We start from the raw sequence: 72,089 nt of genomic DNA, 5'->3' as shown, positions 1-72,089 counted from the left end.
CTCTTCGTGACCCCATTTGGGGTTTTCTTGGCAAAAATACTGGAGTGGTTTGCCATTTCCTTCTTCATCTCATTTTACAGATGAGGAACTGAGACAAACAGGGTTAAGTGACTTGCCCAGGGTCACACAGATAATGTCTGAGGCTGGATATGAACTCAGATCTTCCTGACTCCGGGCCCAGCACTCCATCCACTATGGTACCTAGCTGTCATAATTGGTTCTAATCTAGTGCAAATATACAGTACAAATTTGAACAATGTAGCCACTTTATGAGATCCACTATAATAATTGAGTTCTAGTTGTACTTCATAATCATATGAGATGGAAAGAACCTTGTCTACCATCTTTCCATCCTTTATTCTGCAGATAAGGGAACTCAAGCTCCCAAATATGAAGTGACTTGTCCACAGTCATATATCCAGAAAGCAACAAAGTGAGGACTTGAAGACTGATCTTCTAAGTCCAGAGCACTTTCTATCCCACTTAGATAATTAACAAAAACACCAATAGATAAGTAAAACCTACTTCAGAGCAACATTTTTCATACAACAAAGCAGATTATTTTTTCTTCTTATAATTTGAAATGAATACTTTTATCAATCCTGTTTTAGGAAATGAAACCCCTTCTCCAACATTTCATGATGAAATTGTATGTTTTCTCAAGAAGAACAAGCCATACCAAACTAACTTCATTTCCTTCTTAGATAAGATTACTAGGATGCTGAAATAGAAACCGTCTCCTGATTTCGACCAAGCATGTGACAAATCAACTCCAGATATCTTTGTGGATAAAAATAGTGAAATATGGGATGGATGATAGTATTATCATGAAGAATAGTGGAGTAGGTCATAGTTATTTCCTTCAACTACTTGAGTATTTGATGGGTTGTTCCTTCAAAAAAGGATTAAACTTGTTCTGCTTTTAGGAGCAATGGGTAGAAGCTGCAATGAGGTAGATTTTGGCTGAATCAAACTTGTTAACAATTATAGCTATCTCACTGCCTTGGCAGAGATGTTGTAGAAGGGATTTCTGTCAGGTTGGAATAGATAGTCTCTGAGGTTCTTCCCAGTTCTGACATCCCATGATTATGTAATTGTCCAACATTTTTATCAACGATTTGCATGGAGACATTTAAGATAAGGTTTAAAACTTGCTTTCCCACAAAGCTGGGAGAGAGAGTCAGCATAGTTAATATGCAAGATGACAGAAATAGATTCAAAATGAACTAGATTAGGGGGGAAACCCTCATGACAAATTTAAGGAAAGAAATATAATGCCTTGTATTTAGGTTTAAAAAACAATCAAAAAGACAAATGAAAGATTACAAGTAAGTGGATGGTGACAAAATTGGATGAAACCTAACTTAGGAGCAGCTTACATGAGAAAGATCTTGGGGGTTTTAGTAGACCACAAACTATAAACTAACAGTAAAAGATTTCTATTAAACAAGCATAAACACACATTACATTAATAGAATTCCAGTATTGAAATTATAAGTACTCTGTACTAGTCAGACCACATCTGGAATCCAAGTTCATATCTGGATACCACAATTTAGGAGGGGATGGGCTCTATAAAATCCCTAGACTCTAAATTAGTCTAACCATCACTTGGAGATGATAAGCAAGGTAGACTGAGCTGTCACTTAGCCGTGAATCTTGAGAGACCAGACTTTACAAGGCCCAGGAACCGTCTTCCAACCTCCCTTCACATGGGAGTCACTCCCCTAGCAATTCACTTCCTTTTCTCGGGTTTTCCTTTCAAACTCTGAATGCTGCCTCCCCAGGGAAGGAGAATGACTGCCTAGCTAGACTGCTTATAAGACTATATTGGCTTACATTTTTTACTAGTTGTATATTAGTCAATCAATATGCATTTATTAAGCACCTACTATGAGCCAGACATCGTGCTAAGTTCTGGAGATACAAAAAAAAAAGGACAAAAGACAATTCTTGCCCTCAAGGAACTCATACTCTAAGGGGGGGGGGGACAACGTACAAACAACCATGTACAAACAAACTATATACAAGATAAGTAGGGAATAATCAACAAAGGGAAGGCATAAGAAATGAGTGAATGGGAAAGGCTTCCTGCAGAGGGTGAGATTTTAGATTTTAAGGAAACCAGGGAAGCTAGGAGGCAAAGATGAGGAGGGAGAGCATACCAGGCATTGAATGCCAGAGAAAAAGCCTGGAATTGGGAGATTAATTTTTTTTTTTTTTTTGCTAAAGGAACAGCAAGGAGGCTGGTATCATTGGATCAAAGAGCACGATGGAGGCTGTGAGGTGTAGGAACATTGGAGGAGTGTGTGTGTGTGTGTGTGTGTGTGTGTGTGTGTGTGTGTGTAGATTATAAAGGATTTTGAATACCAAACGGAGGATTTTGTATTTGTCTTGGAGGTGATAAGGAGCCACTGGAGTTTATTAAGGGGTGGAGAGAGGGTTATGGCATTGTCAAACCTGTGCTTTCCAATAATCATTTTAGTGGCTAAATAAAAGATAGACAGGAGAGACCTAATGCAGGCAGACCTAGCTGCAGGCTATTGCAATAATCCAGACATGAGCTGATGAGGACCTGTGCCACATTGTTGACAGTTTCAGAGGAGAGAAGGAGGTGTATTAAAGAGATGCTGCAAAGGTGAAATCAACAAGTGTTGGAAACAGATTAGAAATTCAGAGTGAGAGATAGTGAGGAGTGGAGAATGACACGTAGGTTATGAGCCTGGTAGGATGACGGAGCCCTCCACATTACTATTGTTGGTCTTGGAGTCTTTGTCAGACATGCAAAGCCCCAACCAGTTCTCCGCCTTTTGCCTTAATGACCCAGCCCCTAGTTTGCCTCCCACTGACCTAACAATCTACCATCTCTAAATGAAGAATCCACCATTTTTTCTCTAAAGCTCTAAGCCTAAAAGAAATCTGCTACATCACTCATCTAATCTAAGTAATCTAAGCCTGGGTTTTATTGTCCAAGAGTGTTATTACCTGTTAAAACCTTAGCAATGAGAGTGAATATTTAAAGAAAAGGAACAATGTTATCAAATCCCCAGGTGCCTTTTACAAATAGCTGGAGACCAGCAGTAGGAATGGGAAATTAAAGTGACTAAACAATCCTATAGGGACATTCAGCTTCTGGCTGGAAAGGGAAGAAGAGCAGTGCAGCAGATTTTGCCTAGGTCATAATCAATGCTAAAATTGTCCTTATTGCCTAGGAATTGCCAGGAAGAATTATAGTTAAATATAATTCTCAGCCATTTGCTTTTCATGGTTCTGCACTGGCATATTTCTCTTGAGACTGGCTTCTCAGGCCTATCTCCTTGTTCCTGCCAAGCCCTCTGACCTCAAAGTCAGCATCAGGGGTGGACCCCAGAACATGGGACACTGGATAATCCCACTTGTCCAGCAGGGTAGGTACCTGAGTTTCTCAGGGCTTCTGAATCTTGGCCTCCTGTTGGTAACAGGGCACTAATAGAAAAATGTGGATTAATGGCTATTTTCCCACCCTAATCTGAGACAAATGGCTATTCTCTCATGCTTTTTCATGGCAGGATCATTACTCATCTTAAAGATACTATGAATAGTTAATGCTGGTAACTAAGATAAAAGCTCAGGGAAATATAAATAATGTGGTTTGGAAATTTCAGCATTACAACAATGATATTACTTCTCCTCCCTTTTAAGTGTCTTATTAACAGAAATTGTTTCCTTTTTATAAATCATTATTTCCATCAGCCTCCACAGAAATATGTAAACGAACCTGTCAAAACAATTGCTTGTGGCTGGAGTCAGTATTTTTCCAATGTTTATGGCATAAATGTATCGAGTCCCCCTATAGACTGTGCCTGAAAATGACTCTTCTTTTTAAAAAATGATATTTTATTCTTCTCAATTACATGTAAAAATAATATTAAATATCCATTTTAAAAAATTTTGAGTTCCAAATTCTCTCTCCTTCCTTTCCCTTCCCTTTCCCTGAGACAGTAAGCAATTTGATATAGGTTATACATATACAAGCATACAAAACATATTTCCATATTAGTCATGTTGTAAAAGAAGACAGACTCAAAAAAACTCACAAAAATTAAGGTGAAAAAATAGTAGGCTTTGATCTCCATTCTCTATCAGTTCTTTCTTTGGGTGTGGACAGCATTTTTCATCATGAGTCCTTTGGAATTGTCTTGGATCATTGTATTGCTGAGAATAGCTAAGTCATTCCCAGTTGATCACTGCACATCATTGCTGTTATTGTGTGCAATGTTCTCCTGGTTCTGCTCACTTCACTTGGCATCAGTTCATGTAAATCTTTCCAAGATTTTCTGCAATTATGCTGCTAGGGAAAAAAATTGAAGAAAGGAAACCTAACAGCATAGGGTATTCCTTTTTCCATCAGGTAAGTTATAGATTTTTATATGAATATAATATTGAATATTTTTGCATAATTGCTTTTTCTGTCACAAGGGAAGATGTAGCTTGGATAAGCTATGTGAAATGATTGTGATATAAAGACAAAAGTCTCTTTCCCTTATCAATCAACTAAGATAAGAGGGAAAAGCAGTATGGGTTACTGGATAGAAAGCCTGTCTATAATTCAGGAAGACTTGAGTTCAAGTCTTTCCTTTGACAAATATTGACTATGTGACCCTGGGCAAGTCACTTACCTCTTGGTGCCCTAGTCAAGTCTCTAAGACTAGCAGAAGAGTTGCTGATCGGCATTGGTAGATGTTTGCTATACCAATGAAATGATAGGTCCAGACCAACAGAACCTTCTCCTTCCAGCTGTGGGGCTTAATTCTAGTTAAGATTATCAAACCTAGGGTGATTGAAGGCAGAAAGAAAGAAAGAGGAAGAAGGGGAAGTTGCTTTGGTTATGGTCCCTTCAGCTCTGTGGTACTGTACAACTCCTCCCCTGTTCCCATTCCTCCATTTGTAATTCCACAGGTAATCATGATGTGAAAACTTCATGTGTTCATATCACCATATTTCCATATGTGAATGCATGAACAGACATGGTCATCATTACTTTCATGTGTCAAGGTTAGTTTATCAGTAGCTTTTGTCAGGTCCAAGGGCAGCTAGATGGTGCAATGGATAGAGCATTGGGTTTGGAATCAGGAAGATGTTTTCTGAACTCCAGAAAACTTACTCAGACACTTACTAGCTGTGTGACCCTGGGCAAGTCACTTAACCCTGTCTGCCTCAGTTTCCTCATCTATAAAATGAGCTGGAGAAGGAAATAGCAAACCACTTCAGTATCTCTGCCAGGAAAACCACCAATGGGGTCACGAAGAGTCTGACACAACTGAAACAACTCAATAACAACAACAACTTATTAGATTATCTAGTGTCAAGGTGTAAAAAGCCTTTATCATTTGGTAAGATCAAATTTGTCTGGTCCTTCAGCCTAAATGGACTTGTCTAGGATCCTGATTTTGGGTTCTACTCCAAGAATCAAAACTAATTCCACAAACAACATATGAACACATGAGACGTAAAAATCAGTCTCATACAATAAACAGCATCATAGAAGGGTTCCAGGGTAATAAGGCACTAAACACCCAGTTCATTGATGAATTGTGTTTTTATCCCTTTTGATGATATGTAAGATACTGGGGAGAACCACTTTAAAGAGGTCAAATCTTGATACATAGAGCAGTGGCTACACAGTGAGCTGTAGCCATGACAATAAGGGGTAACAGCAACACTGAGACAAGTGTGATTTCACAGCAGGGCTTCATGAATGGAACACGGTTTCTCGTCTAGAGAGCAGAGGTGATTGCAGCTAGAAATCAATGGAGTCTATCAGCAAGCTAAACCTTTGATTCTCATTGCCTCCTATTATTTCCATGACATTGTTCCATTAATCATCCTTTTGTTTCCTCATGCAGCCTCAATCTCTCCCTTTCTTTTAACTCCTTTCCTTCATCTAAAAATATATTCAGGTTTTTCCTTAAACTTAACCCCCCCAACAAATCCATTTCTCTTGACTCCCCTGTACCTTCAAACTATTGTTTTAATTCTCTTCCCCCTTTTATTGCCAAACTCTTAGAAAGAGTACACTTACTGCCTCCACTTCCTCATTCCTCATTTCCTATTCAACCTTTGCAATCTAATTTCTTCCCTGACTATTCTATTGAAAAAAACCCTTTTCAAGCACACTACTAACCTTTTTATCCAATGGTTTTTTTTTATTGGAGCCCATCCTCCTTGACCCTTTCTGTAGCATTTGGTACTCTTGACCAGCCTCTCCTTCTTTAGACCCTCTTCTTTCTTGGTTTTTAAGACACTGCACTCTCTATTTCTCTGTCTCCTCATACTCCTTCCAACTGTTAAACATGGATGTCTCTCCAACATTCTGTCCTTGGCTCACTTTTCCTCTCTATTGACACTCTCTTAGATATGGCATCTACTCTCATGTCTTCAATTATCACCTCTTTGGAAATGACTCCTAAAACTGCATCTCCATCCAAACCTCTCTCTAGAGTTCTAGTTTTCTTTTTCCAAATGCCTAATGAATATCCATCTCCATCTAAATATATCACCAACACCTCAAATCTAACATGTCTAAAACTGAATTCCTCATCACATCCCCTATAATTTGTCCCTCCTCCTATTTCTGCCGATGGTACAGCAATCTTCCTTGTCACCCAGGCATGGCATATTTGACTTCTCCTTATTTTGCACATTTCAGAGCCAATCAGTTGCCAAATCCTATCAATTATACCTTGGCAAAATCTGCTGCATTCATCCCTTCATTTTTATTTTCACTGAAAGCATTATTTTTCAATCTCAACTAGATAATTTTAATGCCTTCTAACAGGTCTCTCCATTTCTAGTCCAACCCCTCTCCAATCATCCTTTACATCACTATAGGAGACAACTTCCTACTGGTGTAGTGGAAAAAAAACAAAAAACTTGAAGTAAGAAGGGATCTGGGATCAAATCTCTTCAGCAACACTTACTGGTTCTATGTCTAATTCATTAAATCTCTCAAAGTCTCAGTTTCCTCATCTATAATTATGCCTACACTACTTCATAGGGTTGTGAGGATCAAATAAGCATAGATAAAGTACTACAAAAACCTTAAAGTGATAATTAAGGGTCAGTTAACATTGTTATGTTAATAACATACCAGTAACGACATTACTACTCTAAAAACCTTTAGTAACTCCCCACTGCCTACAGAAAAGCTATTTTATTCTGTAACTTATCTGAAATGCACCATATCAACTATCAGCTGTACAAATACCTTAAGATACTTTTCTAACCATAATTTTATACTTGCAATGATGATAGTGGAAATAGTGCATGTGGGTTTTTTATTATGACCAATATCAAAAAAGCCATTCACATTAGTATGTGAGCAACGGCTAAATGAAATCTGGGCAAATCATGTATCCCAGAGTGAGGTTTAAGGACATTTAATAAATTAAATCTCCTTTGATTTAAGTTTTTGGTGTTTTTTGGTGTTATCAGTAAATTAACACTTGCCAAAAATTATCTCTGATAACACATGATTGGAGAGATCTCTGAGTCTGGTAGATGCCTCAGAGTAGTAAGGGGTACAAATGACTTAACTCTGGTCCACATCATGAGAGAAAGAGCCCATATCCACTGACTTCAATCTCATTGTGCCTGGTATGCAGTGTGAAAGTCCCAAGGGAAATGAGCCTGGATATTTTTTCCAAGAAATTAATATAATGTGTGACTATGACATAATGTGATTATTTAAAATAACAATAAACAGCTACAATAAATATGCCAAAATTTATAGGACCAAACTGAGTACTGCTCTCTTTAAAGCAGTTCCCTTAGAACACTATCTACTTAATTCAATGATGCTGCTATTCCACAAAATAGTTATTGGAGTTCCTTTTTTTTTTTTTTTTGAATTTTCTTCAGAACCTTGGGCATTGTCTTTTGAATGACTCGGGGGTCAAGACGAACATTTGCTTTTTTAAAGGGTGATCCTGAATTTTGAAAATAGCCAAAACTTAGTAAATTCCAGATCTGGTGAAAAAGGTCAAGCTGGGGTCTAAAAAGAGGTGTTATTATGAAGCAACAATTCTTGTACCACTAGATTTTGACCTGCTGGAGCCCCCAAGATGGCTCCAAGGGGCCTGTCAGGTTTCCCCCTTTCAGGAGCGCCAAGAGGTCAAAACTATTTTTGTAATACTACTAAGATATTATTTACCTATTAAAATACTCCTCACTTTTCCAATTACTCATCTGTGAAAGGCTGGATTTTCTTCATATACTTCAACCAAAGCAATACATTGCAACAGATTAAGGTCAGAAGCAGGTATGAGAATCCTGTTGTCTTCTATTAAGTCAGACATTATAGAGATTTATAAAAATATGTAATATAATACTATTCTCACTATTTTTTGTTTTAGAAAAATTATTTTTCATATTTTACTTACATTAATGTATATTTTTATTATTGTTTATTATTGTTTATTTATTATTGTTTATTACTGTTTATTGTTTATTTTTGTTTATTATTATTTGTTTTATTTTTGTTTATTATTGTTTTTCTTATTTTTTATTTTTATTATTATTGTTTATTATTGTTATTCTTAGATGAATTAATAATTAATATTCCATAATATTTATGTATCACAACTTGTTTGGCCATTCTCCAATTGATAGGCAGCAACTAGATGAGCTTTTAAGTTCTAAATCCTATGATTTTATTATAGGGACAGAACCATCCTTCAAGGTCCAGCTCAAGTTCCCTCTGCTGTACTAAGCTTTTAATGATCCCCATGGTAATTCTTTTCTCCTTTGAGCTCCTTTTCATCTGTGCTATTCATTGGATATTTATCATAGATGGCCTTGCAGATGTTAGTTAAAATCTCCCTTTCCATGGTGGAATTTCACAGACTGCTTCTGAAAATCACAAATGAGAAGCTCTTAACACTCATCACTCTGACTTGGTCACAGCCTTACTGCCTAATTGTGCATTGGTCTGTAGTGGGGTTCTACTTGGTGGGTGTCCATCCCACATTCCATTCTGAGCGTGTGCTGAATTCCCAGCAGAGCCAGAGGAATGGAATGTGAAGCCGGCAGCGCGGCTCACCCTGAAACTCCACCAGTCTCCCGGTCTTTGCCCATCTCTCTATTTTTGATCATTTTGTTCTCTGCCTGGATGCTCTCCCCAACAAATTTCACTTTGCTTCTTCCTTCAGGGCCCAACTCAAGTCCCACACCTTCCCTGTGAGGTTTTCTTGAATCATGACTATTTTTCCTTCCTTTGAACTTTTCTAGTACTTTTTTGAGCTGCACCATTAAGTTAATTAATACTTATCGAATAACATACTTCTTTCTCTTGTTAACGATCTTGCCATATGTATTCAATCCAATCCAACAGGTATTATTTAATGCCTGCTACGTGCAAGAGAATGATGGAGTCGGGAAGACTTTAGTTCAAATTCTGCCATAAACACTTAACAGCAAGTTATGTGACACTGTGCAAGTCACAACCTCTGAGTCTCAGTTTTTTCATAAGTAAAAGGGGGATGATAATAGCACCTACACTATAGAGTTGTGAAGATCAAATAAAATACTATGAAGCACTTTGCAAACATTAAAGAGCTATATAAATGTTAGCTAATGTTATTACAAGGACAACAACGATGACAATAAGAATGATGACGATGACAACAAACCAGTCCCCATCCCTAAGGATCTTACTATATCCCCAAGGACCCCCAAGGGGGATCTATCTCTCCAACTAGATTGTGAGCTCCTTGAGGTAGCCTTGCACAGAATAGATGCTAAATAAATGTATGTTAAGGCAGTTGGTTGACTTAGAGAACAGATTACTGGAGTTATCATCAGAAAGATCCGAATTAAAATCCTCTTTCAGACACTAGCTATGTGATGCTGGGCAAGTCACTTGACTTCCCTAGGCTTCCATTTCCTCATCTGTAAAACGAGGATAAAAAGAGTTGTTGGGAAGATCAAACTAGATAATATATGAAAAGTGCTTTGTAAACATTAAAATGCTACATAAATGCAAGCTGTTATTATTGATGTTGTTGAGAATATTTTTTTACCTCCACTTCCTCTTGGGTCAGAGCCTAGAGGCAACTCAGAATTCTCACCTTCCTCCAGTATCCATCAGCCCACGTAATAACTATTCCACTCAGCCCGGATCCTATACCCTCTTCTAATTTGGTTGCTAGCCAATGGCCTAATTTTTGATTCTGATTCCATCTCCAATCTGACTAATGGTATGCTCAAATCATCCTGTATAGATTGTCAGCTCACAAAAAGGAGAAAGGATAGTGGGTTGAGAGGGAACAAAGAAGTAAGAAGTCACAAGCAGGCCCACCATCACTTCTTACACAAGCACAAATGACAGACATAAGAAGGTCTGGTCTGTGGACCCTGCCCTATACCCCATCCTAGCCTGAAGTAAATCTGGCCCCTCCTCACTAATTGCAAAGACAGATGTCATGGGCCACTTAATTAAAAAACTACATTACAGTTAATCTTTCATGGGCTTGTCTGAGATCCTAACCACCATAATAATACATTTCTAGTGGAAAAATGGATTCTAAGTGTTAAATGACCACTTTAAAACTACTTTTGCAACACAATCCACTTCGAAGGTGAGACTGGCTACACTCTTAATGCCTGTCTTGTCTCGGATTCCTGTTTCAGGGAAAGGGAGGATTTATGTCTTTGCTTAGGATGTCGAAAATTATAATTTTAAAAACTTGGACCTAGGATGTGGAAACATTAGATTACTACCAAATAACTGTATAAAAACAGAGTGGCTTAAATTTAAAATCACATACAAATGAAAGGTAATACATTACCTGTGATCTTACTTGCAGTCACAAACAAAGCACCTTTTTTGAGTCAGTCTAAACAACATAAAACCCACTTTTGCATGGTAACTGGGCTAGTTTTTTTTTACTTTTTGATTATCTTTTTTTTTTTTGGAAATTCAGGCTAGATGTCAGTCACAGTTATGATGAAAACACAATCTAGAAGAGACAACATTATGATACAAAAAGTTTATTTAGTAACAGTTTTGTAAACATTTGATGTAAATGAACATTGACATCAACTGATTCCTACAGAATTGTATACGTGAGGCAAGTCCTTCAAAGGCAGATCTTTCAGAGATTTACTACTTGTAAATCCCTCACTGCCCAGAAATCTCTTTGTCATGAGGATCAGTCATGTAGAAGACAAACATCCTTTGGGCCACAAGAAACCTCTGAGTAAGCTGGCACAACCTTTGTAGTGTGGGAGAGATTGTGTAATGAACAACATAAATGCATCTCCTGAGCTTTAAATAATTGTTTACTTTGATTATAGTTACATCTTTTTTCACTTGTTTGAAAAAAAAATCTGCATTGCCTTTTACATAAAATATTTTTTTTCCTGTAAGGTAATAGTGCAGTATTCTTCATGCGTATTTGGGGGGGAGATAGGGGAAGAATCATATGGTAACTAAGCTCTTAATAGACTTGATCCTGCTACCAGTCACATGCAAACAAATGCAAAAGAATGGAACAAAGGCGAATTTGTATCACTATATTTAAAGAACAGTGTAACATTTTCTAAGATAGGCTGCTTGAATGCAATTTACCTCTGCCCATGTCTTAAGCATGTGAAAAAATAACAAAAAGATAATATTTATGTGAAAGTAGCTTTCTTTAAATGACACAGCATACCTGAAGACTTCCTATGTTAAGATGTTCCTTTCTGGGGCATAAATATCTTATTAGGGTCCCTTAACATTTAAATAAACCAACATAAGGGTCAGGTACCATGCAGTTCATCTAAATGTGCAATTTGAAAATAAAAAAATGAATGCAAAAGTTAGAAAACCAAAGTTATAAATACAGCATGTTTCTCATAAAAAACAAGGGAAAAAATGGGAAAAAGGAGAATATTCCCTACATTCAGTTGTGTTAAGGGATCTGCTAATTAGTTTGAAAATCAGCTTTTTTTAAAGGACTGTTGGAATTAATTGGCTCTACTCTCGGGTTCTGACATAACAAATTCTGGGGAAACAGCATAATATCAGCATGTTTAATAAGTGACAAATCAGTATTGATTCTCTGATTCTCTGTCAAAAAAGTACTTTCCTTTTTCAACACCTTATATCATTTTCAGGACCCAATGCTATAAGAGATAAGAGTTCAAAAGTTTGTTTTAGCCATTAAGCATGGGAAAAAATGATGAATTACACTTAAAAAAGTTAAAAATACACAAATCCCAAAGGAACAAGAAGTGAACTCAAGATTTTGCAAGAAATCCTGCAGAATCAAAATGGAAAGAGAACTTTTGCATTTGGATCTTTCAAAGGTTGAAAAAATCATATAGCCCTTAAGTAGTCTGACAGTACAAATTACAGGAGTGGGTTTCTGATCCACTGATAAAAGAGAATATAAATATTTCATGCTTCTGATTAAAAGTACACAAGTGCATTTGATAAATCATTTTTAGTTTTTAGACAACTTTAGTGAAATGGGAAAGAAAAACCACACCCCAAATCTCTCGATTAAATCATAAATTGTGTTGATAAATATCAGTAGACTATTTAAATGAGTGTGAAAAATATTGGATGAAATGTGTCTTGTCCATAATGTTTAACTGTCTAATTTTTCATTGCACATTTTAATACTTAAAATAATTTATTAAAAGAGAGCAACCTTCCACACCACTCATCTACCCCCAAGGGGCAGAGAAGCCTGACCTTTTGGTTTCAAAAACACTAATACCTCAAACAGCAGTGTAACTCAAGTAAGAAATGTCATTTTTCACTTTTAAAAAGAACTGTGACCAGTAAATTCACCTGTAAACTAACAAATATCTCCTTCCACAGATGCTGTTCTACTTCACAAAATTTCATTACTTCTTGGCTCCTTAATTGTTTCTAATACTACTGAAGGAAGCAAATTTAATCCAATTTACATTTAAAACAGGTATTTCACACAAATCCCTTCAAACAAACTAAATCTCTGCCCATGTAATAGGGAGAAGAGGCTCAAGCTATTCTAAATGCAATTGTATCATAGAGGGATAACCATACACATGTTATCCATTATGCATAAAGTTACATTTTCAAAAATTTAAAAATTAAAACTATAATCAATCCTCCCCCTCCCTCAACTCAAAATCAAATGGTGGGAAACCAAGAAGTTTAAAATTTGTTAGAGGTGTGGTCATGGTAGAAGTTCCTGAGGCATGCCTTCAAACACAGCCTTGTGAGTTGTAGCTTTGATTTTGGCATACTGACTACAACCTTTTCTAAAATTAATGCTTTTAAAATGGAGGTGGTCCAAGGGCATACATCTATGCTGAGAAGTTGGTCTCTTTTCCTAAGATTAGATGATCAATAATGGAATAAAACTTCTGCTATTCTATTGGAACTCCCCATAAGGCTGAGATTACCATTAAAGCTAGTATGGAAGGGCCTTTTCAGTAGTTTACAAAGTCTTAACTACTTTTGCTCATTACCAAATTGTAAAATATATTAGAGAAGGTGTTTTAGGAAGCATGGCCTCAAATAAATCAAATCAATATAAGTTAATTTCCTGAATTTAAAAAGCAATAAATTCCATAAAGGGACAGACAGGCAATAAAGTTAAGGGGGAGTTGTGGTGGTGATGGCATGAAAGTTGAAAAATAGCCAGTCCTAATCCATGGGAACTAGAAGTGGAAAATTTGAATAGGATTAAGACTATTTGCTACTTTTCATCAGCTAATTCATTGGCTCATAGATGACTGTACCACTCTATAGCTTGAAAGTTTATTATATCAATGGTTTTGCTTAGTTCATGAAAAAATGATGACTTAAAAGTTATTTTTAGTAAAGAAGTATGTGGGATGAAAAATTGGGCCAATTTACATCCATAAATAATATCCCAGTCAGTAGAGATTCCTTTGATGTATAAGCAAATAAAACTGTTATGTTTATACCTATACTCAAATTAGGAAGTTGGATGTATTATGTTTTTATTTTTACTTTAAGAAGCAAAAAAGACTAAGGAATCTTATGAGTGTTTTGTTCTGTACTTTTAAAAACTGTAGGTCATTAATTCATCTGAACTATTCTGATGACCATGGTTAAGTTTCAATTTTCTATTCAAAATTTTTAACAAGTTCAAAAGCTTGAAATGCTTAGCTATCTTTTTTCCTCTTCTCTAATAGCAGTCAGTAGACTGATGAAGTTGCAGACTTCCTTTAAAGGGGCCATATCTTTAACTACATATAACAGGGCCAATTTAATACTTGCTGGATTACCATAATTTCTAATACTACTAAGTTTCTTCTTGTCAAAAAGACTGAAGGTTGAAAAATGAATGTCACATTTGTCCTTTAAGAGAAATTCTTAAAGCATTCCAGCCACACTTTTACTTCAATTTTCCCATTGGGTGAAAGCAATTGATTGCAGCACACCCCAGAATTATGACTCTTGCCCCTGGAGAATTAGTATGCTTTGTATTATGTGGTTATATTATAACACATGATGTGAGAGTTTCTTGTGCCTCACTGTGCAGGTTCAGAAGTCCAAATGCCTCTGGTTATTTCTTTAAAAAAACCCCAAAAAACCTCATTTGCATGCCACTTAAATATTTTTTAGACCAGATCAGCATAGAGTCACTCAAAAGCAAATGCACTCATACATTAAGAGTAAGGATGGAGTTGAATATGTCCAGGGATTTACTACACTAACCAGAAAGGTTTTATCCAATTTAGGAATACATGACCATTTCGATGAGATCTCAACTAGATGATAGTGTATATAGAGCTGGGCCTGGAGTCAGGGAGACCAGATTTTAAATCTGACCTCAGACACTTCCTAGCTGTGGGAGTCCGGGCAAATCACTTAACCTGTTTGCCTCAAAGTTTCTTCAACTGTAAAAAGAGGATAATAGCACCTACCTGTCAGGGTTATTGTGAGGATCACATGAGATAATATTTGCACAGCACTTAGCACAGTAGCTGGCCCAGAGTAGGCACTATATAAAGGCTTAGAAATAAGAGGGATCTGCAGGCAGTGCACAAACTAATTTGTAAATTCTGCTCAGGTTGCAAAGCCAGTGCCTGCTGGGATTGGACACCTTTGGGACTGACAATCAGCTCTCACTTTGGTTACTTTCATTCTATCAGAAAATGTTGCTTTTTTTATGTGCACTACAACTTCACAGTGTGTTAAGAACAGCAGGTATTAACATAAGGAAACCTACTCTCCTCTTCTTGATCTTATTTCTCCTCCCATCCTAGGACCTGTCTTTTTTCTGGTTCTTGCTGATTTAACTGTAAATTTAATTTTAAAAAAAAAAAATTTTTTTTTCTAGAAGAAAGGTTACTTTAAAACTCTCTTCAGAGGTGAGTGTGGAGAGAGAGGCAGTGAGCTATGTTAGACGGCTAAGTCATCCGATCGGGCTCTACCGCTGCTGGACTTACTAGCCTTGCTTAACCGTCTTGTATCAACGAGAAGCAGTGGGGGTGCGTGCATCTCAACTGTGGTGGTCCCTGGCTGTTTTTCTCCATCAGAGTTTCTCTCTGATTTAGTGGCCCCCAAACTGCTGCTACTTCCATTAATCAATAGCAGGGGCACTTTACTTCCTCCCCCATTGTCTGCTCGCTCTTGGAGGAGTTGCCGAACACTGCTTGGGGTAGTGGGAGTGCCAGGGGTGGTGTCGGGTGGGGATGACTTCCTTTCAAAAGTCTGTTGCTCTGCCTCTTGGTTGGCCCAGTTCTGCTCCGTCATTAAGATGTGGTGGTGGTTGCCACCATAGTACTTGGCCGGGGCTGCCTTACTGTGCTCCTCGGGAAGGGTTACCATTCTGAATTCCGTGGGCTGGGGAGGAGCCCCAGGATAACCTGGAGTGGTTGCCTGTCCTAGGGAAGAGGCAGACTGAGTATAATAAGGTGGGAATCCAACAGTAGGTGGGGCAGAATGGGAGGAAAGCAGAAGTGGGCCAATGCTGCTACATTTTGAGGGAAGGATTTTGGCTTCGGGAGAATCTGGGCTATAATGGTTGGTCATACCCTGTTTAAGTTTTTTCCAGCCCAGATGATAGATCTCCAGCATGTTGAGCAAGAGAGATACACAAGCCACCACTAACATGAAAATAATGAATATGGTCTTTTCTGTGGGCCTGGAGATAAAGCAGTCCACAGTGTTGGGGCAGGGCCACCTGTCACAACGGTACAGTGGCTTCAACTCAAAACCATACAGGAAATACTGCCCCACAATGAAGCCCACTTCAAACAGAGTCTTGAAGATAATATTAAAGACATAGGTGCGCAGTAGGGCACCAGCTATCCGGACTTTCCCTCGATCATCTCGGATTGGAGGCTTCTCTTTCTTTTCCACCCTGGTACCCTCCTTTCTAGTAAGTGGTTCTCTATGGCTGTTGGGACCACCGAGTTCTCCTACTTCCTGGTGCAGGCTGTCTTTCTTAAGTTGTTCTCCCTCTTTTTCCTTCTTTTTTTCCTCCATGCGTACGATGTGCAGCACATGGCCCAGATAAATGAGGGTGGGTGTAGACACAAATATGATCTGTAGGACCCAGAAGCGAATGTGGGAAATGGGAAATGCCTTGTCATAGCAGACGTTTTCACAACCTGGCTGTTGAGTGTTACATGTAAAGTCTGACTGCTCATCTCCCCAGACTTCTTCTGCAGCCGCACCCAGCACCAGGATTCTGAAGATGAACAGAACAGTCAGCCAAACTTTGCCAATCACGGTAGAGTGTTCTTGCGCGTTCTCTAATAGTCTCCCCAGAAAGCTCCAGTCACCCATTGCTTCAGATTCCTAACCTATAATGGGAACATCATCATTGTTGTTAATAAGCAAATTCTCATCAAATGAATCATACATGTTGTATAGTAAAATACGTATGTAAAATACCTATTGGGTTACTGACCAGAACCCTGAGTGATGCCAGGCTACAGCTTCGGTGGGTTTTGTTTTAGGGGGACATAGTCCCAAATTTCTAAAACCTGTACAGTAAATACTGTAGTAACTTCTTCATGACTGCACTCATTTACTGTCTTACAATACACTACGCAAGATTGTGAGCTCAAAAGATAGAACAGATGCAAAGGTCAATGCAAACTTTAAAATTGTTATGTAAATGTAAGTCATACAGCATGTAAAGAGATTCTAAAAGTTAAGTGAAAATGTACCATGGTGGAAGTTACAGCATAGCTGATAGAATCTTAGGGCTGGAAAAGACATTGGAGATGATACAGCGTAATAGAATAGAACTTCTGTTCTATTATGGGCATGGCCGGTCTTCATTTTTGTCTTCATACCCCCAAGCACTTAGCACAGTGCTTAGTACACAGCCGAGGAGGTGCCTGATGAATTGAACTGAATTTTGGATGCATGAAAAAAGGCCCAAGGGAGTTGTGAGTAATCTAGTTTTATCGAGCCATCCTGACCTGGAGGTAAAACTCTCTCTTCTTTCACACTGGGACATTTTAAATTATTTCCTGCTTTTACCAGAACAACAGCCATCAGTTTCAGGTCCACTGGTAAATTTGAAGACAATTTTGATTTTTTTTTTTGCAATCATAGTTGCATAAATATTTTAATAAAATGAATGAGAAATATTTCAACACTCTCTTATTGGCTTAGTAATTTCTTACAATAAAAAGAATATATTTCCTTCCTTTGGGGAGAGAAAAAAAGACTGCTAAATTTCTAATGTTTTTCATTGATAACATTTTAAATACCCCTCAAGTCAATAAAATTTATTAATCATCTAGTTTATGCAGGGCACAAAAGTCTTCAAAAAACAAGCTCTGGTATTTTTTTTTTTTTTACCATAATAGGAAAGCTTTAAGTACAGCTTTAGCCAAATACAATTTCTGTCTTTCAAGAAGGACCAGTTTAATTAGGTATGGAGAAGTTTATCACTAGTTGGCTAGTTACTAGGCCATGACATCCTTGAAAAACAAATAAAAAATTTAAATTTAAATTAAATTTTAAATGATCCTCAGTCCTCTGTTGTCCTTTTTGCTTTTGCAGTGACAAAGTCAGACTAGCAGGAAAATGGCAAAAGGTGTTGAGAAATGCTTTTTTATGCATATAAATAGATATTATATATATGCATATACATATATATATTCTGTATATGTGTATGTGTATATGTATGTTTATATGTGTGTATATATATATATATAAAGATATGCACACACTTGTTTATATATCTTGAATACCAAACCCTTATCAGAGGAATTTGATACAATGATTTTTAATAATAAATTACAAATTATCTATCTATCCTTGTGTATGTGTACCCCAATAGGTAAGTATAGGATATGAACAAACAATTCTCAAAAGAAGAATAGTAAACTATTAATAACCACATCGAAAAATGCTCCAAATCACTAAAAACAAGAAAACTGTAAAACAAAACTCTGAGATTTTTGCCTCACACTTGCAAACTGGCAAAGATGACAAAAGATGGGAATAGTTAATGTTGGAAAGAGGTTGTAAGAAGATAGACACGTTAATGCATTATAAATGGAGATGGGAATTGTACAGTCATTTTGGAAAACAATTTGGAAGTATGCAATAGAAGAATGTCTATACTTTTTCTCTCTTTTTTTTTTTTTTGACTAGGCAAGGGGGTTAAGTGACTTGCCCACGGTCACTCAGCTAGTAAGTGTTATGTGTTTGAGGTCACATTTGAACTCAGGTCCTCCCGAATCCAGAGCTGGTGCTCTATCCACTGCGCCACCTAGCTGCCCTAAATGTCTATACTTTTTGACCCAGAGTTTCCACTACTAAGCTTATACCTCAAGGAAGCCATTGAAAAAAAGAAAGTCTCCATAGACACCAAAATATTTACAGCAACATTTTTGTGATAGCAAAGAACTGGAAACAAAGTAGATACCGTTTGTGTAATGGCTAAACAAATTGTGTCACATGAATGTAATGAAATATTACTGAGCTGTAAAAAATGATGAATATAATGAATACAGAGAAGCATGGATAGATCCACATGAACTGATGCAGTGTAAAATAAGCAGAGCCAAAAATATGTATACGCAATAACTAAAACAATGTAAAAGGAAAGAAACACACACACACACCCCAAAAGTGAATGCTGCAAAATTATAAAGAACAAGCATGGCTAGAAAGAATAGACATTAGATCAGAGGATGCTACCAATCCACCACTTAGCAGAGGTGGGAGGTCCACAAGTGTTGTACATTGTTCATATTTTTAGACTTTTTTTGATATATTGGTCAGTTATGCGGATTCTTTCCTCTTCTTAAATTTTTTTCATTTAAAATTTTTTTTTGTTATATTGGGTAGCTTTCTGGAATGGGGTGGAGGAGGTACTAGAGGAAATCATGGTGACAAAAAAGTAAAAAAAAAATCAATATAAAACTCATTTTAAAATAATAAGTGAAACCAGAAGACTAAAGGAAATGGAAAGTTGTTTCTTAGATTTTCCTTGGAGAGTCAAATAAAGACGGTTGGCAGTTAGTTTCATTAGGCATCAAAAGACAAGAACAAACATGTTTTCATAGGATACTTTGCTATCTTGTCTTTTAATATTTAGGATGAGTATAGAGATAGGGCCTGGGAGACAGTGCTGTATAATGAATAGAGAGCTGGTCTCAAAGCTCAGAAGATCTAGTTCATGTCTTATTTCACTTACTGGCTGTGTGATCCTGGATAAGTCACTTCACCTCTCACTGCTCTAAGCAATTATCTCAAACTATACCCTGTGGAGAAGGTGCTGACTTGCATTTTTTAAAATAATATTTTTCCCCCAATTTCATGTTAAAACAATTTTTTTAACATTTTAAAAACAGTTTTGAGTTCCATATTCTATTCCTACCTTTCCTCTCCCTGAAATGGTACGCAATCCAATATAGTTTATACATGTAAAATCATGTAAAACATTTCCATATTAATAATTTTGTACAAGAAGACTTGAATAAAAAAAAAGAAAGTGAAAGAGCATTTTTCAGTCTGTATTCAGACAGTATCAGTTCTTTCTCTGGAGGCAGAGCATGCTTCACATGAGTCCTTTGGGATTGTCTTGGATCATTGTATTGCTGAGAATAGCTAGGTTATTCACAATCGATCATTGTTACAATATTGTTGTTACTGTGTATAACATTCTTCTGGTTCTGTTCACTTCACTTTGCATCAGTTCATGTAAGTCTTTCCAGATTTTTCTGAAGTCATCCTGACTCGAATTGTTAAAGGGAGTTTCTTCACCTAGGAGTTCCCTTTAACAATGAAATTACATGTCCAGCACTTATCTCTATAATGAGCACCAGCAAAAAAATGAACCTAAAGATAACTGCCGCTTATGTGCCAACTGTTACAGAGGATAGAAAGAGAAATTTCATAAATAACTTACCTTCCAAATTAAATCGATATGTATTGAATACTTAGTGACTTAAATGCAAAAGTAAGCATAGGGGAAAATAGCAAAGAATATGTTAGAAAATACGAATCATGGATCAAGAACTAGAAAGGACCTCAGAGATCATCTAGAGCAATCCTTTCATTTTACACCTGAACAAACTGAAGCCCAGGGACATTAAGTGACTTGCCTGAGGTAACACAGGTAATGAACATCAGAGGCAGAATCTGAACTCAGGCCCTCTGACTCCAGAGGCAGTGTGCTTAACCACTGGTGATGTCAAACTCAATTAGAAATATGGGCCACTGATTCATAAGGATTCATACATAAGTTATATTTCAGGAAATCATAAATAAAAACTGCACAGGACAAAAAGTAAATTGTCCTAGCATTTTGAAAAAATAATTTTAAACAATATATTCCCCAAATCTCCAAATATCTTACAAAATGTAAGGAACAAAAATGATATTCCTATGGACAGAGCACCCACATGTAAGGGTATGGTGCCCCAAGTGGAGAGAGGGACCAAGTGGAGAGACGATGAAGTGGAAAAGGAGGAGGAGGAGGACTGGGAGGAGAGGGAGTAGGAGGAGAGGGAGGAGGAAGAGGAAGAAACAGCAGCATTCTCTAGCTTGAATTGGCAGGATGGGTCCCCAGAGAGCAGCTACTACCATTCACAGATAACCTGGTAAAAATAGTTAATACAAAATGTTTTCCTAAAAACCTGGTTCACCCCCTCCCACAAATACATACAGCATCCATGGGAGAAGGAAGCTACCATAATAGTAATGAGGCACACATATAATTCTGATTACATGAAATTAGAAAGTTTTTACACAAACAAAACTAATGCAGCCAAAATTAGAAGGAAAACAAAAAACTGAGAAAAAATTTTTATATCAAGCCATTCCCTAATTGATAAATGGTGAGAGGATATGAACAGGCAGTTATTAGAAGAAATCAAAGTTATCTATAGTCATTTAAAAAAATGGTCTAAATCACTATTGATTAGAGAAATGCAAATTGAAACCATTCGGAGGTACCACCTCACACCTAAAAATGGGATAACATGACAGAAAAGGAAAATGACAAATGTTGGAGGGGATGTGTAAAAGCAGAGACACTAATGCATTGTAAGTGGAGTTGTGAACTGGTCCAATCATTCTGGTGAATTCTTTAGAACTATGTCCAAAGGGCTATAAAACTGTGCATACCCTTTGACCCACTACTAGGTCTGTATTCCAAAGAGGTCAATGAAAAAGGAAAAAGACCCATATGTGCAAAAATATTTGTAACAGTTCTTTTCTCTGGTGGAAAGGAACTAGAAATTGAGGGGATGCCCATCAATTGGGGAATGACTGAATAAGTTGTGGTATGTAATTGTGATGGAATACTATTGTGTTCTAAGAAATGATGAACAGAATGCTTTCAGAAAAACCTGAAAAGACCTATATGAATTGATGCAAAATGAAGTGAGCAGAACCAAGAGATCACTGTACATAACAATAGCAATGTTGTAATGATAGTCAATTATGAAAGACAGCTATTCTAATCAATATGATGATCTAAGACAATTTGAAAAGACTCATGATGAAAAATGCTATCCACCTCCAGAAAGAGAACTGGTGAAATTTGAGTGAAAATTGAAGCATAAATTTTTCATTTTCTTTATTTTTCTTGCTTTTTTTGCAACATGGATAATATGGAAATATGTTTTGCATAATTTCACATGCGTAATAGAAATCATATTGCTTGTCTTCTTAGTGGGTTGGGGAGAGACAGGAGGAAGAGAACTGGGAACCTCCTCCCTTGTTAAATAAATCATAAATAAAGCAAAATAAGTAAAAATACAATAAAATATTAAAAAACAAAAGAGAGAGAGGTTGGGTCATCTCTATGCCATGGTGAAATATTTGAGAAGAACTCTGGTGGAGTCTCCTATGAATATGTAAAAATCAAGCAAAAACTCCTAGAAAGACAGAAAAACAGAGAAAACTATTCAACAATTCTCTGATTTTTAATAGCAAATCACAAAATAGAGAGCCATAGGCTTGCCAAAAGTATTTTGCCACTGTCATGGAAGACATCCTCACAGTCATGGAACATGAATTCAGAGGGACTTCAGAGGCACTCTAACTCAATCTGTACTTGAAAAAGAATTTTCATTATAGTATACCCAACAAGGGGTCATCCAACCTTTGCTAGAAATCTTCCAGTGAGAAAACCCACTACCCCAGGAGGCAGCTCTTTCTACTTCAGCACATCTTCAATTATTAGGAAAGTTTTCCTTTATGTCAAGTCTATATCTGCCTCTCTGTAACTTATATCTGTTGCTCCTGGCTTTGTCTTATGGGGACAAACAGAAAAATTCAAATTCCTCTTCCATATAAAATGCATTTATATATTTGAAGGTATCTCTTATGTTCTCCCTGGTGCCCCTCCCATCCCCCCCTCCAAGTCTTCTACTCTCTAGGCTAAACACCCCCAGTTTCTTTGATCCTCATTTAGTTGCCAAATGATCCTCTTGACTCATATTAGTTCTGTGATGTTTTTAGATGAACTCTTGTCCAGTCCTGCCTTATGCTTGTTAATTTTACTTTTCTGAACCCATTCTAAGACTTTATGTTTATGTTTATTCCTATTATATTTCATCATATTAGATTTAGTCCAGCATTCTAGTCCAGTGAATTCTTGTTGGATCCTGTCAATTAATGTCAGCCATCCCATCTGCAAATTTGATCAGCATGACATTTATTCCTTTACTCAAATAACTTATAAATACATGGGGCCATGTCCATGGCCATGTTATTAGTGTCTGCTTTCAAAGTGAATATCAAACCATTAATGAATACTCTTCAGATTCAGCAATTTAGGTGGAACAGTAGATAGAGCACTAAGCCTGGAATCAGAAAGATCTAAGTTCAAATCTGTCCTCAAACACTTACTAATTGTGTGACCCTGGACAAGTAACTGCATCAGTTTCCTCAACTGTAAAATGGGAATAACAGGATCTACCACGAGGGCTTGTTGTGAAAATCAAATGAGATGGTACTTGTGAAGTGCTTTGCATAGTGACTGGTACATAATAGGTGTTATATAAATGCTTACTCTCGTCCTCTTCCCATTTCCAAGTCAACCTAACTGCACTACTGCATAGGCTCAGAACTCTTCATCTTGCCCACAGGAACAGTATGAAAAATTTTGTCCAATACTTTGCTAAAGTCCAGGGAAAGTATATCTATAACATTCTTCTGATCTACGAGTATTGTCCCTCAAAGGATCCACAATTGGCAATGGACCAGAATGCAACCTATCTACACCTTCTCATTCTGCATGACTCCTGTTCATGACCTACTATAAAAATTCTCCACATGGCATCTACCCCAAATACTGGTAACCAAGACCTCTTGACATTGCATATGCAGCAATGGGATGTATGGGCTCTCCATAGGTTATGCCTCATTCTCATTACATGACTAGTCCTCTTTCTCTAGTCATACATCTCTCAAATGACATCATCATTTACACTGCTTCTCCTACACAATTCTGCAATGGTAAAGTTTCAGTTTACTCACCCTCACCATGCACCTTCCCAATGTCCTTTGGGTAACCTGCAAATTAAATTCTTCAGAGAATGTGCTATTTCATGACACAGTCACATAGTTTTACCGGAAGAATGTTATTAAAATGATGGACTTTCATTTCAGGAAAACTTTGGGCTACTGAAAACACTGCAAAAATTCCCAAAGACAATGCAGCCTGTCACCTTCTATTCAATTCCAGATTTAGTTCACTGTCCTTTGATGATGTCTATTCAAGATATATGTGCTAATGGAGCAACTCTATAACTGTATATCATAATTTGCATGATAGATATCCTTTATCCTTTTAGTTTTTCCATGTGGATGGTTAGGTTGAACTCTTTTGAGTGGCTCTTATTTAGGATACTCTGCAATGTTCCAAGGCTTGATGCAATTATGAACAATATCATCTACAAACAGGAACTTCTGACCTCATGACATATAGGGAATCTCTCCTCCATTTGGATTATATACTGGACATCCTCTATGATGCAGGCAAACACCTTGAGTGAATATTCATCTTTCTGTTTTACACCTCATTTTATTAATAATCAGAAGAACAAACAAAACTATCTCTGCTGTTACACATGGTGTCTCGAAAGTCCTCAAAGCTATTAAAGTTAAAAATTACACTTAAGAGTTTTGGGTCATTCTGTGTATTTCAGTGAATCTGGTATGATTTTGAAAAAAGTGAGACCAACCCCTCATTGGAAGAGAGCCTTCAAAGTAGAATTTTATTCTATCAAAGAAACTGCTTTTTGCAATCAATGAACATGTGCATTTTTTAGACAATTTTTTGAATATAAAGAAATGCTCTTAGTAGAATACCTTTGTGAAAGCCAGCCCATTTCTATATCATACCTTCACTATACATGGCCTTAATGCAAGTACTATAAATATTTTGTAGAAATGGGAAAATAAGCATAAGGATGGGTAGTTTTTGACATTTTCTTGCTTACTTTCCTCCCTTACCCCCTCTAAACTTTTGGTATCTTCCTCTTTTTTCAGGTATTTTAAGGAGTAATTCCTTAAAGCCTTCAACATGGTATCACCTCCAACACAGACCTCCTTTAGTATTCTTGGTCTAATCCAGTTGCTCTTCCCATATTTATTTTCTTTAGTCATTTCTATTTCTTACATGGTAATCCAGAACTGTGATATTAGAGTTGTATGTGGTGGTTCTACTATCACTGATGAAGAAAACAGTTTGCTATAAAAACCTTTACAGATCTTTTCCATTTTTCATCTTTTTCTTGTTCTCCTTATAGTTTCCTCTTTTAATATTCTTGATATGATCTATTTTGGGTGTCCCACTAAGATTTTTATGAACTTGATTTTCTCTCCTCTGTTTCTCATTGTTTTATGAGGTGATAATCTTCCGGCATCCTCTTCTGTAAGATTTTACAAATGAATTTGTCTTTTAAACTGGTGTTTACCTTGATTATCAATACCTCTACTTGGCAAGCAGTTCAAGTGTTTGCTGACTAAGATGATTTCTAGGCTTCTGAGTTCTTATTGTGATTAGTGATGTGCATGGGTTAAACTTTCTTAAGAAATGGTGATAGTCAATGTCTATGTCTGTTATTTTATCCATCCCCCATTTTTTGATCTCAAGAGCTTGGTTAAATAAGTCAACATATTTTGACATTTTTATTCTTTCTTTTGTCATTGATTTTGATATTTGTTCTAAAAAGCTGATGATTTGTACACAAAAATTCAGAAATGACTCCCACATCGGTAATCAGTCTGTTAGAAATATATTCAGTTTCATTTTTGTGATGTTATTTGGTATTTCCCATATCCATTAACTTCTGATTCACTTCTCAAAGGAAGTATTCATGATTGTATGAAGCTTCAGAGTAGTCTTTGATCTCTCTTGCTTTTTTTTTATTCCTGAACCATGTTTTCCAACATAAATTTTGTTGTCTTCTCCATGCTTACTTTTGCAGTGAAGTCATCAATTATTAAAGGATATGCTCATATACCTTGGAGTATCTGAGAGTTCTTTGTAGCATTTCCCTGCCTCACTGTGATCACTACCTTTTCTAAATGTTCACTAACCATCACTTTAATAAAATATTCTGATTTCACCAAGATTTGAAATAAATTTTACTGATCTATGGTTTACAGATTCTATTCTCTTCCCTTGAATTTTGAAAACTGAGACAAATATGCTCTTCTCCAGCACCACTTCCACTCTACAGGATCTTTCAGAGACCTCTGACAATGGCTCAGCAATCAATCTTTACTTTCTTGGTATGTTGGCATAGTTAATCTGAGCCTGGTGACTTAGATTCATCAAGGACAGAAAGATATTCTCTTAGTATCTCCCTTATCCTGAGTTACAACTTCTTGTTATAATTTTTTTCAGTTCTATTCAGTTTCAAAGAGCATTCCTCTTGGCAAAGAAAAGACAGAACAATAAGGGCAAAGCATCTTCACCTTCTTTCCATTAGCCATTATCACTGTTCAGTCCACCAGCCAGTAGCAGTCCTTTATCCTTTCTGATCATCATCTTTCCCCTGATATTGTTAACAAAGGAATTATTTGTTGCTGTTGTTCTTAGCTTTCATTGCCAGCCCAAATGGGACAGGGATTCCTTACTGATTCTAAGCCTCCTTAAATGTTCCTGTTTGTGGATAACATTGGGATAATTGCATCAAGCCCTGGAAAACTGTAGAACTCTCTAAAGGAGAGTGAAAATAACTCATAAGAATTCTGCCTAACAATCCACATAGGAAAAACTAAGTGGATGAAGAATTCATATCGTCCAGACTATGATATTCTTTGGAATGGTCAGACTATAGAGCTGTTTCAACAACTATCTTGGATAGACACTTAACATGGACGGTGAATTGATTCCATAACTGATAGAAGGAAGAAAGTATTATTGATTGTTTAAAAGAAATTGTGTGGTGTCTTGAATAATTGCAGCTTCTCCCTGAAACAAAATATTTCAAGCTGCCCCAAAGATTCCCTCTGCCCACTCACTCAGCTAAAAATTGTCTCATACCGAGAGAGAGAGAGAGAGAGAGAAAGAGAGAGATTTTATACCAAGAGCTCCCTCTTTTCCCCTTTTCCTCATCTTATGTTCCTCTGACATCATCTCTTATTATCTCCTCCTTCACTACAGCCAGTCTTTAATTAAAAAAGTGGCCCTTCAGGGGCAGCTAGGTGGTGCAGTGGATAGAGCTCTGGCCTTGGAATCAGGAGGACCTGATTTCAAATCCAGCCTCAGACACTTGACATTTATTAGCTATGTGACCCTGGGCAAATCACTTAACCATGATTGCCTCACTAAAAAGCAAACAAAAAAAAAAGTGGCCCTTCTTGTCTAGGACAAGCTCCCAATATGCATACTTGATCCCGTTCCTTACAGTTTTGTCCAACAGATTTCCACCTTTCCTTCCCCCACCTTCCTTTCCCCCAGCCTCCATCAACCATGCTCCTCTAATCTTAAATCTTTCCCTATCTACTAGCTCCTTCCCTGCTGCATAAAAATACAGCCATGTCTTTGAAGATGTCTTTCATATCCTCAAAAACCCCTTATTTGATCCTATCATTTCTGCTACTTACAGTTCTATACTTATCCTTCCTTTCTCTGCTAAACTCCTTGAAAAAGTCATCTATACTCATTGCCTTTCCTTCCTCTCTTCTCACACTTTTAAACCCATTATAATCTGATTTTTTATTTCATCATGCACTTGAAACTACCCTCTCCAAAATTATCGATGATCTCTTAATTGTCAAATCTAATGGCCTTTTTCTCAGTCCTCTTCTTTTTTTTCTTTTTTTTACCTTTGTCAAAATTTGTTATTGTTGATCAATTTCCCCCAATGGATATTCTCATCCCCCATGGTTTTTGTGACATTGCTTTCCTCTTGTTCTTCCCCTCTGTGTCTGAATGCTCTTTCTCAGTTTCCTTTGTTGGATCTTCACCCTTGTCATGCCTCCTAAAGGTGTGTTTGCCATCTTGGTAAAGATACTGGAATGGTTTGCCATTTCCTTCTCCAGCTCATTTTACAGATGAGGAAGCGGAGGCAATCAGGGTTAAATGATTTGCCCAGGGTCCCACAGCTAGTTGGTGTCTGAGGCCAGATTTGAACTCAAGGACTCTAGGGCTGGCACTCTATCCACTGTGCCATCTAGGCGCCCCTTTTACACTTCACTCCCCTCTACTTATTATACTGTCCAATGATACTGACCTATGTGCTGTTCGTTACACACAACACTTCATCTTCCTGTTCTGTGCCTTGCACTTGCTGTCCCCTATGCCTACAATGCTCTTCCTCCTCACCTCGGCCTCTTGATGTCCCTGGCTTCTTTTAAGACTCAGTTCAAAAGCTACCTTCTGCAGGAGGCCTTCCAGGTCCCCCCAGTCATTTCAGTCTTTCCCTCCAAGGTTACCTTCCATCTACTCTGTATGTATGGTGTATGTATCTACTTATTTACATATTATCTCCCCCAAGACAATGTGATCTACTTGAGAGCACGTGCTGTTTTTGTCTGTCTTTGTATCATTAGCACTCAGCACAGGGCTTGGGATATTAATAAATACTTGCCGATTGATTCATTTCACATTTCATTCACAGTAAGAGTACAAATCATGGAATGTCACAATCTTCAAAAAATTAAAATTTCAGGTTGTCCAAAGAGCAATGGGGTGATGCATGATGGATGTATGTTATAGCATATTACCAAAGATGAACTGCATGCAAGAGGTAGAGTTAAAGATAAAATTAATGACATGTAAGATGAGAAAAGGTCAAAGACTATGTTGAAAGAGTAAGGACAACAGAAGGCCAGCCCACATACTGTATGGTACGTGTTAAGAGACCTAGAAAAGAACCTCCTCTCCTATGTCATGAAGAAACTGCAAATGGAGAGATTTTAAGGAAAAAATAGTTCCAGTCCTTAGGGCCAGATGTATAGGCATTAATAATTTCAAAGTTTCTCCAGAATGAATACACAAAGACCAAACATGGTTAGTGATCTTATGAGATAATATTTATAAAGCACTTAACGCAGGGTCTAACATAGTGTAGGAACTTGATAAATACTTATTCCTTTCTCTGCTTCCCTAGTGGGATACATTTATTACAAGGACACACAGGATAATTCAGATATTCATTAAATCCCTCAGAGATGCTGGAAGAAGCCCAGGTCATCTGTCTTTTAACAGTCACTCATGAGTTTGGCTTTCTACCCTCATATCCTCAGGGGGAATATGGGGCTTTGAAGGGCCAGAATGAAGAAAGAGAAAATCACTAGGACATAGCTCTTGCACTCTGAATGACCCATACTTCTTTGGTGCCGAGGGATTTAATATCCTTTGGGAAACTTGGATGGAAAAATACCAGCAGTATCCTCATGACCTGACAAGGGTCTATCTTATTTCCTAGAGTGGCCTCTTGTAAGGTACCCTGAGGGTCTTATGGGCTGGGAGAAACTTAAGACACAAAATCTTATCCCTGGGAGTTGTAGTAGTCCAAGGAAATAAATGTTCCATACCCGCTACACTGGTGCTTATGTACCAACTGTTGTTCTCCATATTCATGAACAACAGTCACAAAGGATGAGAAAGTGATCTGGATTTTAATTTAGATCATTAACTGTAGCAAGAATATACACATCAGGAGATCACAGATTCAAAGAAATGTGTGTAAGGCACTTATGTTAGCTTGCTGGGGGTTTGAAGCCAAAAAGAAAAAGTTCTTGTCCTCAAGGAGTTTACATTCTATCAAGGGGATGTAGCAAGTGTACTGATAAGTAAATACAATGATCTGAGGAAGGAGAGGACTCCAATAAATAACTAGGGATAAAGGCTTCATGGAGGAAGTGATACCTGAGCTGAGCTTGGAGAGAAAATATGGATTCTGAGAAGCAAAGGTGTGAGGATGGAGGACATAGGGAAAGCCTAAATGAATACGAGAATGTGGGAGACAGAATGTTAAATCAGTAGTCCAAGCTTGAGTGGAAGTTAGAGCTACTATGGAGAGTAATGTCAAACAAAGAAGGAAAAGCAGGTTGACGTCAGATTGAAGAAAGACTTAAATGCTTAAGATAAAAAAGGGAACCACTGGAGATTTTTGAGAATGGAATCAACTTGGTCAAATTTGTACTTTACAAAGACTGTATTGACTTCTAGATAAAGGATGGGGTTGAAGAAGCAAGAGATTGGAGCTGTCGATTGGGGACTAGCTGCTAAACGACTTACCTTCATCTGACACTATTTTTAAACCTAGTATTAGCAAACCAAAATGGAAAGAAAATTTCCTAAAGCAACTGCTCTCAAATGCTAAAAAAAAACTCTATTCAGAATCGTTCTGGATCAACCACTGCATAACCTTCAAATGTATTCTCTCTAAAATGAAATGAATTTTTTAGATTGTGACATACCACAACATATAGAGGAGAAGTCCAGAGAATAAAATAACATATTTGAAATAATGTGTTTGTCAAGGAGAAGCATCATGGCATAGTAGATGAAAAGCTGGCCTTGCAGCCTCCACATACTGACTGTGTGACCCTCTCAACGCTTCAGCAAAGAAGACTCTTACTTGTGGAGAAGGTGTCAACATGCATTGGAAGGAGTTTCCTCATCCCAAAGTTCCATATATCAATGAAATTACAGTCTAGGACATATCCCAATCCATATCCCAATCCCAAGCTTATAAAAATACTTGACCTGGATCTCAGATGCTACTAAGAGAATCTGCGTGCTCATTAGGATGAGAAAACGTGCCTCTTCATTGGTCTCACTTGCCGGTGCACTGTATGACTATTCTTCATCACCAATGGAAACGAAGAGAATCACAGAACAGGCTCAGTCTTATTTGACCTATCTCGCACAGCCATGTTTGAAAAGGTAGCACAGGACTACCATAAAAAGCTTCTACTCTGTCTCAAACTCTTCTTGAGAAAGTCTTTTCAAATACTGCCCCATCAAAACCTCTCATGGCAACAGTCCCAGAGCTCTCACTCCAGAAAATACAGAAACAGGGGCAGCTAGGTGGTATAGCGTATAGAGCACTGGCCCTGCAGTCAGGAGGACCTGAGTTCACATCTAGCCTCAGATACTTACTAGCTGTGTGACTCTGGGCAAGTCACTCAACCCTGATTGCCTCCCCCCCCCAAAAAAAAGAAAGAAAAGAAAATACGGAAATAATTCTGGACTTTGCTTTGCAGGAGAAGAATACTGGTATACCCTGTGATTTTTCAGACCATGTGTCAACCTGTGCCAGCATAACCCCAAACCTAGCCAGTGTCCAGTGGTGATTCCAACTTAAAATCTGTCAATTAATTTTTCTACCTCAATGAAGAAATTTTTGGAGAAGGAATGAATTTAATTAAAAATGTGAGACTATGCTTTAGGAAGGTAGCAAAAAGTATTGAACTAACAAAGAAACAGGATTCAGACCAAAATTAAGATCTGTGTATGGGTGCTGTTATCTATATTCCTGTTGTTTTTGTTTGTTATTCAGTCATTTTAGTCATGTCCGATTCTTCATGACCCCACTTTGGATTTTCTTGGCAAAGTACTGAAAGGTTTGCCATTTCCTTCTTCAGCTCATTTTACAGATGAGGAAACTGAGGCAAACAGGGTTAAATGACTTCGCCCAAGGTCACACTGCTAAGAAGTGCCTGAGGCCATATTTGAACTCAGGAAGATGAGCCTTATTGATTCCAGGTCTGGCACTCCATCCACTGCACTACCTAACTGCCTACTTAGTTCAAAACCTGGCATAAAAAAGCACTTCATAAGATCATAGCCTATAGAATGGAACTCAGAGGCCACTGGTGGCACAGTGGATAGAATGCTGGACCTGTACTCAGGAAGATCTAAGTTCAAATCCAGCCTCAACCACTAGCTGTGTGACTCTGGGTAAGTCACTTAACCTCTGCCTCAGTATCCACAATGGTAAAACAATACTACCTACCTCTCAGGGGTTTTTGTGAAGATCAAATGTAATAATATTTATAAAAAAGTATTTAGCACAGTGTCTGGCACCTAGTAGACACTATATGAATTCCTTTTCCCACTAAGTCCAGTCCTTTCATTTTACAGATGAGAACACTGAAGCATACAGAGTTTAGATAACTTTCTCAGTTAGACAGTTAGTGTCTAAGGTAGGGTTTGAACTCTGGTCTCCCTGACTCCAAATTCAGTGTCCTATCCTCTATATACTTACGGACTTGTTGACTGACTGTCCTAGGAACAAAGAATGCAAAGATGAAATTACAGTTCTTAACTATGACCTATTTGCAATCTACTGGAGGGGGCATGATATATAGGAAAATAAGTATGATACAAAGTATATATCAAGAAAAAATGGCATAGAAAAATTTGAGAAGAGATAATTTTCTACCGAGGAGAGAAGGAGAAAAGGGGAGAACTGATGCAGTAAAACCTCAACAGGGGAATATGCAGCATTTTAACCAGCAGTCTTGGCCATGGGGCAAGCAGCACAAATTTGGGCCCTTCACATCTGCTCTGTAATTCATGATATGTACCAGGATAAAATTAAGACAAATTCAGGTCAGCAGTAGAAGTTACTAAAGTGTCTCACAGATCCGTGTTATTAACAGTAGCTTGTTAGTGTTTAATTTTAATGAATTTTTCTGATTGTAGTATATTCTTTGGCCCTCTGAATTTCAGCGCTCTGGGGAAAAGTTGAAGCTGCTCTGCCCTGGTTGTAGCTTCAGCAGCATATATAACTACACAAAGGTAGGAGAGAATGCAGGACAAAATCAGAGAAATTTTTACTAGAGGGGTAACATCAACCAATTAATCCATGAATGTGTCCTAAGTGCCTGCTATTAAGTGTCAGGAGCTAAGGATTCCAAGATGTACTTGGATCTGTTCCTACAGACTTCAGAGGGGGGAGTTCTCTCCATAAAAGTCTATTTTCCTAATTCTTATTCACGAAACATCTTTGGTGCCCCCCAGTCACTGGAGACCAATCAGTGGTTGCTATGTTATCCCACCAAGACACATTCTCCTCAGCAGAGAATCAAAGTGCACCTCTAGCTCCATTCTGCCAAATCAGGAGGTCCCCTGATTGTACTACACTTTCCTCCTGGTTAAATATTTGCTGTCCCAGCAAATCCAACTGGAGTGCTGTTGGCACGTTTGCCCATATCCCCAGTTCTGGACAATTCTCTGGAGGCCTAGGGAGGAGATTCAAACACTCCGTTTGAGTACTTCCCTTAGTGCCTTTCATTAAAAAAAAAAAAAGTCCACACAGCATAGTTCTTAATGGCCTTCTGAGTACTATACAAAGGATCGCAGCAAAATCCATTCAGTACAATTCTCATATTCTTACTCCCCAGATTAACAGTCTTTTTTGTGAAGGACCATATTTTCCATAGCTGAAGCTTACTCTGTCCCAAATACAAAATAATGCAGATTCAAACCAAGTTCTCATAGGTTACCACCATTTGCCTTGAAGTTTGTGAAGGCCTCTCCTAATCCAAAACAATTAGGAAGGAATAAAATGAAAATAACACAAAGAATTAACAATAGCAAAAAGAAATTAATAAAAGGCACCCCCTCCCCCACCGCTGGCCAAATTTTCATACTTGGGGGAAAAAGTCTCAACCGAGATAAGCTCCTAAAGCATGTGGGGTAACCTAGGGTTGACTGGAAAGAAACCTTTTGCCCTCCGGTGTGAAAGCAACCTGTCCTGTATGAAAATTTTTCCCTTCATACAGGGGAACATATTTTCCCAGTACATCAGAGGACGATCCAAATGGAAGTCCAGATGAAAATTTCTTCAGTGGATCCTTGAAAATTCATAGGGAACTCAAATTTCTCCACTAGATTACTGAAAGACATTGGGCATCAAAATGGAGGTAGAGATCACACCACATTAGGACAAATTTGCTAGCTCAAAAAGAATCAACCTAACTCAAGAGAGTCCCCAGGATGTGTGAAGCTCCCTAAAAAGATCTAAATTCTCTGGGTCAATCAAAAATCAATCCTTAACATCCTGGCACATCCCCCGTGATGTGTACTGTGACCCAGGGGGCATTAAGAAAGGAACATGCTCTGGGCTCACATGGAAGCATTCCACAATTCTTACAGACTACAGAAAGGGTGAGGTTCATTCACAAGAGTCTATCCTCCCTGATTCTGAGTCTCCAATCATCAATTACCTTTAAAGGAAGTCCTCAGTCACTGGGGATCAATCAGGAGTTATTTCATCCCAGTAAAGCACATATGCCTTCATAAGAAGCAAGAGCACCTCTGATCATCCTTTCTACAGCAAAAACGAAACAATCCTTGCCTTGCAGCAGCTTGAATTCTATTTAAACAACATGTATATTATACAAGAAAATACAAAATGAATGCCAAGCACACACAAGGTAATTTTTTTTCATGGGGGAGGGGAGGAGAAAACAGCACATAGGAGGGAGATCCATGTAAAAGGCATTGCTTGTTGGGAGCCTTGAAAGAAGCTAGGGATTCTATGAGGTGGAGGTGAAAAAGGAGGGCATTATAGGCATTAGGGAAACCGTGCAAAATCACAGAGATGGAATGTCTCCTATGAGAAACACAAGGAAGCCCATTTGGCTGGATCATTGAGTATGGAAAAGGGGAGCAAAGTATAAGTCTGCTACGTGGATAGGTCTATGGTTTAAGAATATCAATTTGGCAACTGTAGAAGATGGATTAGAGAAAAAATACTGAAGAAAATTAGGAAGCTATCACAATAGTTCAAAAGATGCAAATGAGGGTCTGAACTAGGTTAGAAGCTGAGATAAAAAAAGGTCCTCAAAGTCAGGGAGATAACATGGCTGAAGACCGGGAGATTTCATTTACATGACAATAAAGAGGTAGATTATCAAGGAGGGGATATTTTGGGGAGCAGCAGCAAATTAGGGAGGAGACAAGAACAAAATAAAAAGGTTTTAAGATCCAAGAAAAGGACTTTGGGACTATGTTAGTGGCTTGCACATTATAGTTGTTCAATGAATAATTTTTATTTGATAAATAAAATGTTTGTTATTGTTCAGTCATTGCAGTCGTGTCTGACTCTTCATAACCTCATTTGGGGTTTTCTTGGCAAAAATGCTGGAGTGGTTTCCTTCTCCAGCTCATTTTACAGATGAGGAACTGAGGCAAACAGGGTTAAGTGACTTGCCAGGGTCACATAGCTAGTAAGGGTCTGAGGCTGGATCTGAACACAGGAAGTGGGTCTTTCTGACTTGAAGCATACCAGCTAGCTTCCCTTGAAATAAAAATTAATGCTTAATAAATGTTTTTAAAATTAAATGACTCAATGCTTAGAAATTGAGTCCTTCATTGTTTTTTCCCCTTTTAAAGATTAAGCACAGTATGGGGTAGGGATGTGCTTGGGTACTTGACAACACAGAAGAGAGGCTGAAATAGGGATGATTATGTTGTAAAAGAATGGAGAAAAAAGGAATAAAGATCAGGTATAATTTATATTCAACCCACCCCCAGATACTATACTTGCATCTAATCAGGAATCCATTAAAAGCAAAATACTCTTAAACATATCCAAACAACATCTTGTCTCCTTGGCTAGATAGTTTAAACCTCTGAAGGTAAGGAGCCATCTCCCACAACATACCTGAATTTTTGTGAGGGCCCCTTATCTATCAACATTGGTCAGCCTAGATTGTATTTAAGGTATTACTGCCTCCAATTGGCTGGCTCCACATATGTCTTGTACCTCTCCTTCCTTTCTAGAAAAGCCTACTTCCAGCTCTATCTTGAACTTTTAAAAAATTTTGAACTTAATACAGTTCTAATCATATTAGATGCTGGATGCTTTTTGTTCATGTGGTCTTCTTGAATCATATGTTGGTATTTTTAGGGCTTTACCAAGGGTGTACTGGAGCCAGCTCCAATCGACTTGAGGGAGCCCAATGTTAAATTGGGCATTTACACCTCAGAAATCATCGAACTGATAGAAATCAAAGCTTGGTTTATTTTATGTTGATTATCTAGATTTACAAAAGTGATGGAGAAAATATTAATAATGCAGATTACACTTAAAAGTATGTCTTGTGAATATTTTTTGGGTGGAGCCACTTGTTAAACATTTATTCACCAGCATAACACTGGTTTCAATACATCTCTCCTATTACCTTACACAATCACACATGAGTGACTTGAATATATTTACAAATCCATGGAGAGATGCATAAATTACCTTGATGAGGTGAAGAACCATGACTACAACATCCTTCTTTCTTTCACTAAATCTTTTCTTTGTTTTTTTAAACCATTTATAAGAAAACTTTTTGGTGGGGAACGTGTCTTACCAGTGAAGTTGTCTTCTTTTCCTTCTCCCCCTGAACTCTTTGTTTTTTTTAAAAATTTTCATCTATTTATTTAATTTTTAACTTGTGGAATAAAACAAGCATTTCCATAACACAGTATAATAAAAAAAAGATGATCACACACAAAACTGCAAATCTAATATGTACAACTTGCTATTCCTTTTAAATATGTAATAAAGTTATCAAGTAAATTTCTTTTTTTCTTCCCTCCCCCCAGATGGCTACAATTAGACACAAATATTTATGTATATACATACACCCACACACACATATATGTAAAACCATTCTATACATACTTCTATTTACCAGTTCTCTCTCTGGATGCAGATAGCATCTTCCTTCATATGTCTTTTGTAGTTAATTTGGCTATTTATAATAGTCAAAATGACTTATTCAGTCAAAGTCGTTCTTAAAAAAATATTGCTGTTACTGAAAACAATGTTCTCTTGGAGAGTGAACTCTTCATTATTTTGTGCAAGTCTATCCATGTTTTTCTAAGATCACCAAGTTTGCTCTTTGTAAAAGAGAGGTAGCCTAGCATCTGCTCTCTAATCTAGATTGTCTTTAATTTTTCCAGCTTTCTTCAAAATGGGGAAGAGCTTGCATTTAATAATTTATTAAAATGAATGATTAAAAATGGAAATTTCCCTACACTTCTATTTGCATCTACTAATACTACTTCCCTATACTACTACCACTTGTAAAAACTGGATTGCAAGTCTTTCTTGGACACATTTTAAGGGAATTTAGTAACTTAAGTACTAAAAAATCTTATTACAAAGCAACCCCTGGGAATGGACTTGAATTAGAGTTAGCGTATATTCAACCTTATTGCTGACATACAAAAACTCCAACATGAAAGGAGACTTCAGTCACTACTTGTTATATTACCTTCACAAATATTTAAATAAATTTTCCTTCTCCCCCCTCCTGAATCAGCTCTTACAGTGAAATATTTACTGAACATGAAAGAAAAAGTAGTTTGCGGTCAGCTTCTTATTCAGCCAAGATGTCTAGATTTTGGAGAGTACAAATACTGTGTCTAAATAGTAAGCAAACATTTTCAGGAAGCCAATGAAATGTAAAAAATCTTAAATACTCATTTATTTCTTTGAAGAAAATACAGAATTCAACAGAGTGGAATATCTACACACACTCTGAATCTTTCAGACATGAAAGAGATTAACTACCCTAAAATGTATTTTTTCCACACACCACTCAAATACTAAAAACTCAAATACTAAAAACAACTATGTAAAAATGGAATATAGTTGCTAAATGCTTATTTAAATAAGTCCTACTTCATCTTCTTGTATTTTCTTGATAGTTTCCTTAGTTTTTTCATCTCTCAAATGAGGATAATAAACCCTCTGGTGTCAAGGATTAAAAAAAAAAAAAAGAATAGCTAGTAGGAAAGGTATGTATAGTAAACTGTCAACTAACCAAAATTCCAACTCACAAATGGCTGAATTTTTTGTTTTTGTTTTTCCTGTTTTCTACTTCTATGAAAAAGACAAATTGCAAAAAAAGCAAGCTGGTAGCAGGCAAAAACTCCTACAAAACTAAATGGCATATTCAGTACAATCCAATGACATTTAGGTCTACATCCACAATACTGAAAATTAAAGCTGATTTTCTAAGTGATAAACTGAGACTCAGAAAAATTTTGAATTATGGAAAAAATATGTGTGTGTGTGTGTAACTGAGACAGGGAAATGTACTTATACATTTATACATTCCAGGAATATTTCTAATATAAAAGGTTTTGTGTTTTGTAATATTTCTTTCTAATATTCTTAATGGATCTGTATTCTCATCAATATGGGTACTCCCTCCAATAATAATAATAAAATAGCTAACATTTATATAGGTCTTGCTATGTGCCTGGTATTATGCTAAGAACTTTACAATTATTATTTCATCTGCTCCTCATAACAACTATGGGATGAAGGTGCTATTATTAAACTCCATTTTTACAGAAGAGGAAACTAAGGTTAAGTTATTTGCCCATGGTCATACAACTAATAAGTATCTGAGGCCACATTTGAACTCAAGACTTCCAGGTCTAGGCCCAGCACTCTAACTACTGCTCCCCCAGTGTTACACATCTATGCCTTCTCATCCTGTGAAATTCTTGGTTCAAGTCCTCCCATAAGCCTTCCACAGGGGATTCACTCAACAATCCAGAGACCTTCCTCTAGATTTCTTCATCTTACATACTTGCAACAGGAGCACATGGTTGTCCATCCCTCATTGTCTAGCCTTCTCCCTTCTTACAAGTCCCCTTTCCCCACTCTCTTCCTACTACACACCTCTCTGATGATATTCTTTTCTTTTTTTTTTGCTTTTTGGTGAGGCAATCAGGGTTAAGTGACTTGCCCAGGGTCAACAGCTAGTAACTATCAAGTGTCTGAGATTGGATTTGAACTCAGGTCCTCCTGACTCCAAGGCTGGAGTTCTATCCACTGTGCCACCTACCTGCCATTCTGATGATATTCTTGAGAAAACCTCATCCCCCAGGCATTCCATTTAATTAAAATCTTAGCAAATGCTTTACAAATGCTAACATTCATAGCAATATGTAGCCATAACTTTCCAGAATTTATGAATAAGTTCTCTAAGGAAAAAATATTAACAAGAAACAAAACCCACTTATTGCTATAATATTATCACTTTTCTCAAGGTTTTAAAAGATGCTTTCCACACCAGTTTGTATAAGAAAAAACTGTCCTATTTATGAATCTCAGACACATCCTAAAGAACATCATGTATAAGTTAATAAATAGGTAATTAAGCTGCTAGGTGGCACAGTAGATAGAGTGCCAAGGCTGGAGTTAGGAAGACCTGAGTTCAAGTGTGACCTCAAACATTTACTAGTTGTGTGACCTTGGGCAAGTAACTTAACTCTGTTTGCCTCCGTTTCCTCATCCGTCAAATGAGCTGAAGAAGGAAATGGCAAACCACTGCAGTTATCTTTGCCAAGAAAACCTCAAATGGTATCATGAAAAGTTGGACACGACTGAATAACAAGTTTAAGCCATGCCTGGGTTTCCTTTTCTTCAGACTTCCAGAAGGCATGAACATGGTTGAACATCCTTTCTGAGAAAGATCAGGTCCTTTGTTCTTTGAAATTCTAGGCTCCATGGCGGAGTTCAGAGAGGTACTGGGCACAGAAAAGCCCTACTTTATTGCATGAAATGTAAGTGAAACTCAGAGAAAATATTTCGTGCGTAACAAAAGACAAACTAATTGGCAGTTCTTCCCAGGACCATAGGATCATTAATTTTAAAGCTATAAGACACCTTAGCAGTTAACTAATCGGATCCCCTCATTTTACAGATAAAGAAACTGAGGTCTGGGGAAGTTAAGTGACTTGCCCAAGGTCATTCAAGTATTAAGCGAGAACAAGGATTCAAATTCAGATCCAATGATTATAGCTCCTGTGTTCTTTCCAATGTACTATACTATTTCCTATTGATAGACACCAGTAGGTTTTAGAGACAGATGCTTCATCATCTCTTTTTATTTCTAAAATGGTCATTCTGCCCAGTTTGTTCCTTTCCCATTTCTTTCTGCTTTCATTCATTCCCTTCTATCCTCTCAAGTCTCCATCTTAATTACTATTTTTTTACGTTTCCTTCTTATCACCCTCATACTCCCATTACCTCCTCCTTCCTGTTCTGTGCTTCATCCCTTTGCTCTTATAGTATATGTTTTAATCCTTCCCTTCCCACTCACAGCAAAATTTGGCAAAGAACCCTCTCTTTTGCTTTCTGAAGCCTTTACGGAGTGAATCTTCCTCATGTAGGCTCCCAAACACTACAGGTCCTAGTTGGTTGGTAGTTAAGCCTTTCAACCTCCACAGAAGAGGCAGAATAAATCCCTAGAATACTAGGTCATTAGAGTTCACTTTCTGGTCTAAGATGAAGAAAGACTCCTTCTTCCCTGGTCCTATCATCTGCTATTATGGTTCAGCACTCCTTGGACTCCTGTTGGCCACTGAGGTAAGTATCTATGCAAACTACAGTGGCTTTGTGCCTTTGTAATATCTCTATCACCTTCAGCTCTGGCCAGGTTGGTCTTACTCTTATATTTTGTAGGCTTACAATGACTTAATTTGGAGCTTCAGGCAATGCTGAAAGAAAGCTGAGGAAGCAGTATAACTGCTATGTCATTGAAGTTAGAGAGATAATAAAAAGTAGGATGGTTATCAACAGGCATAGTCTTTTTAGGCTAAAAGATGGTGGGTGAGCTTTTGGTCTGTATGAAAAGAAATAGGCTGGCATTTTACTTATGAGATACATCAGCAGATTTACAGCATTCTAAATAGGATGAGTCCTGCTTGCCCCAGTACAAGCACCAGTCTCACTGTGAATTTTAACCATAGGAAGCCAACTCTTTCTTCCACAGCCTACAAAAAGGGAGGAATGAATGATCTGTCCTAAAGGCACTGAGTTCTGGTTATATGAAGCAGATGAAGGTCACTTTCCCTGATGTCATGTCATGTATACAGAAAATCAACCACTGTAGAGACAGAGGTAGTTGGAAAGCCCACCTTCAGAAGGGTCACCTAGGTCCCTCAGTACAATTTTGGCCATATACCTTTTTCTGGTCTTGTGCTCCTGGGGTTATACAGAAGGACAGAAAAATGAGGAACAATCTTACTCCATTTACCAGATATACAAGAGGAAATTGGCTGGATTTGTAGTATAACTTGACTAACTACAGCCTCTTTCCTAATATACTGTCATTAAAAATTCAGTCTCTCCACGGATCATTGTTTTCTAGCCAGTAATAACTTTAACACAAGCTGGTTAATAGATATTCTCTTGCACTAATTAAAATGTTTGCAGGTGGTGGATCTTCCTGTCATTATGGGACTATGATTGACAGTGGAAAAGGAGGAAGGAGAGAAGAAGCACTACTATGTGCCAAGCACTGCGCTAAATACCTTACAAATATTACCTCATTTGATACAACAATCCCAGGAGGTAGGCACTATTATTATTTCTATTTTTATAGTCAAAGAAACTGAGGCAAAGGTTAAGTGGTTACAAAGTGAGTAAGTGTCAGAGGCCACATTTGAGAAAAAATGTGTTTTGTACCATTCACTGGCTCTGCCTACTCAACAGAAAAGTAAGATTTGGTAAACTCAAATCTGGAGCAAGACTCAAAAATTTTAGTTCCTATTTGCTCTTGTTTTACTTACATAGAAATATCTTGGAAAGATCAGCTCCTTGTATATTTCAGTTCTTCATATATAAACTGGAGAGGGTATATCAAGAGCATTTCCAAATGGACACAAGTCTTACAGAACAATGAGGAGTGGACAGAGTGTTGGGACTTGGGCCAGGTTCAAATCTTAACTCATATTTACTGGTTGTGTTTTCTTGGGGAAGTCAACTAACTTCTCTGGGCCTCAGTTTTTTCCTTATTTATAAAATGAGGGGGTTGGACTAAATGACCACTAAGGTCTCTTCCAAGCTCTAAATTTACGTTCCTATGTACTTGGAATAAGATATCAATGAAAACAAGCATGCTATATTCAAATAACCTCAAGATTAGGGGCAAAACAATATTGTTTTGCCCCTCTACCCTTCGCCTGCCTACTCACAGTCACCACTTAAATATAAGGGGGACAGGTGGTAGAAATGCTGGGCAGAGGTCAGTAGCACCCTCCTTTCAGGTTCTTTTTGCTGGGAAGCATGATGGGAATTGAAAGGACAAAAAGAAATGGAGATAACTGTTTATTCTTAGCCTTAGAGAGACTTAGCTTTTGATCATGTATATTTAGGGGGATAGGGAGAGAAGGAGAAGTTACTGATGCCCACCCTGGAATCAGCCCTATAGACTGAAAAGCTAGATGAAAGACAGGCTTTAAATACTTACCTAAGATCATTTATGAGTCAAGGTTGTACAGTAGAAATGGAAAAAAGCTTAAATTCCAAAGAACAACGTGAAAGTGAAAATGTGCCTTTGACCTTTGAGAAGATTTAGTGTCTTCTACCACTTACTTTCTGTCCTTTGAAGACAGAATATATAACTTACTAGATATTATCTATATATATGGCCATACTGACAAGGAGGACATATAACAATTCAATTTAATTCAATGAACATGTTAGGTCCCAATTCCAGGAAGAGGGCATTGATTTAAAGGACACTATACTAGGCACTGAAGGAGATACTCAGATAATAAATCCAAGTTCTTTCACATTTGGAAATTAAATACAGTTCAGACTGGGGAGCAAAACCATTACCTCACTCTTATAAGAGACTCAGGGGAAGGAGGAGAAGGAGAAGGAATACAGCTTTACCGGCAAAGTATGTTGTAGAAGTAGAATCACTGAGACTTTGCAACTGATTGGATAGGAGAGATAAGGGAAAAGAGAGGCAGGTACAACCCTGAGGCTACTGACCTAGGCTACTGAAAGTATTGTGGTAGCCTCATCAGAAATAGGAAGGTTTGGATGATGATAATTTGGGGAGGGGAGTTGGAAAATGAGATCCATTTTTGACCCGTTGCATTTAGGATGGTAAAAGGACAGGCATACGGAAATATCCAGAAGACGTCTGGTGACGTGGGAGTTCATTATAGAGATTAGTGAGCTAGGCTTAGGAATCACTTACAAAGAGATGTAGTTAAACACATGGAAGCAGATGAGATCACCAAGAGAGCAATGGCAAGAGAGAGAAGATGCCTCTGGACAATTTTAGGGGCCGCCCATACTTAGGAGGCTGGAGATAGAAGATAATCCAGTAAAGAAGACTGAGAAGGAGCAGTGAGACAGGTGGCTGGAACACTGGGGCACAGCAGCGTCACACATGCCAAGGGCAGAGAAAGTATCCAGAGGAGAGGGTGGCTAACAGTGTCAAAAGTTGTTAAGAGGTCAAGCATGATAAGAACTGAGAAAATGCCACTGGGTTTAGCAGTTAAGAGATGGCTTGCAACTCTGGACAAAGCAATTCCAGTTGAGTTGTAGAGTGGAAAGTCAAATTGCAAAGGCCATCAGCAAGGGCAAGTAAGTGGGAGGCAATGAGTCTAGGTGACTTTTTTTGTATGTCAAAAGAAGTAATATAGGATAATAATATTAATAGGATAATATTAAAATTAACAATATTAATAAATGACATTTAGGATAATAATGAAATCTATGTAGTGCTTCAGAAGTAACAAAGTGCTTTAAATTATTTTATTTATGCCTCCCAACAACCCTGTAAGATAGATAGTACAGCTATCACTAACCCTATTTCACAGATGAGGAAACTGAGGCTTGGAAAATTTATGTAACTTTCCCATGGTTACAGAGCTACAAAGTGTCAGGGGTGGGGTTTGAATGTAGATCTTCTTAATTTCAGGGATGGTAGCATGAGAGGAAGAGAGAATTTTTTTTTAAGGATGGGGGCAGGTTTGTTTATAGACAGCACAGAAAGAGCTGGTCAATAAGGGGAAACTGAAGATGAAAGAGATAAAGGAAATTATTGGAGGTACAAAATGCTAGAAAAGATGGCAAGGGATAGCATAAAGTAGTGGGACTGGTCTTGGCAGGGGAAGGACCACTTTATTCTCAGAAATTGTAAAAAGGAAAAGAAAACAGGAGATAATACAGAGGGATTTTGAGGAGTGGAGAAAAAAAGGAAAAAAAGACAAAAGAATATTTGAGGAGGTCCAGGAAACTTTTAGCTGAGAGACATCAGGGGAGGCTTCATGGAGGAGGTGGCAATTTATGATGGTTTTGGGATGAAGAGTAGTAAACCGCCAAGCACAATCAGTTTTACATATGCTTGGGAAATAAGTGGCACTTTATGATGAAAGTGTTTTCTAGTATTGTAGCAGTCTGTCCCTCATCCAATAGTATTATGCTTAGCTTCAATTATTATTGTATTAAAAAAAAACTCCCTGGGATTGTTTAAAATAATGCAGGTTTTCAATATACTGCTACAACTATTTTAAGAAACAAACACAAATTACAAAATAGGTTATCTTCTTTCCCAGTGCACAATTAACTCAAATGGCATATTATCAGTGTTTTCCTGATGCTAATTTTAAATTACTCAAACTATGGGTTTGCACCACTTCCCTTGGGAGATGATTCAGTAAGCTAATATTGTAGCAAGGAGACACAGCATACTTGCCTTATTTTCTCTCTCACACCCCATACATTTAATAGAATTGTAAATGTATTTCTTTCTCTTTTCCATACTTTAATTATCCTTTATTAATGGATGTCAAGATTTGCTAAGGTCTCCGCCAGGAAAAAAAAATCCTTGAAGAACACTAAGACTTTTTTCTTAGAAAAATATCCCATTACTTCCATAACTTCTAGTTTACACCCTAAGTAATTCCTTTCCCACTTTGGCGGTTTGACCTTTCAGATATTTATAGATGGTCAGCATATCCTCTAAGTCTTCATTTGGCCAAGCTAAGTATATTTGAGACTTTTTATCTTGTCAATTACAAAATACTGATTTCTAGTATTCCAAACAATCATTTTCACATTTTTCTTTCTCTTTAGTTTTGTTGAAATTTAAATTCTTGATTAGGGTAATTATATTTTGTCAAGCAAAATAAATTAATGTTGCATTAGTTTATAAATAACAGCTTTTAAAAGTGGCACTTGAGACTGTGACGAGAGAAACAGACAAAGAACCAAATCTGGTCAATGTGTTTCTAGGCATATTTTTATTCAATGTCAGAACTTTGTCCTACTCATATCATCTCTTGAAAGTGCTACTACAGATTAGGAATTTCCTTCCAAAATTGGCATTAAATCACATCTATAATTAAAATATTAAAGTTAAATTTAAAAATTAATAGATGTTCTAATTTGCATTCAGTTGACAAGAAAATAGTCTTGATAGGAATTAGAAATATTGCTAGAACCATAGATCTAGAAGTGGAAGATACCTCCAAGTCCATCTAGCTCAACTCTCCCATCTTACAAATGAGAAAACTGATATCAAAGGACTTGCCTTAAATCACCTGGTTAGGTGAAATTTGAACCCAGATCCTCTGATTCAAAAGCCAGTGTTCCTTTCTCTGGCCTCACCAACTTAACCTTATTCCAAAAGTTCCCTCTACCATGAACATAAAATATTAACATCCTCATCAGTGAAATAATTCTTCCTAGCAGTTCTGCAAATTATTACCTAAAGCTAAAACTTTCTAGAATCACAGCTAGTGGGGCTGCATTAAAAGCTCCAAGTGGGCCATTAGAATTTTTTGCTTATCTAAATACTTCCTTTTAGATATAAAAAATGTACCATATTCCCCTAGCTTAATTTCAAAACAAATGTTCAAATTTTTAATAATCAAACAGAAGAGAATTTTGTTTTTGACCTTAACTTAAAATAGAGCCTGTGTTGAGTTGTGTCTGACTCTGTGACCCCATTTGGGGTTTTCTTGGCAGAGATACTGGAGTGGTTTGCTATTTTCTTTTCCAGCTCATTTTATAGATGAGGAAACTGAGACAAACAGGGTTAAGTGATTTGCCCTGGGTCACAAAGCTAAGTAAGTATCCGAGGTTGAATTTGAAATCATGAAGATGAGTCTGATTCTGAGCCCAGTGCTCTATCCACTGCACTACTTAGCTGCCTCCAAAAATACAGCCTAGCATCGCTTTATTTTGTGAAAAGATGAAACAATGATGAATGAATTAGAGAACTATAAAAATGCCACCCAGCAGATAATAAACTAAGTAGACTTCCATAGAAGCTGAAGCAAGAATGAGATTTATTCTCTGAATAGCTAGGGAGCAAATCATATGGTCTGAAAATATGATTGAAATATCTTTCTTATGAAATGTCCTGGCCAAATAAAAGGCACACTTGCCTTTTAATTCAGAAGCTACATTAAATGTTTTCAAGGAATTTCATTCAATGTCCACTAGGAAAAAAAAAGGTGACATGGATTAGTGGGAAAGCTGCAGCTGAAGTACATTATTCAGACTATGTCGATTTGAGAAAGTGAAAATCGCTGTCTTGTGTAGGAAATATTTTCATTGTTAGAAAATGGTTGATCAGAAACACAGAGGTTTATACTAACCTCTTCAGGGGTTTAGATACAGAACATTTTAAGCACAATTTCTGTTTATTGTTGCTTCAGATCACTATGTACCAAGAGAGAAAATGTTAAGCTTCAGTAAATGGTCAGCACTAGTACTATCTGAGAAGAAAATTCCGATTTGTACATAATATAAATTATATACAAAGAAGATTTCCTTTGGAAGATTCCTAGGTTCAGATTTATGCTCTTTAGGTCTTGAGATAGCAATCACACACACACACAAAATCTCTGAAACTTTTACAACCCAAATATTACTAAAAAAAAGTATGTCAACCAAAAAATTAACATTTCTCATAATAATCTAAACAGTGGTTCTACATGTGTGTGGGGGACCCTTTGGCAGTCTGATGACATCTATGGATCCTTTCTCAGAATAATATTTTTAAATGTATAAAAGAGGTGCACAGTAGAGAGAACTCTAGACTTGGAGACAGAAGACCTAAATTCAAATCTGGCTTTAGACACTTTCTAGCTGGGTGACCCTGGGCAAGTCACTTAATGATCTCAGCCTCAGTTTTCTCATCTGATGGGGATAATAATCTTACCTCACATGGTTGTGAAGATCAAATGTGATATTTGTAAAGTGCTTTGCAAGCTTTAATGTGCAATTTAAATGTTAGCTATTATTATTAAAATATATAGGATTAAAAGGGAACTTAATATATTGCAATAAAGACATAGTATTTTTCTCTTCCAAGTTCACAGACCTCCTGAAATCTACTCTTGATCTAACATAATGATCTATGTAATCTCTCACAGAATAATAGAACTTAGCACTTAAAAAAAGTTATTTGGAACTCTGTAAACAGATAAAAAAGTTGTAGGTAATCAGAATCAGGATATTTAGCAACATATTAAAGTATGGTGATTTTCTCTATTTCTTTGGATTATGATTAAGACAATGGTAGGTGCAAAACTATAGAAATTGTTGCCATTTCTTCTCATATTATGCTTTTGAAGATGAAGGAAAAGTGATATACAACTAGGTCCTCAATGAGGATGAATAAGATACCTCCTGAATTGGTTGCATGTATTTGAATTCACATTATTTGAAGTTATAATTATACAAAATGTGCTAACTGGTTCCAGCCCAATGGAAATATGCAGTGTGACCATTTCAGAGGGATTCATCATCTACCCTAATAAGAACCTAACTATAGTTCTAATCTATGTAATGAAGATTTTTTTCACAACTTCAAGAATAAGTCTAAAACTGCATTTTCTATCTAATAACATGGATCCTTTTCTATCTAATAACAAGCACAGAGTACTAAAGTGATGAAAACAAGCCAAAATCATAAAAATACACACACTCTATGTCCATATATACTAATTTACATTAAAAAAAAGATGGCAGTTTTAAAGCAAGTTGAATTCAGCTCCATGTCTTTAACATCCTGGGAGAGATAGAAGTTTCCACAAAATTTTGTATCCCTGCTTTGTTTGTATCCATGAAGCCTAGATTTGGGAACTTTTAGGAGATTGTGTAACAGGTAACTGGTTATTAAGGCTTACGCCTATTTGTGAGCACACTTTATGGAAAGCAGTTACAGGCGGCATTTAAATATTAAATTTGTTCTTTGAGTTCAAGTAATGGGCATATCTAAGAAATATAAATTTTCAACATGCACACAGCTATAAAGCTACATAGAAAGACTATATGTGTGTATTACACATTCAATTCGATTCATCATTACAACTTAATTCAAACAAATCTTTATGGAACACCTCTTACATTCAAGACACTGTACAAACTGTTACATGAATTACAAATATATTGTGAAAGTTATTTAAGAAAATGAATAGGTACTACTATTCAATATAAAACTAATTTCCCATAGTAATAAAATGGTTTTGTCAATCACTCTACATTCCAAGGTCATGTACCCTTCCTAGATACTTATCTCAAAAGGAACCAAACTTCTGGACTGAGGGAAAAGTGACAAATTAGCTGATGTTTAGTCAAAAGACACTGACAATACAACTAAATCTCCCTTTCTTTCTTTTATACTGTTCAGGAATATATGTTTGTTTTGCGAATACTTTTCCTAGTGCGATTGATATATTGTCACTACACTAAATCCATAGGCTAGAAGGGAATTTTAATTCCAGGGTTATAAGCTGATGTCAGCTGTTTTTGTATATATGTTAAAAATCATAGACTGCACACTTTGGTTTGACTGATAAAGTAAAAACTTCACCCGTCTTTATAAAATTGTGTTAAAGAGTAGCTAAGTGGTAGAGTAGATAGAGCATTGGACTTTAGGAAGCCCTCAGTTCAAACAGGGCCTCAGACACTTTCTAGCCATGTGACCTTGGGAAAGTTACTTAACTTTTGTCTGCCTCAGTTTCTTCCTCTGTAAAATGGGGGTAATAATAACACTTACCTCCCAGGGTTGTTGTGAGAATGAAATAATATTTGTAAATCGCATTGCAAACTTTAAAGTGCTTTATAAATATTACCTATTATTATAAATGTTCACAAGCTTAGTCATGGCGTTCTAGGGTTAAGTTATGCCCACTACAGTAGAAAAGAGTAGGAAAGCAAAACTGTATTTACAGCAATTTCATGCCCAGATGCTCTCGAAAAATGAAAAAGATTTCTCTGGAATATAAATATATTAAAAGTATTGCTATTTTTTTTGATAAGCTACAGGCACCTAAACATCATAAGGACTATTAAACCTTTAGCCATATCATTTTAACTAAAACTATAGCCTGTTAACGTTTTCCTTCCTTCCTTCCTTCCTTCTTTCCTTCTTTCCTTCCTCTCCTCCTCCCCTTCTCACCGCCCCCATACCCAGAATAATTTCTAAATAACCCTAGTACAATCTGTCATTGAGCAATGCAAACCTAGCTACCCGCAAAGAGTTGTACTCCATCACTTGTTGCTGGAAGAAAACTGCTTTTCATCAAACTATTTAAATAATCCTTGGTATCCTATTTAATTTCTAGTGCTCACTTTAAAAAAAAAACCCACTTAAAGCACAACTTTCAGTCAAACTATTCTGTAAAACAGTTATTCAGTTGGGAAGAAAATTCTACACTCAGGTTGCAGAAGGTCAATTCCAATTCCTATCCCCAGAAAGTTCCTCAAGAACCCAACTCTTCCCAAAGATTTTGCCAAGGCAGTTAGAGGTCCAGGAACCAAACTGGAAACATTTTACGAGTCTCAGTTATCCCAAAGGGTCTTTATCCCAGCCAGCTGGAGCCTGTTTAGGCTGTGGAGCGGAAGCGCTTGGCATATCAAAGCGCACCTTTTGCCCGAGAGGCCTATAGCACTCTCCTCTACATAGCTGGCGAGTCAGACTTTCCGCCCCACACTGTGGCCTCAGAGAGGGCCTAGGTCGGCCCTGCCCCTCCTGAGCTGCTCGCCCATCTCGACCCCCTAGTTCAACCCCTCCACTCTGCCTACGCTTACCCAACAGCTCGGACCGCGGCTGGCCAACCTGAAGCTCGCTGCCCCCTCTCCTCAGCCCAGGGGGGCTAAGGGCACTCGAACAAGAAGCCAGGCTAAGGCGAGGCTGGAATGTTTTTTTTTTCTTTTAATATTTCTTTTTCTTTTCTTTCATGCAAACTTAACGTTCGAGCCTCAAGCCAGGAGAAGCCGGCTTCTCCTCCTCCTCGGCCATCTCCGCTATTCTAATGCGTGACCGGGCATGGCTGCCCCCACCAAGCGAGTAGCCCCGGCCGGCCAATGCCACGCCCCTGCCACTTCCAAAACTCATCACTTTGGTGGAGGCGGCCCGGGTGGGGGGAGGTCAGAGGGGCGCACGGCCTGCTTAGCTTCTTTGTGAGTTCTGCGCCTCAGCAGGGACACCTCTCTCCCTACCCTTTGGCCCATGGAGCTTTCTCGGGAAAAGTGGGGGGCTGTTCCCCACCCCCAGCCCAGGAAGCGACCCCGCAGTGCCCACAGTTGGCGCGGGACTATGGGCAAACTTCTGTCTCGCAGCTCAGCTTCTCTAGAGTGTGTCCCACCAGGGGCAGAGGTGAGTGTGTGAGTGGAACACTAGCTGTAGCCTCGTAATACACCCACACTTAGCCCCGGCTGGCGCCTGGCTTCCACCGTGCATTCTTGCCAGAGCCTCATCCCCCTGGCCGCCGCCCCCGCCCTACCCTTCTCCATATCCATGTGTCCCCACATGTATTTATAACTGCACTCGGCGTCCATTTCCCTTGTGGGGTCTCTTTCGGCCCCTTCCACACGTGCGCACAGGGCTCGGTGCCCGGCTCAGCTGCCCTAATGTGGCCGCTGGCTGCCCGGTGAGAACTCCGCACTATCCCTCCGTTTCTTTAATCTCCCTGTATTTTTCTTAAGTGTGGTCAGCACAAATCCAAGCTTCCTTGGTCATCTGTCCCGAGAACAGAGCCCGAGGGCTGCTTGAGGGGACACAGCACCCTGCGCTCATAAGTGGCTCTCTCCAAACTTGGAGAGCTAGAGAACGACACCCCCGGCGGGAAAAGCGCACGGGGACAGGGAGGAGGGGGTGGCCTGCCGCAAGGGCAGTAAAGCATCTGCCCCACCCGCATCAAGTAACCTAGGGACGCACTCACACCCTCTGAAAGCCAAAGGTGGGAGTGTTGGTCCAGGAGAGTTTGCAGTAGTCAAGTCCCCATTTAACCTCGCCAAACCAACCCATAAAAGCATAATTGGCCCCCGACGCTTTTACTCTGGTTGAGGAGTTGCGCCACCCGGTGAATGCCAAGGGGAAACGCTCCTCTATAAGCCTGACCCTCGCCCGAGTTTGCTGTCCCAGGGGAAAGAGACTCCAAAGAAGCTATAAATAGCGACAGCCATGCCTGGTTCCCATCAAACACACTTAATTTAGCAGGATAGGCATATGAATTTTTTTAAACCTGTTTATTTTCATGCAAGATATATGAGAAAATGGAACACAGGGCACGAGGTGATGTAAAATTACTCACATGTAGATAACTAATTTCAGGTTGATCCAGGTTAGGGGGGGGAAATCAGGATCAAATAAACATCAAGGGAAGTCTTGAAGGAAAAAAGAAACCGAAGGAAGCAACATGTATTCATGTATTTGAAAAGGCAGGTGGCATTTGGGGAGGAGAGCAGTTCCAAGGTTTAATTTGGTGTAGGGGACTAGTTAAGAGTGTGAATCCAGTGGGTTTTTTTTCTCCAGTTTTTGTTTTTCTTTCTCCCAGCTATCTGCTTTTCCTCTCCTGAATCATCCTAATGGGTGTTCTGAACTATTTCTAAATAGACTTTGTTCACACTTCAGGGCCAGGTTATTAAACATCCATATCAGAATGCACTTGGCATTCTCTTGTTTTTCACTTTGTTTTAACTAGACTTTATACTTTTCTAATTCACCAGGATCCTAGACTCTGAAGAAGCCCCCAAAGGGTCTACTCTAAGCCAAGGCTGGTTCTCTTTCTCAATGTTTCTTGTAGATAGATTGGTTTGAGACCTTGCCTCAAAAGTTTTAAACTTCGTTTGATGATGTAATACATATCTTCCCTTGAACAGGTCTGTCTGTATCATAAAAAATAATAACAGTAACTTTTATGTTTATAAAATGCCTTAAAGTCCACAAAACTCTTCATATATATTATCTCAATTGATCACAGTCATTTTACAACCAGAAGAAACTTTAAGAGATTATTTTACTTGTCCCAAACCACCCAACAAATTAGTGGCAGAGCTGTGATTAGAACCCAGGCCTCTGGACTCTGTCCTGTGCTCCTCTCCACTCTCCCTCCCTCATACCATGCTGTCATCTTTTCGCATGGTGTCTGGGCTGGGATTATTACGTTATCCTGTCTTGCATGAGGTAATCCAGGTAAGGTTAATGTATTAGCACAGATGAGATTTGAATGCTGGTCCGACTCCAAATCTAGTGGTCTTTTCAGTCCATCTACTTCTTCAATAATATCTTGAAGAAACAATTTGGATAAATAGTTTAAAATTTAAAAAATTAAATTAAGAAGAAAGATAATGTGGGCAGGAATTATTTTGTATTTTGGCATGACTGAAATACAGAAACTCTTTCTGTGATGATCTTGACAGTTTCTGATGTATGGAACTTAGACAATGCAGCCAGAATGCTATAGGTTCACTGCTCCCAGCTGATTCTTCATATAGCTCACCATTTTTGATGCTACATTCAGAGTAGAATAGAGGCAACCAGGTCAAAGGGAAAGAGCACTGAGCTGTCACTAAGAAGACCTCTGCTCTAGTTTTAACACTCCATTAGCTAGCTGAATGACAAACAGAATAAAAGCTCTTTGAGGTCAAGGATTGTAGAAAAAAAAAATTTGAGAAAAATTTTCCATCTTGTCTTCCTTTTGGAACCCCTGTTATACTCTTTGGATTTCTTGCTGAAAGTTGGCTTTCTGGTGAGCAGAGCCATAATCAGGGTAGGGCAAGCAGACTTTGCCCCAGAGTAGGGACGTTTAGTTTAACATATGGTCTTTTTAATTAAATATTTTATTAATACCCTTAAAAGATACAATCACTTCCCCAATAACTCCCAGAGAACCTACTCTTACAAAGTTGTTTTTTTTTTATCTCAACAAGTGATTAATACCCCTCGATGGAGAAGACACTATAACATAAGTATTCTTTCACTCTTTCACCAGGTAGAAACAACTGAGATTATTACCTAATTAGCAAGAATGATTAAACTAAGAAGCTACCAGATGGCCCATTGTTGACAAGGACCTTCTTTGCTAGTAACTAACTTCCCTTCCCACTCAACATGTTTGTTTTTATAAAAAAAACCTCATAATTTATAAAAATAAAAAAGTGAATTTCATGTTTTAAAGTAAATAATATTTTGTGTTTTATTTGTGTGAGAGCTGTAGCAAAATTTTAGTTATGAAATAACTGGAGAAACAAAAGAGAAAGACACAGAATTGCAGAAGAAAAATGTCAAAGCAGCACTAACAATATGAATAGCTGGCTAATATTGAACCGACAGTTTCACAGCTGGATCATCTCAAAAGCTTTTCAGTCATAGATGAAACCAGAACAATCTTCAGGTTTCAACAAAGCTGGTATTATGACTGAGGTCAAAGTACAAAATGTACACTTCGATACTACTCAATTCAAATTACAAAATCCTACCAAAAAGCAGGTAAAAGGAAAGGAAGTAAATCAGTTTCTTTTCTTTTCTTTTCTTTCTTTTTAAAAATTTAATGAATTTATTTTTAGTTTTCAACATTCACTTCCACAAGATTTTGAGTTCCAAATTTTCTCCCCATCTCTTCCCTCCCCGCACCCCAAAGACAGCATGCATTCTGCATACCTTTTCCCCGATCTGCCCTCCCTTCTATTACCACCACCCTTCCCTTATCCCCTTCCCCTTCTATTTTCTTGTAGGGCAGGATAGATTTCTATACCCCATTGCCTATATATCTTATTTCCCAGTTGCATGTAAAAACAATTTTTAACCTTTGTTTTTAAAACTTTGGGTTCCAAATTCTCTCCCTTCTTCCTTGCCTACCTACCCTCATTGAGAAGACAGCAACTCGATACAGATTATACATGTGTAGTCATGCAAAGCACTTCCATAATAGCCATGTTATGAAAAATGAACTATATTTCCCTTTATCCTATCCCACCCCCCATTTATTCTATTCTCTCTTTTGACCCTGTCCCTCCTCAAAAGTGTTTGCTTCTGATTACCCCCTCCTCCAATCTGTTCACCCTTCTATAACCCCTCTTTTCTTATCCCCTTCCCCCCTATTTTCCTGTAGGGTAAGATAGATTTCCATACCCAATTGAGTGTGTATGATATTCCCTTCTTAAGTCAAACCTGATGAGAGTAAGATTCATTCATTCCTTCTCACCTCTCCCCTCTTCCCCTCCACAGTAAAAGCTTTTTCTTCCTTCTTTTATGTGAGATAATTTACCCCATTCTACCTCTCCCTTTCTCATTCTCCCAGTACAATACTCTCTCACCCCTTTATTTTATTTTTTAGATATCATCCCTTCATATTCAACTCACACTGTGCCCTCTGTCTATATGTATTACCTTCAACTACCCTAAGACTGAGAAAGATCTCATGAGTTACAAATGTCATCTTTCCATGTAGAAATGTAAATAGTTCAACTTTAATAAGTTCCTTATGATTTCTCTTTCCTGTTTACCTCTTCATGCTTCTCTTGAATCTTGTATTTGAAAGTCAAATTTTCTATTCAGCTCTGGTCTTTTCATCAAGAATGCTTGAAAGTTCTCTATTTTACTGAATGTTCATTTTTTTTCCCTTGAAGGGTTATACTCAATTTTGTTGGATAAGTGATTCTTGGTTATAATCCTAGTACCTTTGTCCTCCAGAATATCATGTTCCAAGCCCTGAGTCCCTTTAATGTAGGAGCAGCTAAATTTTGTGTTATCCTGATTGTGTTTCCACAATACTTGAATTGTTTCTTTCTGGCTGCTTGGAATATTTTCTCCTTGACCTGGGAACTTTGGAATTTGGCTATAATATTCCTAAGAGTTTTTCTTTGAGGATCTCTTTCAGGAGGTGATTGGTGGATTCTTTCCATTTCTATTTTACCCCCTGGTTCTAGAATATCAAGGCAGTTTTCCTTGGTAACCTATGGAAGGCTCTATTTTTAATCATGGCTTTCAAGTAGTCCAACCTTTTTAAATTATCTCTCCTGGATCTGTTTTCCAGGTCAGTTGTTTTTCCAATGAGATTTTTCACATTGTCTTCTATTTTTTCATTCTTTTGGTTTTGTTTTATAGTTTCTTGATTTCTCATGAAGTCATTAGCTTCCATTTGCTCCTTTCTAGTTTTTTTTTTTTTTTGCTTAGGCAGTTGAGGTTAAGTGACTTGCCCAGGGTCACACAGCTAGTAAGTGTCAGGTGTTTGGTCTGAGGCCAGATTTGAACTCAGGTACTCCTGACTTCAGGGCCGGTGCTCTATCCACTGCGCCACCTAGGTGCCCCTCCATTCTAATTTTTAAGGAAGTATTTTTTTCAGTGAGCTTTTGGACTTCCTTTTCCATTTGGCCAATTCTGCTTTTTAACGCATTCTGCTCTTCATTGGCTTTTTGGACCTCTTTTGCCATTTGGGTTAGGCTATTTTTAAGGTGTTATTTTCTTCAGTATTTTTTTGGGTCTCTTTTAGCAAGCTGTTGACTTGTTTTTCATGATTTTCTTGCATCACTCTTATTTCTCTTCCCAGTTTTTCCTCTACTTCTCTTACTTGCTTCTCAAAATCATTTTTGAGCTCTTCCATGGCTTGGGACTGATTCATATTTTTCTTGGAGGCTTTGGATGTAGGAGCTTTGATTTTGTTTTCTTCTTCCGGTTGTATGTTTTGATCTTCTTTGTCACCAAAGAAAGATTCTATGGTCTGACTTTTTTTGCAATGTTTGCTCATGTCCCTAGCCACTTACTTGTCTATTAAACTCTTTGTTAAGGTAGGGGTCTGCTTCTAGTGTGGAGAATGTATTGTCCCAAGCTTCAGGGGGTTTGTGCAACTGTTTTCAGAGATACTTCTAGGGACCTATAAGTTTTCAGTTCTTCCAAAGTAGTATGATCAAAGGTGAGGTGTTTACTCCTTTCCTGGCCTGTGCTCTGGTCTATGAGTGACCATAAGCACTCTTTTCTGCCTTGGAACTATGAGGAAGATTGCCTCTCTACCCCCACCACAAGCTCCACCACGCCAGTGCTCCTCCTAGCCCCAGGACCACCACCTAGGACTGCAACCCAGATCCAAGCACTGGCAAACCAAGAGAATCTTGCCTCAGCAAAGAGATCCCTGCACTCCCCCTCTGATCAGCCACTCAATCCCTCCCTCTGTCTGTGGGCCAATAGCTCCAGAAACAGTTGCCATCCCAGATCTGCACTGGGACTAGGGCCAGACCAAGTTCCTCTCTCACCAAGGTGCGACAGACCTTTCCTACTCACCTTCTAAGTTGTCTTTGGTGTTTGTGGGTTGAGAAGTTTGGAAACCGCCACAGCTCCCCTTGATTCAATCCCCTGAGGCCTGGTCCAGGTTCGCTGAGGCCAGGTCTTTGCCTGCGCGACCCACGCTGAACTACACTCCTCTCCTAGCCCAGCACAACAGACCTTTTCCATCAACCATCCAGGTTGTCTTGGGCTAGAAATTTGTTTCACTCTTTCTTTTTGTGGGTTCTGCTGCTCTCGAATTTGTTTAGAGCAATTTTTACAGATATTTGGAGGGGTTTGGGGAAGAGCTCAAGCAAGTCACTGCTTTTACTCCATCATCTTGTCTCTGCCCCCTCAGTAAATCAGTTTTTTAAAATTATCAATATCTATCTGATATGTGTCAATCACAGAAATAATTATCTTAAAATCAAAGATGATGCAGTAGATAAGCACAAGTAAGAGTTCAATTTTTGTTAATTATAAGTTCTCCCACAAGACCTGAAGTTGCAAACAAACCAAGAGTTTTATTGATCACTTAGGGACATGAATAAGGTAAAAATGTCAACTTCGTGGATTTCACAAACCAAGTTGTTAGTACATTTTCTGCTTCTTTATTTTTGAAGAAACTTTCTAACTATGAGGTTGTTGATCATAATTGGCTCACCTACTAGGTCACCAATTTGCTTCTGTAGCATTCCCTCTGGGTGTACTTGAATCCTTAGAAAGTTTCTTCCCCCAACTCACACTTGGAGTTTGGATTTCCACGGATTGGCTACTCCTAGGTTTAAGGTATTCTGTGGCTCTCTACTCTAACTGTAGACCACAAGCCCCCAACTGTGTGCTTACCTTTAATAGTCAACCAGTAGGCACAATTAGATAAAGCAAAAGTATTTATTAAGATGACATTATAAGAAATATAGTTTAAAAAACTTCCCCATAAACCTAGAGCACACTCTCCTACATTTATATAAAGTGTCTATGGGAAGAATGGACTTTCTCTTAGAATATATTTGTAGATAGACAACTTAAAGAACCCATGTGGTCAAGGAAATACACTTCTGGCACTGTAGGGCCCTGATGTCCTTTGTAGTGTGTTGTAGTGTCCTCATGCTGCTACCTCTGAGTGTAACATCTCTGCTGGTCAGGACCCTTAGGTGAAGTGCTTCAACTCCTAATTACCAGAATGAATTCTCTTTTCAACTCCTGAAGGCCACACTGCTGGGTAGAGTTTTTCACACCTATGGGAGTTCTACATCCCTTAGGTGTGAATATCTCTGCTTCAAGATACTTGGCCAAAGGAGGTGAGGAGGAGGGCAAGAGGAAAGAGAAATCTCTTTCTTCTCCCAAAGGCATGAAGAATGATTCTCAAAGGATAGATTTTTCTTTCATAATCAGCTTTTTTTCTTGCTTTCAGGAGGCCACATTTCTCAGAACTGTCTTCTGTCTTGATTGAATCCTTAGGGAGTGTCTCACTTTTTGAAGGAACTCCTGGGGTATGGTTGATCCTTGGCCTGCCAATAGCTAGCTGCTAATTCCATGGGTTTTGTTCAGAGAACTTCACACCTTGAAAAGAGGGAACAAAGTAAAGAATAAATTTATTTATACTTCATTTAAGTCCTTCCTTTCTCTGTTGTTGTTCAGTTGTGCCTGACTTCGTGATCCCATTTGGAGTTTTCTTGGCAAAGATATTGGAGCTCATTTTACAGATGACAAAACTGAGACAAGCAGGGTTAAGTGACTTGCTCAGATTCACATAGCTAATAAATGTCTGAGGCTGGATTTGAACTCAGGTCTTCCTGATTCCAAGCCCCAATCTATCCACTGGGACACCTCTGCCTTTCTCTTTTACCTTGCCTTTTATCTTTGCTATAATTTCATCAGTTGGGCTACAGGAAAATCAACTGATCAGGGATGTCACAATCAGCTCTCTCCCTCTCACTTACATATTATTTAAAAAAAATGCTCTGGTATCATGTCCAAACTGTATAATAGACTAAAGGAGTTCATCAATAACATTTGAATCAACCAGTTGATGATGAAAATATAGCAGACCATTGAGATAAATTTCTGACATGGAAAAGTTTAGCAAATTAAATTTTAAAAGGGATATTAATTAATAATGATGCCATATTGAACATACATTTCAGAGTGAGAAATGGAAATAGTGACTTATTCACCCTGAGGCCACAACTTTGCTCCAACTCCCATGCCTTCTCCCCTGTCTTTTCCTGCTACAGGGCCTTCTTAGCTATTCTATTTGTCCTTTTCCTTTCTCGGAAATGGGAGACTAGTCTCTGGACCTTGGACTTCAAGAGCCTCCAGAATCTGGGAGTTAAAATTGAGGTTGGGTTTGTAGCCAGGGAAGCAGTGATATCCTGAGGAGCCAGGAGGAAGGAACAAGACATTGCATCTTTTCATTGTATTGATCAGTTTTAGCGATTTTTTTTTCTCTTCCTCTTTTTTTCTTTCTTTTTAAAATTCAAATTTGTTATTATAAAAGATGACCCTTTGGAGGGGAGAAGGAGAAACCTACAGGAGGAAATCTAGGCAATGTTAAAAATAAAAGCTATCAATGATCTTTTTCTTTTTTTAAGTAGCAGACTGATGATCAAGGTTGGTAACAGAAGCAAACAAAGCTTCTGTACAGGAAATGGACTGGGTCACAAACCCAAGGCCATAAAAAGGGCAAACAGTAGGTTTAGTGTAAATTTAAAAAGTAGGAGCGATCGAAGGATAGGTTGTTGGAGGGGTAATCTAGATAGTTAGATAATTGGTATGATTTTTGAGGTATGCAAGGATGATAGAGGGGGATGGATGTCAAGGACAGAAAGAATTCTTAGTAACTAAATTGGGAGAGGTCAATATTTGATAATGATAGGTTTGGAAGTAAGGAGCAAGCATTAGGGGTTGGCCTGACACCAGCACCCTTTTAGTTCAGGTCCAGTTTGAGGATGAAATGAGACATTCTTTAAGTCACTAACAGTTAACAAAAGGAGATTTACTCTGCCCTAACACAGCAAGGACACGCAGCAAAGATGTGGTAGTACTTAATTTTTATAGGTGGAACTGCCTCCTCAGCTCTAGATAGAAATGAGTGTGGTCAGTAGAACAGGGTTATTATGACTTGGGTCATCTTTAGACCTCCACCAAGTCAGAGGGGTCCCAACACTGTGTGTGGGACTTTTTATGACCTTTTTTTTAAAGGAGATGGAGGTCAATAAAGGTCCAAGGGACAGTTTTGTTGCCTTTTACAGAAAATGAATCCCTATTTCAGAGAAAAGGGGTAGGGAGATGTAGGAGGGCAGGAACCTGGTTCTATCACAAAAAAGTATGCCTGCCCCTCTTCCTGACCCTGAATTTGGGGGATTGGGAGGGGAATGGCCTCCAATGAAGAGATTTGCAAAAGGTATGATGGTGAAAACCAGATCAACCAATCAACTAGAATTTATGAAGGCCCTATGTGGCAAGCACTGTGCTAAGCAATGGGGATAAAAAAAGGCAAAAATAAAAACAAAACACTCCCTACTCTTCAAGGAATTCACAGTTTAATATAGGAGACAACATGAAGAGGCAGAAGAAATGCTATTTAGAAAGTTCAATGATAGGAGAGTATGTTAATTATAGAGTGGAAGTTCTAAAGGGCACTGTAGAATGGACTATCTTTCCCTCCTTATTTTTCTCAAGGCCTTTTTTCTAGCTTTCTTCTTTGCTTCTTTTCTTGTTCAGTTGTGTCCAATTCTTTGTGACCCCATTTGGAGTTTTCTTGGCAAAGATACTGGAGTAGTTTACCATTTTCTTCTCTAGCTCATTTGGCAGTTGAGGAAACTGAGGAAACAGGGTTAAATGACTTGCCCAAGATCACATAACTAGTAAGTATCTGAGGCTGAATTTGAACCCTGGTCTTGCTACCTAGCTACCCCTTCTTTGCTTCAGTCACACTTTATTTTGTGTTATACTTGTTAGTGTACATGTTTAGAATGTGTGCTCCCTGAGGGCAGGAACTGGGCGCCATTTTTCATTTTTATATTCCCCAGTGTATAGTATAAGCCATAGATGCCTATTGATGAGTTCCTCTTTGGTGATATGTTCCAGCCTGCTCACACCTACTATGCACCTCTCCAGCACCCTCTGTGTGATGCTCATTTTTAGTGACTGTTGTTTTCCATGTCTCACAAACAAAGAACACTGGTAGAATATTGCTATTAAAAATTTGGGCCTTCATTCTAGAAATCAATTTGGAACTATGCCCCCAAAGTTATTGAATTGTATATACCCTTTGATCCAGCAAAAAGTGAGCCCAGAGAGTCAAGTAGATTTAAATACCACACTTGGAGAAGAGCCCATTATATGAGAGATCTTCCTGGTCCAGTCTAGCAGCTGCTGGCCTTTGGAATAGGAGTCTGCCCAGTGTGGTCTAGCCGCAACTTCCCAGAGGCAGAGCACCCTTCCTGATCCAGCCCTGTCTGGCAACAGAAACCCAGTGGCCAAATAACTTGGCCAGTCTGGCTTGGCAGCAGCTTCCCTGTGACTAAGTGATCTGCTTAGTCGGGCACAGAAGCAGCCATTCCCAGTGAGGAGACCCTTATCATCAACAGATGGGCTCATCTATCTGAGATGCTATGCCCTGCAAGGAGCCAGTCCAGATGAGCAGCAGAGCAACTTGTCTATCACTGAAGCCAGGCCATGAAGGGAAACTTTGCGATAACCCCCTAAAGGAAAAAAAAAGATACTGAGGTCCTACAGTTATAGAGTTATGAGTTACCTTAGCCATGTGTTTTCCTTACATGTGAACCTCACTTCCATTGTACTTTAAGTTCAGGACCACTTGTTTCTCCATAGACTTTGGGTATATTTGTTGAATACTATACCCTTGATTTTGGGAAAATGCTTTCTTTTGCTGTTTGGTCTCTGCTAAAGAACTGAGTCTGTTGCTTGATTATTAAGGGGAAGCACACCAGTGGGGGCTTGTGAACTGCTGTTAGGAGGATAGCCACCCACAGGGTTACTCTAGAACCCTGGAAGTAGTAACTAGATAGAGGAATTCTCTTCAGAATTATTTCTGTTTAAGTCCATTTGTTTTTATTAGTACCCTATGATAAAAGCCTGGTTACTTGGATTTTCTGAGGCCAACTAAATAGACTTTTACCATCTCTTCAGTTATCTTGAGATTCAACTCCCTGTTGACCATTTTTATTTTATTATTTCCCAGATCATTCTTTTTGGAAGAGAAAACACAAATTAAATAATTTTGCCTTCTCCCCATTGTTTATTATCTACCCCTCCAAAACAGTCCTGTCTTTTTTCTAATCCTTCATTTGCTTCCAACTTAGCTAAAAGGCACATTTTTGTTATCCTCATCACTCCAGCTCATTCTGGGCATTAGGACTTCTGACATTATTCTTACTAATCTATTAATCCATTCATAGATTTATCCTCAGTTTCCTGCCTTTGTCCTTAAAAGTCTAAGTTGTTTGATATGTGCATATACATTAGTTTCTCTAGCTAGTTCCTTTCTTTATTCTATTCATAATTAATTGTGTTTGAGTAATCAGAATTTAATTCTTGAGAATTTCTCATCCTTCTTGGATTGATTTCCCCTAAAAAATTTAAAACCACAGTATCTTCTCTGTCCTTTCTTTGAACTCTTTGACATCTACTCACTCCAAATTTAGAGTACATGTCATATTATGTCTAGCTTTCCTTCCCTTCTGTATAACAAAGTATATGGGGTTGGGGTGGGGCTTTGCTTTGCTCTGATTTTTTTCCTTTTAGCTGCTGTTCAGTTCAGACAGACAGTGATATAAAGGGAGAGGTCTTAAGTCCTTCCCATTTGAGATATATGACCCATCAGTATGGGGCTCCATTCTTTGCCCCTTTGTTTTTGTGCTGTTCTGCTTTTTTTAGGTGAAGTAATATTGGGGTAACTATGGTCCTGTGAATGGGGAAAGGTCAGAATGATCAACAACCAGAGTCTAGGAGTGAAGTTTGTGTCAGGGTTTGTGGCTGGTGTAAAGGCTCTGTGGAATGACCTGAGGGGCCTAGCAGCAGCTCAGATGACGAATTATCTAGTGGCTATGTTACATTTGGAAATGAACATAGTGGGGTGAATGCTATGTAGAAATTGCATTAAGTTTGAGTCAACTTTTCAAAGACACTGAAGTGGCATAGGGGAAAGTGTACTTCCAGATATTGAAGGGGAAATGTTTATAACCTCTGTGCGATTGTTTTTATTGTCTCAGTATTTATATCTTTGTAATAAAAAATACCCACAAATTCTGTAGTTGCTTTCCTCTGAGGTTATTGTCACTTCTCTAGGAATTAATTCCTCATTTTGGGACAACACAAAATCCAGCAGACCTGAAAGACAAACAGCTTTTGTTGTGAGAGAACTCAGCAGGTGTTGAATCCAGATAGCAGCCTTGAGTGGAACAAGGCTGGCAAATGAAGGCCAGTTTACTGAAGTTAGAGCTGGATACACATTTTTCTGGAGTGGCCACTGTGATGAGGAATGCCATGAAGCTAGTGAAGATTTCACAATCAGATCTAATCTAGTTGGCAGGCTTGTATATCTCCCAAACAGAGGCTCATGACAATGTGATTTCCACTTGCAGAAAGTGCCATGCCACCATCATCAGTGTGTATGCTCCCACTGTAACGAACCCTGATGAGGTCAGAGAAACATGTTATGAAGACTTGAAGACCCTCATCATCAATGTGCTGAAAGAGGACAAGCTTGTAATTCTGGATGACTTTAATATCACAGTATGCAAAAACTATCAGACATCGCAGGGAGTCCTTGGGAGGAATGGAGATGGAAACAGCAGTAGCTGGTCACTTACTACTGAAGACTTTTGGGTCTCATGACCTTCTCATCACTAACACTGTCTTCCATTTACCTAAACACAACAATACATCATGGTTGCACCCTTGCAGGAAGTGCTGGCATTTAATAGATTAAGTTGTTGTAAGAAGAAGAGAGACAGGATATAAGAGTAACAAAGGCAGTGTGTGGTGTAGTGTACTGGATCGATCATAGACTTATCTTCTCCAAGCTAAACATTTGTATTCAGCAAAAGTGGCTCCAAGGCAACTGAGACAACACATAGCAACAGTAGAAAATGAGTGGGAAACCTTCAGAGGTTGGGTGTAAAGCACTGCATTTACTCATTTAGGCCAGAGTACTCGCAAACATCGGTATTAGTTGGATGAAAATGATGGGAAAATTTAGAAGCTGTTAAATGAAAAAATGAGACCTCCACAGGGTTTACCAGCAGGACAATTTGTCCATCTCTAAGAAGGCAGTGTTTAACTCCATCAAAAGTAAAGTACAAGTGAAGCTTAGAGAGATATAGGATACTTGTTTCAGTAAGAAGGCATATGAGATTCAGTTTTACTAGGAAAACAATAATATGAAGTGTTTCCATGATGCTCTGAAGCCTATTTATGGGCCAAAAAAACTCTGGTGCATCTCAACTGCTCAGTGCTGATGGAGGCACATTGATTAGTGATAAGGATATGATCCTGGAAAGAGGGGGTGAACTTTCATAGTGTTCTCAACAAACTCATCAACCAGTGCTGATGCCATTGACTATATACCATTGATTAATTGTTTTCTATTAAGTCTTAATTATATCTATGAGGGACAAATTTGTTTCTTTGAGTTACCATCTTTCTAGGAAAAAACGTTTTCCCTCCCATTTCTCTCTGAACTCTTCTTTATTCAGGTTTGCTCTACCCTTACCTGGTCTTGTTCTTCCTCTGTCTTCTCCTTTTACAAAGCTTTCTGCAATCATTGACGTTTCTGTTGTTACCATACTTTTAGATATCTCCTTGACCCTGTAGTTGACCAGTTCAGCTTTATATGGTTCTCTACCTTGAAGCTTGCCCTATTCACACCCTGCTGATAATCAGCCCTAGACTACCTCCACCATCCATTTTCTCTACTTCTCCTACTGTGCTATTGAATACTACTTGAGCAAGTTATACAACCCTACCAACAACTTCATTCTCATTGCAGCAGGGACTTCATCCTTTTTAAAGATATTATAAAATATTTTTATGTAATTAAAATAAAGTTACATCACAAATATAATCACTCACATAGCAGGGAGGGACCTTCAGAGAATCCATTCCTCACTTCTGTAGACAAGATTATAGACATTCCACACTGTATTCTATCCTTTTCAGTAAAAGCACCAAGCTTGGTGAGTAGTATGGACATAAAATCCTTTCTGACATATAAAACAAAGGTCTCATCTCTTCCACTTGGAAATATTCCAGGAGCTGAGTCATCTCAATAACTTAAATTCAATTACTGTTAATTGAGAAAGCCAATTTAGTTCACAACTTGCTTGTTTGGACAGAACTAATTGGTCATGAAGGCACCGTGTTCTTCGATGCCACAGGAAATGGTCAATGTCTCGTATTACCATCTTAGACACACTCTATACTTCAGCTACCCTGAATTACTCTCTGTGTTCTAAATTTCTCGTATTTTGTAACCTGCACACCTCTAACCCTAATTCTGAGCTCTTCTGTATTCCTGGAAAGCTCCCTTTCCCTCTCTTTACTTTTTGGGCTCCTACTTATCTAATACTTAAAGCCCAACTCAAATATGTACTTGTCCATTCTGTAACCACTCTGTCAGCAACAATCTTTTCCCAAGTCACATAATAGTTTCCAATCCCTTTATTCCTCCCTAATTGACCTCTTACTATATTCCCTGCAGCTGCTGTTCCAAACCTTTCTTCTTAAACCTCATATATAAAATTCCCTGAGAGAGAAAGAGAGGGATATATATGGGGCTCTAGAGCCTCTCTAGAGGATTTGCCTCTGACTTTGATGAGGAAACTGAGACCATCTGTTGTGACTTGCTACTCCACATCTCAAAATCCCTCTACATCTTCAATCAATCAACAAGCATTTGCTAATTGCTTACTGCATGCTAGAAACTGTGCTAAGTTTTGGAAATACAAAAACAAAAATTAAACCAATTCCTGGTATCCCTATTTGCTTAACCCCTGTTATCATAGGGAGAAATCTCCAGGATGTTTTAAGCTTTTACTTGGCATCAATCTAAAGCCGGCACAAACTGGTAGTGTTGTTAGAGCAAAGACTTGAATCAAAACTCTTTTCTCTTTTTTGTCTGGAAGCCAAAGGGAACCAAACTTGGGGGCTTTTGCCCTTTTTGCCAACTGAAGGCTTGAAGCAGACCTAGAAGCAACACGATCTGGGAACATACATTCTGGGCATATCAATATTAATTTGCTTCATTTTGGTTTGATCATTCTGATTAAAACCTTTATACAATGTCCTTGTAAGTAACCTTAAATGAAATGAAAAGAGGGATGGGAATCTAAGAGGGTGTGGATAAATGAGCTGTGAGATTTGATTAGAGGATGCAGACAAGCCCCCTAAACTGATTTGAGAATTCGAACACCCCCTCTTCCCTCCACCCCCTACCCCCTTCTCGAAGGGAGCAGAGCCACAGAGGGACGGAGCAACAGCCAGTTCTGAGTCTGACAAAAGCTCGGGGAGCTTTTGTCGGAGCACCCTCTGGTGTTGAATATTGCATGAAACATGTGTAGTGTTTTTGTCCTCTCCAAGATTTTCTCCCTGAAACAAAAGCTCATTTTTTTTTTTTAACATCAACGTTCTTCCAGTGATAATAGATGGCTGGTAGTCATGTAACTTCACAGTCTCTGAAGAATGAAACTTGTGGGTCATCCAAAAGGCGGTAGAGAGATGTGTGTAAAGGATTTATTAAAGAGATGTATGGCTTGAAAAAGTGGATTGGTCATGTAATGAGGGTGAGAAATAATGGATAGACAGCCCACATGCAATTGGGCTCCATTTTCAGCTCTACCGACAGTGCTGTTTTCCCTCCAATATTTGTCATTTTCCTTTATTGTCAGTTTCGCTAGTCTGATGAGTGTGAACTGAGTTGTTTTGCTATGCTCTTCTCCAGTTAGTAGTGATTGGAAGCATTTTTTCATATGGTTATTGATGGCTTGGATTTCTTCCTCAGAAAATTTTCTGTTCATATCCTTTGATCAGTTAGGGAATGGGTCTTATTTTTATAGATTTGAACCAGTTATTTATAGATCTTTGAAATTAATCCCTGTCACAGAAACTTGCTACAGATATTTTCCCAGTTACTTATTTCCCTTCTGATTTTAGCTCCATTGGTTATGTTTGTACAAAACCTTTTTAATTTTGTGTAATCAAAGTTGTTCATTTTACCTTCTGCAATCCTTTCTATTCCTTCCTTGTTTGGAACTCATGAACTCTTCCCTTATCTATAGATTTGAAAGGTTAATTTCTTCCTTGTTACTCTAATTCACTTATGATGATGTCATCCTTAATGTGTAAGTCATGTATCCCTTTGGAACTTATCTTGGCTTTCAGCGTGAGGTACTGTTCTATACTTTTCTGCCAGACTGCTTTCAATTTTTCCAGCAGTTTTTGTTGAATTGTAAGTTCTTACACCACTTCTTTCATGTGTTTTGAGAGAAGGGAAAATGTCTGAGGTGAAGGTTTAGAAAGAAAAGGTAGTAGCAACTGGACACCAGAAGGAGTGATTATCCTCCAAGTCTGGGAGCTTTGTGGTTAAAGAAAAGAGAGGGGTGAGTATTTCTTCTGGCAATTTAAGAAAGCTTGTGATGCCACAAAAGGTCCAATTGGAATTGCCTTTTAATGAAGTTCTTTAAGTAATTTAGTAACCAAACCTTCTTGGTTCAATGTCCAAAATGAACCAGCTTTATTTTGAATTCTGCTTTATTATGAATAGTGTCGTAGTAAGTTTTCAGGGTAGCCCGTAATATTTTTAGAGGATATGTGATTTCATTGACTCTTTACATCAATGCAGATTGTAATCTATCATGATGTTTTAAGACAATCTTTGTGAAGTTTTGTGGCCAAAAACTTCATTATCTACTTGTTGATCTTTAGGTGAACTGCCTCTTGGATTTATCTGTCGAATGACAGACATACATACAGTCCATTGCTGGGTGAATGCTCAAAGCCTTCCTCTGTTGGTAGGATCTGGCAGAGCCTAGTAGAACCTTCAAGATCCCAAGATTATCTCCACCTTATGAGTCATGAGGAGTCATCATTGCAGGACTTGTGAGGAGGGATATTGATATATATTTAAGGAAACACTATTTTCACTGTAATTCAGAAGACAAAATTTTTTGTGTTTAACCTAAAAGTAATTTTCAGTATGTTTCAGCTGGGATTCAGAAAAATATTGCATTCTAGAAATATTTCATTTCCAGAGCTATTATTAGATGAAACAATTTCATTTTTTATCCTTCATTTTCTCTTTTAAAATTTTTTTAGTTTTTGATTTTTTATTTTTAACATGTGTTTTCAAAACTTTGGGTTACAAATTTTCTCCCTTCCTCCCTCCCCACCCTCATCGAAAAGGCAAGCATCTCAATACAGGTTATAGATGTGTAGTCATGCAAAACACTTCCACAGTATTCATGTTGTGAAAAACTTAGTATATTTCCCTTCATCCTATCCTACCCCCCAATTTATTCTATTCCGTTTTTTGACCCTGTCCTTCCTCAGAAGTGTTTGCTTTTGATTGTCCCCTCCCCCAATCTGCCCTCCCCTCTATCAACCCCCTGCTCTTTTGTCCCCTTCCCCCCTTATTTTCCTGTAGGGTAAGATAGATTTCCATACCCCATTGTGTATGTTATTCCCTCCTTAAGTCAACTCCTATGAGAATAAGATTCACTCATTCCCTCTCACCTTCCCCCATTTCCCCTCCACTGTAAAAGCCTTTTCTTGTCTGTTTCATGTGAGATAATTTACCCCATTCTACTTCTCCCTTTTTCCTTCTCCCAGTGTAATCCTCTCTCACCCCTTAATTTTATTTTCCAAGTATCACCCCTTCATCTTCAACTCACCCTGTGCTATCTATCTATCTACACATGCATGTAATTTTTTTCCCTCCCACTGTCCTAATACTGACAGAGGACTCATGGGTCACAAATATCATCTTTCCCTGCAGGAATGTAAACAGTTCAACCTTAATAAGTCTCTTACAATTTCTCTTTCCTGTTTACCTCTTCCATGTTTCACTTGAGTCTTGTATTTGAAAGTAAAATTTTATATTCAGTTCTGGTCTTTTCCTCAGGAATACTTGAAAGTCCTCTATTTCATTGAATGACCATTTTTTCCCCTGAAGGATTAAACTCAGTTTTGCTGGGTAGGTGATTCTTGGTTGTAGTCGCATATCTTTTTCCCTCTGGAATATCATACTCCATGCCCTCTGGTCCCTTAATGTAGAAGCTGCTAAATCTTGTGTTATCCTGATTGTGTTTCCACAATACTTGAATTGTTTCTTTCTGACTGCTTACAATATTTTCTCCTTGACCTGGGAATTCTGGAATTTGGCTACAATATTCCTAGGAGTTTTCCTTTGGGGATCTCTTTCAGGAGGTCATCGGTGGATTCTTTCAATTTCTATTTTGCCCTCTGGTAAAATATAAGGGCAGTTTTCCTTGATAATTTCTTGAAAGATGATGTCTAGGCTCTTTTTTTTGATCATGACTTTCAGATAGTCCAATAATTTTTAAGTTCTTTCTGCTGGATCTATTTTCCAGGTCAGTTGTTTTTCCAATGAGATATTTTACATTCTCTTCTATTTTTTAATTCTTTTGAATTAGTTTTACAGTGCCTTGATTTCTCAAATTGTCTTTAGTTTTCAATTGCTCCATTCTAATTTTTAAGGGAGTATTTTCTTCAGTAAGCTTTTGGACTTCCTTTTCCATTTGGCCAATTTTGCTTTTTAGGGCATTCTTCTCTTCATTAGCTTTTTGGACCTCTTCTGCCATTTGGGTTAGGCTATTTTTTAACGTGTTATTTTCTTCGGTATTTTTTTGGGGTCTCCTTTAGCATCACTCTCAGTTTTTCCTCTATTTCTGTTACTTGCTTCTCAAAATCCTTTTTGAGCTCTTCCCTGGCCTAGGACCAATTCATATTTTTCTTGGAGAATTTGGATGTAGGAGCTTTGGCTTTGTTGTCTTCTTCTGGTTGTGTGTTTTGATCTTCTTTGTTACCAAAGTAAGATAATATAGTCTGACTCGTTTTGTGCTGCTTGCTCATGATCCCAGCCAATTACTTGAGTTATAAACTCTTTGTTAAGGTAGGGGTTTGTTTCCTGTGTGGAGAATGTACTGTCCCAAGCTTCAGGGGTTTTGTGCAGCTGTCTTCAGAGATACTTCTAGGGACCTGTAAATTTTCAGTTCTTCCAAGGTGCTATGTTCAAGGGTGAAGTGTTTACACCTTTCCTGGTCTGTGCCCTGGTCTATGAGTGACCAACCACAAGCACTCTTTTCTGTCTTGGAACTGTGAGGAGGATTTCCTCTCCACCGCCACTACAAACTCCACCACGCCAGCAGTCCTCCTTGCCCCAGGACAGCCACCCAGAACTGTCACCCAGATCCAAGCACGGGCAAAGCAAGAGAATTCTGCACCAGCAGAGAGATTCCTGCAATCCCCCTCTAATCAGCCACTCAATTCCCCCTCAGTCTGTGGGTCAGAAGCTCAGGAGGCAGCCACCGCCGCGGGCCGAGCTCAGGGAATGGGGTTGGGACCCTGTGCTTCTCTCTCACCACTGCAGAAACAGATTTTCCCCACTGACCTTCTAAGTTGTCTTTGGTGTTCATGGGTTGAGAAATCTGGAAACCACCACAGCTGCCTGTGATTCAGCCCTGTGAGGCCTGCTCCCAGTTTGCTGCGCCCACGCCAAACTGTACTCCTCTCCCAGCCCAGCACAATGTACCTTTCCAATGAACATTGAGGTTGTCTTGGGCTGGAAATTTGTTTCACTCTGTCTTTTTGTGGGTTCTGCTGCTTTAGAATTTGTTTAGAGCCATTTTTATGGGTATTTGGAGGGGTTTTGGGGGAGAGCTCAAGCAAGTCCCTGCTTTTACTCTGCCATCTTGGCTCCACCCCCTCTGATACAATTTCATTTTTAAAAAATGCATATTATTCTGAAGGTTCCTGAAGGTTAAAACAATATATTTTTAAAACTTCTGACCTTGACATCACCCCCGTACTAGCTATTCTCTTGCCTTTTATCCATCTTGACCCCTTGGTGAATTTTAACTCTACACTGTCATCTTCTCTTGAGTCCCCAGCCCTCTTATCATATTGCCAATTTTGCCCTGCCAAGATTCAGATTTGTATCATTCCCATCATATGCTGCCTTCACTCAGGATGCTGAATGAAGGTGGAGAAAAATCAGAAAACAGTGCTGAGTGGGTTCACTACAAATTACTTAACCTCACCGCTGCCAGGCAGTCTTTTTCCATCTCCCCAGTTAACTCACTGTTCCACTCATGATAGCACCTCTTCCAAACCTTTCCACCCTCTACAAACCTTCCATGGCTCCTCCTCCCCCCACCCTCTTAGCTGAGAACCTAGCCTCAAATTTTTCTGAAAACTTGAGGTCCCTTGCGGAGAGCTTCCACTTCTCCTTTACTCCTCATCTCACACCACTCAAATGCTTTCTGCCACTATCTCTTCCTTCACCCCTGTCTCACATGATCAGGAGGCCCTACTTACCAAGGAAAACTTGGTACAAACATTCTTCTTCTATCCCATCTTCTCTAGCAGATCTTCCCTTCTGTCATCACTTATCTTCAATGTTTCCCTGTCTATTATTTGCTTCCCTATGGATTACAAATGTACCCATGTCGTTCTCATCCTCAAAAAACCTTCACTTGATTTATCCATTCCTGCTATTATCCCATATTTCTCTTGCCTTTTTTTTGGACGAACTCCTTGAGGTCATCTATAATAGATGCCTCCACTCCCTCTACAGTCAGCTCAAATTCTACACAAGGTCTAGCTTGATATACCCCAGGGGATGATTCCTCTTTCTCTTAGTTACTAGTGTCTTCTGTGCTCTGTCTCCCCTTTCTCCTTTATTTTGTATTTTCTGGGTACCTGTTGTTTTCCCCCAAAAGGAAGCAAGCTTCTCAAGAACAGTGACTAATTCCTTTTTATCTTTGTATCCCAAGAACCTTGCACAATGCCTAGCATATATGAGTCACCTAATAGATGGTTGTTGAATGTGCAGTATGGAATCATTGGACAAATGAAAACTCTGAAGCTGACTTCACACAGAAGCTGAGTCAGAATTAAAACAAGGTCCTCCCAACTCCAAATCCAGCACTCTTCCCACTGCACCAAATAACCTAAAAAGGTTGATGTCCTTTCCTTGACTAGAGGTGATAAATACGTCTCCTAAACAGGCAGGATATCATTGAGGAGATGTTTTTTTCCTGATCTGATTGTATCCAGAAATGGATACATGGAAAATGAGTTGGAGCCATGAAGAAGCTGGATTTCCTTCTTAGCAGCTCTATTCAAGATAAAAGTAACTCTAAGGAGATGAAGAAGAAGAGGGGGACATGAATTTGGTTCAACAGAAATACGTGTTTTGTTGTAATTTTTTATTCTTTGCTGACACCAAAATAGGATAGTAGGAATTCAACACAGGTGTCTAGATGTGGTCTGGTTTGTTCTAGGTATAATGGAACTATTAAATCCCTTTATCTGTTTGAGGAACTTGCTAATTATATAAAATCCTTTCATCACTGAGTGTGGCTGTTGTAAACAGGAAGAAAAACAAGGTATAAATTTATTTTGAAATTCTGCTATTGGATTGTGACAGACAGCTGAACATAGATGATTCATTAGAAAGCATTTCTGCTTTCCTTTGGAGAAGACCCTTATTAAACAAGTAAAGAAAAAAATCAATTTCCTAAATAAAATAAAAAGGAACAAACTGTTATTTTAGTGGATAAGGGATTGGACTTAGAGTCAAGAAAACCTGAATTCAAATCTCACTTCA

The 72,089-nt window shown here is 38.3% G+C and overlaps 1 protein-coding gene across 1 annotated transcript; it reads right to left on the bottom strand.

Annotated features, from left to right (window-relative positions):
- Nucleotides 1-14,957: 14,957 nt before the first annotated feature.
- On the bottom strand, nucleotides 14,958-49,925 carry GJA3 (gap junction protein alpha 3). The gene is made up of 2 exons (XM_027877610.1): nucleotides 49,765-49,925; nucleotides 14,958-16,800 (listed from the first exon to the last, which is right to left on the bottom strand). The coding sequence occupies exon 2, from the start codon at nucleotides 16,781-16,783 to the stop codon at nucleotides 15,392-15,394; it is 1,392 nt and encodes a 463-aa protein (XP_027733411.1). The 5' UTR covers nucleotides 16,784-16,800; nucleotides 49,765-49,925; the 3' UTR covers nucleotides 14,958-15,391.
- Between the last annotated feature and the right edge of the window lie 22,164 nt (nucleotides 49,926-72,089).

The sequence above is a fragment of the Vombatus ursinus genome, unplaced genomic scaffold (genome assembly GCF_900497805.2).
Source record: "Vombatus ursinus unplaced genomic scaffold, bare-nosed wombat genome assembly UNPS02014813.1, whole genome shotgun sequence".
NCBI classification, from domain to species: domain Eukaryota; kingdom Metazoa; phylum Chordata; class Mammalia; order Diprotodontia; family Vombatidae; genus Vombatus; species Vombatus ursinus.
This window is presented reverse-complemented; position numbering and strand designations above follow the sequence as displayed.

Excerpts from the sequence above, each read along its gene's own strand:
- GJA3 (XM_027877610.1), bottom strand. The coding sequence starts at position 16,783 with ATGGGTGACTGGAGCTTTCTGGGGAGACTATTAGAGAACGCGCAAGAA.